Consider the following 72,089-nt stretch of genomic DNA (forward strand, 5'->3'; position numbering starts at 1 on the left):
ATACATTAATAGTGCAGATTTACTTGAGGGGATTTGAGTGGCAAATTTCAGAAGTAAATGTTGTTTAGCGTAAATTGGGTGATAATAGAAATTTATGACCAAAAGTAAAAAAGTTCATAATGAACAAATGGATCGAAGATGTTAAAATAAATATTCTTCTAGTGAAAAATTAATAGACAGCAAATTTTTACTGTATGAAGATGGCCCATATTAAAATGCAGGGCTTTTAATTTTGCAAAAGTGGTTCATCTTTATAAGAATAACCTTGAAATAAAAACAATAATTTTAAGCTTGTTTCAACGATGTTCACTTTCTATCTGAGAACCTTGCACATGGTAAAGCGGTGAATGACCTTCTAAACTGAATGAAATGTAAACTTGTTTCCATCATCAGCTAAATATTTATAGATATCTGTCAAAATAATGAGGATAAAAAAATTGACTTGTTTTGCCATTCCACATTCTGACCGCGATAAAGCGCGTGCAAAAAGGCAAACTTTTACATCTTAGTCTTCACTTTTCAGAATTCTCCTCCCTCTCTCTACTGCAGCCGAAAGTCATGGAAGTGTCCGCTTTTCATACTGCCTTCTTGGCTATTTTCTGTATAGTCCCCGTGCTGTCACAAAGAAGCTGCAAAATCAATGACTTTGATGTGCAGAGAAACTTCAGACCCGAGCGGTTTAGTGGGGTGTGGCACCTCGTGGGCTACAACAGAATGTTAAGTCCAGTGACACGCCTTCCCCCTAGAATTAAAAGCATCAGCACCCGTTACGTTAAGTCTCGGTACTACCTTGGAGCGGACGGGAGGGGATTTATAATGAGCAGTAAGTAATGAAATAATTAATTAAATTCAATTAAATTATTGACGTACAAGGATTTGGTTGTTGGTCAGTTTCTAAGTTTGCTAAACTATAAAATATTTCTTCACATTTAAATGCAATTAAATTAAGAGTTATTTTAGTTATTGGGGTAGAAATTAAAGAAAATAATAATATAGAATAATTTTTTGTCAGGAACGTGCAACTAGACAAAACAAATGTGGTGAAATACCGCTTAGGAAATTTATTCTTCAAATCCGATTCTAATTTATTGATTTCACGAAATAACAAATACACGCGACTGGCTCTTTCTGGATGATTAAAGCTTTATCTGTTTTTCATGAAATTGATAATTAATAAAATAGTAATATTTCAAATCTATGGAAAAAAAACACATTTTCGGATACAATTTACTTCTATTTAAATTTTCTTATAACTGAGTAAATTTAGTGTTTATAGTGATATGCACGCTTTCAATTATCTGCGTTACAGATTGTTTCTCCGTAAAACCTAGCTACCTCTTTCTTCTTCTTTGTTTCCACCATTGAATGTAAAATTGTTAAGGAAATAACAAAAGGCATGGATTGTTTTTTTTTTGCGAAAAAATTGAGAACTGTAGATTCATTTTTTAGCACTTTATCCAAGAGAAATGTGCGATTTCTGCTTAAAAATGCATCGTATTACACGAGTAAAAATATTTTAATAAAACATCGGGCGTTGCATTGTTGTGTCGTACAGGCGTGTTAATCGGGTTGAAACTTATGCTCAAGGGTGCTCGAATTATTCTCGATCACGCTGCCGCATCATGCAAACCTATGCTTTTCATTATAGGTAGAAAAAAAATTAAGAGATGCGAACGATAGTATTGTTCTCCAGCCTACCTCTAAGTCAATTTTCAAAAGTTAAAATAAATTTAATGGTTTTTCATATTTATATAGATATTTATGTGACTTAATTCATTTGGGAAAACAAAGAGAGATAACGCTAAAAGTTTGGTTAAACTTGTGTTTTTCACTATAGAAATCAACGGAAAATATTTTACCCCCCCCCCCCCCAGCCGTGAAACAAAAATTCCTCTCTACGGGTATTATGAATTAATGGTTCCTTCACAAATCCATACCAAAGCTTTTGTTGTTTCACGGTGGTGGTGGTGGTGGGGGGGGGGGGGCATATGTTTACAGACAAAAAAAAAAAAACCAAAAAACTGAAAAATGGTCATTTTATATATTAAAAAAAAAAATCAGTTGCGATTACAAATAAAAACAAGTACTTTACCAATCACATATGTTGAATTTTACATAAGTTAAACATACAGAAAGATTTGAGGGTCATTTATCCATTTCCATGAGTATTTGAAAATCTGGCAATGTTTTAAAGCCTGATTTCAATGGATAAAAATCCCCCCCCCCCCCCTTGTAAAAAGAGCTTTGAAAAAGAGTACTGGTTTAATTATTTATCAATAACTAATGAATTTTTCTTTGCATTCAAACTAGTTGTAATGACCAAATTGCCATTTATATTGAATAAAATGGGTTTAAAATGTAGGCGGGAATCGAGAGTTAACGTACGTAGTTCTTCCAACGAAGAATAACATCTCTCTGTTTACTAAAATCTCGTGATATCACAGAAAGTATATCCAGGAACTAGTTTTCGCATCACATTTTATTTATTAAATTCAGATGAATAATATTTCATGCGTGGATATAGAGGGGAAGTTGGGGTTGGGGATCCGGACCCCCCATGGAATTTGCAGAGTTATTAAATGTATATACTGAAGCAAATAAAAATGACTTTGGACATCCCCTCCCCAGAAAACGTTGACCCCACCACCACCTCCACGAAATAGTTTTTTTTTTCACGTTTGGGAATGAGAATTACGGGTTTTTTTTGTTTGGTTGTTTTTTTTTTTTGTTCGTTTTTTTTTCTTTGCTTGTCAAGAAATTTTCTGGGTAAGATTTTTTTTTTGACTGGGGTGGACCCCCCCCCCCCGGAAAAAAATTCTAGGAAAAGATACCATGTTTTTCCGTGTTATCATCTGAAAATACATATTATCTGAGATTTGTGTTTTGTCGTCTAACATGTAAAATAAAGTAACGGTAACTTAGGCCCCTTTTATGCTTAGACTGCAGAACTCAGTTCTTTCTGAAATTGATCATAAAATTCTAGATTTTCTTGACTAACTTCTCCGGTCTTTCCGACAAGTGCGGAAAAACAACCTCGAATGTTTTAAGCAAGCCTCCAAGACAATCTCTTTTCACAAACACTGAAATCCTCTAATCTATGGAGTCTGAAGATAAACTTCATTGAAAGCAACGTAGACACATTTATAATCTAAAATATGCAACAGAGGAGACAATCAACTCTCTCTGGCCAATACATGTACTTGAATGGTTGATGGGACTCCATTTTATTCCCGCGGTGATGTAAAGTTTTTCCGAGAAGATGCGATTGCTACGAATCAATACCACTCTTGAGTATTTTTAAACAAGGTGCTCATTGGTTCTACCGAACTCTTAAAACTATTGTATTTTCTACCTCGGTATTGAAATTACAAAGAACGATTGATTAAAACACAGTGATGTCATTGCCAACGTAAAGCATACTCGAGTTTTACCATTAATCGGAATTGAGACACCCCACACCACCTCCCATTCCCACTCCCCACCCCGACTGTAGCACTGTCTTCTCTACTAGTATTGATAGTTAATGGATTCAGCAAAATAATCCAATGGGTCTGTTTAGATATCAATGGAAAAATGGTAAAATGGAAAAATTTCAAACTTTTTTCCCAACTTCATAACTGTGCTTTGCTTGGATGTAACTCTATAATTACAATTACAATAATTATATATAGGAACATTAACGAGTTTTGGCCACTATTAACGCGGTTTCTACAAATAAGCAAAAAAAAAAATGCCTTAAGCGGAACCTTAAAGCGTATTTTTGTATGAGGTCTAATGTTCCTAAATTATTTTAGTCTGTTATATACAGTCGAGCCTCGTTAATTCGGACGCTTCACCGTCCGGACGAAATAATTTCAATTGTCCGGAACCCTTTGTTTGGGAATACAAACGTCCGAATAAACATGGTTCGCCTGTACACGTAATTTATTTTCTGTTCCAGATGGGCAAGTGACCGTGACTTTGCAAAACGGGTATCAGTTTACTCGATGTGAGCGTGTGGATTTCTCCACGATTATGGAAGAGGGTTCAAGACCAGTAATGGATCTCATTCAAGTCACAGGGCGGCGCCGTGGGTCCATAACCAGGTCGCATATCATGGAGACTGACTACAATAATTACGCGGTCAGGTACACCTGTGAAGAGGAACTCAATAACGGTAGATGTGCACCAGATAAGGATCACCTCTGGGTTCTGCGCAAAGACAATGCGACCTTTGCACTCACTCCCACTCAGATCCAAAATATCATGTCGAGACTGTGTATCTCTGGTTCTTATGTCCAGTCCCCTATTGGGGAAGAGTGTCCAGTTCCTACTATGTCGATATAGGCATTATATTTCTGCAGACATTTAAACACTATCTACCAAATTAGTGCTGAAATTATTCATGAACTTTAAAGATGTTAATCTGAATGGAAATCTTCTCGTATATACTTAATCATATATTCAATTCACTTCAATTTGCTATATAGGAAAGTGATAGAAAAAAGGTTCGATTTAATATGTGAGTAGAATTGGCAAGCGTATATTATCCGTTTTTCTTTTTGTTCGTGTGCTTTTACTACAAAAAAGGCTACTTTTCTGTAATTTTAAAGAAAAGACAATAAACAAGCTGAGTTAGAATAAATGCGTTTACTTGCCGTGTACTCAGTATATGGATTTCTACAATAAAAGTAAAAATATTTGCCACGAATCAATTTATTTGAAACAATAAAATGCTTTCTTTGGTTGTTAGTACAGGAATTAATGTCGCAGCTGTTGCAGAAAAAATACATAACCCGCGTAAGCGGGTTATGTAAATTTTCTCTGCAATGGCTGCGACATTAATTCCCGTACTAACAACGAAAGAAAGACATTTTATTTTTTATATTTATATCTGTATAAATAATCATTTAAAGGATTAAAAAGATTAATTATTGTATTATTGATATGTATGTCATTGTACGTTTCATTGATGGAAGAGCCACTGATCAAGAAATCTGTACAGGTGATATGCCTAGTGTTATTCATGAACTGATAAACGGCAATGGTTTTCTTTAGAAATAAAGGAGAAAATATTCAGTGGATGTAAATAGTTCATTATAAGTGATTGGAAATACATGTACATTGAATATACAGATGGCAATCTTCCAAGAAAACTGTGAGAAGTGTTTTACTAAAGATATTTCAAATTTCAACACGGTTTTCTTTAATAATCATCAATTAAATATAAATCTTAATCAGTTATTAAACACAAATCTTGATATAATTAAAATCTATATATGATTTTTATTAAAACAAATCTTATAACAACGTACGTTTTCAATTAAGCAAAAAAACTGAAACAGGAAATAAGAAAATAAAATGAATGAATACTTGGCACATGTAAAAATGATGATATCTCCCTAACAATCGTTGTACCTTGGCATAAATAAATAGCAAAGCAACAGTGGTTTTTAATGTCATTCCAAGACAATATCACATTCATTAAACTAATGTTATTCCGAGACCAATGTTTCCTACTGAAGGCAAAATGGTATCATTATGAAGCCATGAAATGGAAAACAAAACAAAAATTTGGCATTGTCTGAGAGCCTTCACTGTCCTTAGTTACAAGGCCGTAAGTGATCAACAGTCTTGAGACTCTCCGTTACACACACGTCAGCCGCCATATCTTTAGCCATTTTATTTTCCGCTTCCGTTAAAGATGTCTTTTTGGCAAGTATCCAAACGTATCTATGTTCTTTTGGGCACACTCCGTCCACCAGCTCCTTAGGCTTTGCCTCGCAGGAGTACAGGATAGCAATATGGTTGTAGTCCGTGTATAAAACCCACTGATTCTGTTCATGCGTTGCTTTTGTTCTCTTGTTACGATACTGTAAGAACATCTTGGCGGGATTATTTTCAAGAAATTGGACCTTGCCTGTTTCTGAATAACACATAAAGCGCATAGATTTTGGAAGGCGTACCGCTGTAATAAAAAGAGAATAAATACTTTGAATATATACATATCTAATACTGTAAATGTGGAAATGTTTGAGTAGCACTAGGGGGAAATTCTTACGAAAAAGTTTCGCAAAATTTATCACCACGCGAAAAGTTTCGAAAACAGGTGCGGTACTAAACTACTAACCAACACATCTACTGAATTTTTTTGACTATTTGTAGCCCCCTTCTAATGATAGCAGTTGAAAGATCTTGTGATTCTGCACATCTTTTCTTTAACAAAATGTTAACAGGTAAAAAGGCAAATGTTGTGAAAAAATATTCCATCCTCTACTTTTTTATTAGAAGGTGGAATATTTTTTCCCGTATTTTTATTCCTTTTTTTTTTCACAATAAAAACTTCAGATTCCTCTGAAAATCGAGAAAACGTCCTATCTCGAAACCGGAAGTGACGTCATCAAAACAAATAACATGTATCTTGTGAATTTAAACATCTTTCAAATGTAAAAGTTTTATGAAAATCAATTGAGCCGTTTTCGAGGAATCCGACGCACAAAATCGGTAAGAGAAAAAGATAATAGAGAATAAGAAACAGCAGAATAAAAAAGGTCTTCCATTGGAGACGGCAGACCTTAAATAGGGATGTCAAATAGGTTCATTAATAGTAATTTTTGGACTCTTCAATCGATGATCAGTCGATCGGTCTGTTATCATTCAGAGGTTTTTAAGTTTATTTAAGTTTAAGGAAAAATCCCCAATCTCCAAAAGCTGGCGAAATTCAAGTAAGGGTGACAGCTTTTGGTTATATGTACGACATTAATTTTACATTTTAAATTCTGTCAGATAACCGATTAACTGTTTTTAGTCATTAGCTTTTACGATATCATAAAGAACAAAGTATGTACATGTATCAAATAATGATAATTTTAAAATTCCTATTTCTACGGGTTTTTCGTCTGTCTTCTGTAATGGAGTTGAAGAGTATTACTCTTGCCTGATGATTCTTCAACCGGTCTCTTCTCTTATTTTCGATTCTTTGCATACTTCAAAAACCGTTTCAGTCATTTTCATATACTATTTCCATGTGTACCAGACATTTATGACTTAAACGTTTCTGAAGGAGTGAAAGGTTAGAATATTTGATCACAGGGTTCCTAAAAAAACTATGCTTTTCTTCGTAAATTTGGGACAATCCTCGTAAATGATGGAAATAATAATTTTCTAAAATATTAAGTAATTGTAAACTTTCTATTCTACCTTTCTGTAAACATCCTTATTAATCTATACAACTTTTTGTCACTTTAAATCACATTATATTGGAACTTTGTAAGAAAAATTAAAATCAATGCGGTATGAATTATTCATTTTACTATTATAAACGTGATTTAAGCTCTTATTTTAAATATTTTTGATAAATACATATTTGTATTGACTGTCCCTAGTTCACTCTCACTATACAATTTTCACGAAAGCTTTTTAACACAAGAGTTAATACTAGTACATTGAACTGTCTCAGTCTTATTTTTAATAACTTTGTTGCAATTTGAGTGGAATGGTAATTTTCAACCGTTTGAAAATTCCTAATAACAGTAAACTTACTGTTAGTTACAATTGGTTCGGTGCCATTCCATCCAAAGAGAGAACGTTGATCCGTGGGTATGATATTCCTTCCTCCCATAGGAGGAAACTTGTTGTATTTAACCGTATTCCACGCAGACTCAGTGAAGTTGTCAAATTGAAAGTTCTCCTGTACAGGTATAGTGCTGAGTTTGACTGAACACAGACGGACTACGCTTAACATTCCAAAAAGGCAAATGAAACCCAAAAGAAAATCCAAAAACCTCATGTTGATTATAAACTCAAGTTTAAAAGCTAGTGGGAATTTCTTCTTTATATAGCCATCTCTTGCTCGATTTTTTGTCATAAAATCTGTGTATAACCTTTAAATAGATTTGGACAGGCGCTCTGCCTAATGATAGCAGAACATGTCAGACGGGCACCTTTTGCCAGAAAATTGCATAAATCAACACCGTGTAGACAGGTGTTCTCTTGTTATTAATGATTAAAAACAAAATTTGCTAAAAGTAACAAATTATCCACAATAAATTAACATTTACTCGCGTTTTGAGTAATATATTATATGTACATGTATATTTGTAGCCACTTGAAGTTAGCCAATGAAAAATTTCACCCCAAGAAAACCATTGTCAACCGAGGCGCAGCCGATATTGACAGCGGTTTTTGAGGGGTGAAAATTTTCATTATATAAAATATTTTATAAAAATGCAAATAAAGGTGAAGGGCGTGCATAGTTTTCCGCGTAGTCTGTTTTTTTTTTTACTTTTTTCTTTTTTTTTTTTAATACTCAGTATCACAGGTCGTCAAGCAATGTTGGTTGTTGCAAAGTGCTATCGCACTGGAGGGCGTGGTTTCATCATTCCGAGGTTAACAGTGTTTTTGAATAAATTTTCTATTAAAGTAATAATATAAAAAATATGTATTCACTTTCGAGAATTGGATGATGGAGCATTACCTTTGTGAAAAGCCATGCCAACTCATTTTGTTCTCAAAGAAAGTAACATTATATTTCACTGAAATAGTTCATAAAGCTTTAAATATACAAAAAATGGCAACATTAGTCGTGTTTTTTTTTTAGATCACCTGAATTAGGGATACACGATTTTATCGAAATACCGGTATATCGCGATTTTTTATTACGCGATACATATTGTGATACGGAGACTAAAATACCGGTATTAAGTACATATAAAAATAAGAAATGTTGGAATAATTAATTTTGTTGTTTAAACTTTTGCATTACAATTTCAGGAAGTGTAAAACAAACGTTATAAAACAGTAAACAAAGGCATCCTAGCATTCAAACATGCTTTAACAACATATTGATAAAAATGAAAAAGTGAAGTTATTTTTTTCACATGCACCTTATTTATGAGAAAAATTGTGGAAATTCATTTAAAGTCATAGTAAAAAATTGCGTTCAAACATATCATGATATATAAACGTGATATTTCTGGAAAAAATGATATATCATGATACAAAAATTTTGGCGATACCCATCCCTAACCTGAATCCTTGTTTTTGTCCATCGTCGTGCGCCGTCCGACATTCGTAAACTTTTGAACATTTTCAGCTTCTAAACCGCTAAACCAATTTCAACCAATTTTTGTACAGTGCATCCGTTGGCAAAGGGGGACAAAAATTTTGAAAACCATGGTTCTTGCCTCCCCCCATCCCGGGGCCGAAAGGTTGGGCCAAAACCATCAAAATCAGTTTTTAAAAAATCTTCTTCTTTACTCCTGTACACCAAAAAGTCAAACTGTTAACATGATTATAACAGGAAATGAGTCTTTTACCGAAATTATGAAATTTATGACCCCAGGGTCAGGTGTTTTTCCTTTTGTTATGAAACATTTGCAGAGTAAAAGTCTCACACTTTAAAAGTACTTTACCTTGGAATTAAACAAATTAGATTATTGCAGGACACGAAGATCAAGAAAACTCCCGTGTTTGTGAGATGTACCGTAAGTCGTAAGCATTTAATTTGTCATGTAAGGTACATGCTGCATGTGCTCCTTTAATTTAGAGCAAGACGTAGTGCATGCATTGGCTGTTTGTTGGAGGGGTTGTTTGTATTCGATTTTTACGCTTAAAATCAAAGCTACGGGGATAATTTTAAAATACCTAATTTTGGTCAAGAGAAAGGTGAGCCCCCCCCCCCCCTCCTACGAAATATTGATTTTTAAAAATATCTTCAGCAGAGTATTGATAAGTATCTAAATGTTTAAAGAAGCCTGGATTTAAATGGTCGAGTGACTAAAAAAAAAAAGAATAAATAAATAAACAATGAATGAATGAATAAATAAATGAATATTGAATAATAAAGAAAAAAAAACAGTAAAGTGGCATGGAAATGCGCTTTCCATGCAAGCATTTTCCCTTAATATTATATTTAAAAATGCATCTATTCTACCTATTTGGTTAAGACTTTCAGGCACCAAACAGACTAATTTATTTTCCCAATTTCGTCTAAAATGGAAAGAAAAATAAAGGATTAATTCACGAAAGCTTCCTAAATGACACTAAGCTGACTATGGACTGTCCAATTAGTATATAAATATTCTTTTGATTTCGTCGACAGCTTGTCAACAATGACCTATGTTTAGTGCACATTGATACTGGACGAAAAATTAATGCTTTTATTGTCAATAAAATATGCATGTTCCTGATAAAAATCTCAATTATCCCGGAAAGACCTCTAAAACATAGATTTATTACGTGTAAGAATTTCGATAATGAAAATACACATGTAAGACTTAAAATTTTTTTTTTTTTAAGAAATAACTGCGCATCTTTAAAAGTACAAAGCATAGGTCAAATCGATGAAAGAGACAAATGAGCATATCACAATACACAAAACAAGAAATTCACCATGAGTAATGACTTAATTGTGCTTTTGTTATGTTTGTTTTGCGTCCATGCACGTGCTGGTAGTTTTTTTTAATGAAAAAGAAGTCGATAATTTAATTATGGTCGTGATTATTAATGAGATATATAGCTATGATATCTTATTACTTCCTTGCTGTAGAGACCTGGTATATTCTCAGTGAACGTATCTATCATAAATAAATACAAGATAATTCGTGGTGAAATCTTAAAGCTAATAAATATAATGACAGACCCTTAGCCCCCCCCCCCCCCCCCATAATTTTGTTAGTACATACTTCATCTAGTTATATACTGTATTGTCCCCTGAATAATTTTGGCAGTATTTATACAATAGAAAAGAAAGTAAAATACCCCCCCCCCCCCAAAGAAAATAAGGTCTGACGAGTGATTTTTTTTTTTTTGCTTGTCAAGGTTGTGCCCCCCTTTCCCCACTTTTTAACTGGAATTACGTATACTTTCTACGGGCCTGATAGTGTAAATATGCATCTTTCTTTCTCATGGCTGGTTACTAAATTTCATAGATTGTCAGAAAACTAAATCTCTGTATTTTTAGAATTTCGATTACTCTTGATTAAATCATACCGCTCGGGTCAGACTATGCGTTGTAAAATGAATAATGAAATATTTTTTAAAGTTCAAAATTTTGCATCCTGTTCATAACAGTTTCAATTATGCATAATTTACCTATTAAATAATTCCAGTCAGTGGTAATGCGTACTTTTGCATTTAAATTTTTATTTAAGTACTCAGTATTTTTGTGCAAATCAGGTCTACGGAATTTTGCTGATGGCAGTCCAATGATCTTTTTTTCCCTTGCTTTTTTTTTCAAAAAATGAAAAAATAAAGTTAGTAACTTTTAAGTGAACTGTTTCGAAATTAAATATCAACTTTGTGGCACAGTATTCATATAGTGTCCTTGATATTTTGGAATAATACATCTTAATAAAGGCCATTCTAAATTTTTGATCAAATCCAAGGCAAAAGGGACATACACTGGAACTCAAACGTAATGTTACATGAAGTTCCATTGTAAATTACTCATTGTTTCAATTCTGATACGCTTTATTTGAGACACAGAAATTATTCATAACTTAAGTGTGGATTAAAAGATTGACAGAAAATTAAAAAAATGGCCATTCAAAGTAAACACCCATACAAAAAAGTAAGAAAACAAATAAATTAATGAATAATTTTGCCATTAAGCTGTTGGGCATGTAGAATTGTGTTTCACTTGACGGAGACTAGACACGTCCATGCACACCGTATCCCCTAATTCTTTGATTTTTGCCTTCTCTACAACCGTATGATTAGTTCCCCTGGATAAAGTCCAAAGATAAATATTTCCAGGACTGCATGTTCCGTCCGTCATGGTCTTTTCACAGTCATAAACTACAGCCAAATTCTTGTAATCCGTATGTAATATCCAAAAATTAAAGCTGAACATCTTTTTTGTGATTGGATTATAGTAAGTTTGTCGGAGTTTGGCTGGATGTTCAGGTGGATTGTTGATCGCCCCCGTAATGTCCAGACAGAAAGCTAGTGATGGTGCCAAGCTTACTCTCCCCTCTATATAATAAAAGTTAAAACGATTTAATGGCGTCCTTGTAATGGCAACATGTACAAAGTAATAATAATAATAAAATAAAAATAATTCAAACAAAAAATTGCATCGATTCAATTCTGGTCAAGTATGACGTAATAATCTTTTTCTCCATAGTTTTAGACAAATTTATCACCATACTTACCAATACTGACAACCTGTGCATCACTAGCATTCCTGGAAAAGAGAAAGGCAACATCAGATTTGTCTACCGGCATCTCCAATCCCTCTATAGGCATGATTTTGTTGTACAAGACAAGGTTCCATTTGTGTCCTCCCGCAAACCTATTAAAATCAAACCCAGACTGGACAGGGATATTAGATACTTGTGGACAGGAATGTGTGTGGCTCCGGACAATTTTGGCCAAGTGAACAGTAACCAAAAACATCGGGAAAATTACCCAGCTGACCATTGCGAATATTCTTCTGAATATAGACTAGTGAGCAATGGTGTTATATATGGTATTCTTAAAAGCTAAGATTCTAGACGTAGTTGTCATTTTGACCAGTGACATCACTGGGGTGAAAATGATAGACGGGGCTTCGTGTGGACAACGAGCAGTATTGTGACGCTTGTATATAGCCGACAGTCATAAAACGACAAATATAGTATCTATAATCAGAATCTCATCAATACATGAACAATGATACACATGTTCTTGACAAAAGCATATATTTCCTCTTGTCAAAACAGAAAATATTGTTGTTAACATGGACCTCAATTATATATACCTTCTTTTCTTGTTAAGTAAATTAAAAAAAAACAAGAAAGCAGTACATGTATTTGTCCTTTATCCAAAGCTTTAATATGATAGTCAGTTTCATGTATACAGTTCATTAAATGAAACATCCCAAAACTGTCAAGTAGAAATATGTTGACTAAACTTACATACGACACAGGCACTTGTTTCTGTTTTAATATAATCTTTACAATACTTTTCACCTTTTATGATTAAGGTATTTTTTTAACAGAGACAAGTGCTTCTTCTATATCCAGGATTATTTAATTACGTAGAACAGTCCAGAATCTAAAATATAGTTGGTCTAAAAGCTTAGCTATTCTTTAAACATATCGGTCATTTTCAAAGATGTCTTAGCGAGAGCAATTGACTATAGCATATGAATCACGAAGAACGTATATCAGATAGAATACTATTCTTTACAAGTTCGTACATGGGTGAATTAAAAAAAATGACCAAATGCATATTTATCAACCCACACTAAAAATACAGGCAATGAAAATAGATTTCTATGTCTCAGCATATGTCTTTAGATAGTGTCTAAATACCTGCCAAATATCTCGTTGATATCTCAATTAACAAAAAAGTTATGCCCAAAAATGATGCTAAAATTGTCCGGAGTGCAACACCTTTTTGTGACATTTTGAAATTTCAATATTTTTTGGAGATCTGTGAAATAAAAAATAATGCTTCATGTTGAAAATAAAGACTTTCCTGATAATATTCAAAGTATTGAGCTTTAAATGTGGACTGTCATAACTTTTGTTTAATCAAGTTGTGGTCATGGCTGATGTTTAAAAAAATGTTATACCATGTCAGGAGTGCAACAGAAAAAATGTAGTGTTGCCAAAAAAACATCAATTGTAAAATTCTGATAGAAAATTAAGACAAAAAAGAATTTTGGAAGTGTAAAATAATAACTGATATACATTTTAAAACTTAAAAATGTTATATAAATCACGAGCAGCATAAATGAGAGTCAAGTATATGTGCATACCCCAAAATGACAGGAGTGCAACATTTGATGTTTTGCTCCCAAGCATGAAAAAACTATTATCATTATATGATTTTCTGATTTTTATTTTGGAAAATAAAGACACAAAGAACATTTTTACCAAATAGATTTATCAATTACAGGATCTGTCTGTGCTTCAGATCCATAATTCTATGGTCAGGAGTGCAACACATTTTTTAAAAGATTCAAGTTGTGTGACGAAAAGACTTCTATTCATGCTTAGAAGTATTCATTAATTAATAATGATCTTTTTGTATAATTTAATGCTAAATTATTGACAGTTTTATTATTAAAATCCTTCCTTTTTCAATTTTATCAATTCAGATGTGTTTTTATCTTTTTGAGATTTTTTTAAATGAACATTAAAAATAAACACACAGAAACATTGTCATAAAATTCAAGTAATTCCTCCTCAACTTCACTGAAACAACAGAACAAGTTCTTATGTAATTTTCACTTCACAATTCTACTTTAAAGGCCCCAATGCTTTTGGTCAGGAGTGCAACAAATATGTTAGAATTATAAATCATCCACTAAGAATAAAAATAAAGAAAAAATGATGAGTAGAATTTCTCTGGTGGGTTACTGTGTTTGTCTTCTAAAGGAAAATATGCTTTAAAATATATTTTATCTTCTAAATATACATTTAAGCTAGTTTTTTGGCATAAAATAGGGTATAATTCCAGATAAAATGCGAATTTTAAATACTTTCATCTGTTTTAATAATGAAGTATTGGACTATAAGTATTGCACAATTTCATTACCACTTGATGTTGCCAACACTTTATGAATTTTTGTGCTATGGTTTTGATTTTAAACTATACTGCAGTCAGGAGTGCAACAAAACTGCTTCATAATTACCGATGCTTTTTAACTATCTTTACTAAAATATAAGTTGAAAAAATATGCTTGATACTATTTGATGTTCATAACACTATGTCTATTAAGTACAATTTATATATATTACACTTTGCAAATAATCATGTTTTAAGGTCTTCAAAATATGAAAAACCTGCTGTAAACGATGAAAATATCAACACAGCAAATTGATTTACAAAGTAAGAATGGGTTATTGTGTGATATAATTTTTAAAACAATGTTAAATAAAATACATATCAGATGTCAGGAGTGCAACACAATAATGTAACATAGGGTCACTTCAAAATCTAGTATTTTTTGTAAGATAACTCGTATAAAACAATTCTTTTTTGGCTTAGATTTAAAGAATTGACTTGAACGGTCAAAAAAGTGAATTTTGGGGAATTTTATTGCTTCATATTTTTTTCATATTAAAACTTTTCAAACCAGAATTGAAAAAATAATGTAAAATAACAATCAAAAAGCCAATTTTTTGTCACATGTACAAGAGAAGATACTCATTCAAGGTCTAGATTTAATCATTTATACCACTTTTACCATTTTGAAACATAAAAAACTATAATTTCTTGTGATTATGTATTTTAGAAAGTCTTTTAAGGTGTAATGATATTTTCTTTTTTCAAAAGAAATTTTTCTAATAAAAATTCTGAAACTTTTTAATCCAATTGTCTATTCTATTGCCACTTCAGGATTTTAAACTAGAATGCATTTGCAATATGATGATATAAGTGAAAAATATGTTACAAATAGTTGAATTTTGCCCAAAAAATTCAGTTTGGTGGTCATTTTTTTTTAATTCACCCACATTTCTTTGGCCTAAACAAAATGGTCTGTAAAAGGAAAAAAATCGAATGCATCCCTTTGACCTTTTCATTTCAACGTGTTCTTCTAAAAGACATTTCGTAAAAAAAAATATGACTCTTTGCATGACAATGGCACGCTGGATTCGTATCTTTGATATCTTCTAAACATCAAGTACACGGACAGTCTGTAGTTAAGCATTGAGTTATTTTCCTGTACAAGGTGACTGGTGATTCACTTTTCTAAATTTTTTCAGACACACGGACGTCGCTAATTTGTCTATTTTCCCCATTTCTGCCGGCGTGTGATTGGGTGTCCGGGACAGAGTCCACAAGTAAGTGTCCCCTGGACTGCAGGTCCCATCCCCCAATTCCTTCTGACACGCGAACACCACGGCCATGTTGCTGTAGTCTGTCTGAAGGATCCAATAGTGAAAGGTTAATGGTTTCGTGGAGAAAGGGTTATTGAAAGTCTGGTGCAATTTGGCTGGCTCTTCCGTGCTTTGAGTGATCTTGGATTTCTGACTGGTGCAGAATGGTGGAATTGACTTGTTTAGGCGTACTCTCCCCACTAAAATCAAATTATTGACATATCAAACATCAGCAATAGTAAGTCTGCATTGCCAATACCCTCTGAATCAAAGGTACTGACAACGGTGTGGCTGTACTTGACTTGATTTACAATCAGAAGGGAAAAAAGTGCCATTGACTTCTCATGGCCGTAGACCCGGGGGAGGGGACTTATGTAGCATCCGAACATAACTGCCTGTATGCAAGATTTGTCAAGAAATTAAAGAGTAACAGTCGCTTGAAATTGAATTGCTCTAAAATCAACTACATATTTACTCATCCAGAAAAAAAAAACAGTCACGCTCTGAATCCAAATAATGATTGATACATGTAAAGTTTCCATTCAAGTTTGATCAACATAGGAATTAAAGCTCCTATTGCATCTGGAAGCATTTTGCAAATTCAAGCACAACGAATTACATTTTGAAAACTCAAAGAAAAAGTTTGACTGACAAGCTTTCATAAGGAACCACCCTTTTGATCCCTAGGATCAGATTGGCAGAGATCAGATTTGCGAAACCTTATTGCACATCTTTATGACATGGCTATTGTGATCTGCTACCAGATAAATAAAGGAATTTAAGGACAGTGAAATTTATTTTTAAGCACACCTTTTTGGGGGTCCTCAGGACCCTTGGGTCTAAAATCGAAATACCAGTGCCTAATTGCACATCAAGATGACAAGGCAAATCGCATGCAAGAAGAAGTTTTGGCTACGATATCCTCTAATATGCTGGAGACGTGGTGACAAGAAAGGACGGACGGGGGTCCAAACAACCCCAAATAACATTACCTAAAAGCCGTCACACGTCTTGCATATCTATCAAGTTTGTTTGTATTTCAGATTGTTAGAGTGAAAGTCATCATCTGATTACTGAGAAGAGAGTGGTGTCTAACTTTCCCGACCTAGCGGAGTTTCATATTGCACCTTAGACAAAAGGAACAAGATTTCAATTAATAATGCTGTATAAAATTTTAAGCATCATTTTTGTACATGAAAAAAATTTAAACTATGAAAATAAACTCAAAACATAGGTATATCTCAAAATACTGTCTTTACTGTTTCTTAATTATTCGTTAAACCAATATAGGAATAAGTTTTCCATAAAAAAAAATATTTTTCAAAACCCTAGAAGGATTGAAAATTCTTATTACATATAGGTTATTGGACAATAAAACAAGATAACCAGCTAACTCACCCATTTTGCCAGTCAATTCGTTACTGCTGTTTCTGAAAAATCGAAAGAAGACATTGGATTCGTTGAGTGGAACATTCATTCCTGGGACTGAGATCATCTTATTGTAGAGAACCAAGTACCACTTTGATCCATTGTCTGAAAATTTGTCGAAATCAAAGCCAGATTGGACGGGGATGTTAGACACCTGCGGGGGTGTGCAGGCAGGTGGGGCAGGATTCGCAAAAACTACCGGAATCAGGAGGAAAACTAGCAAAACCATCATCTTTGTTTCCTCCAAACTGATGTTGTTTCCCGTCATAAACAATACTTTGTAATATATAGGTTTCTTTCAAAATTTGTTCACTTAAGTCTATGCATTAGAGAGGAAATGACCGATGAGTAAATAATTACATAAACGCAATTAAACTGGTCCACTGGTGCAGAAAACCTTTATTTTTGTCCAAGGATGCATACCCAATCAATCAGAGAAGAGGAAATAGTCATCAGTGATGATGAATGCAAATAAGTGTTAGTGATTCGTAACATCACTAGTTGAAGAATGCACATGAATAAAAAATTCATCAATTATCTTAAGAGTATCCTGTCATTTAATGAGAAAAGCTTTCCCAATTTTAATGCGACTAGCACACACGTGACGTAATGTTTGAAAGAAGTTATCTTTTGCAGTGAATTCTGTATAAACCACTACCACGGTTCTCTAGGTTTGACATTCTTTTGTCTGTCAATTTTGTTTTGCTTTATTTAAATGGGATTATGACTCATTTTAAAGAGAGTTAAGGTTTTCTAAGTTCCGCGATTTTCTCGTTCCCTTTTAACGAAATTGTACTTTTTACCAACTGAAAATTGTTCAATACACGGTTTTCAAGTTTTCCCCCCGCTTAAACTGTGCTACATTCAGTTTGGCACGTTTTCAGATTCTTCTTCTTCTCTGAAATCGCTGATCCAATTTCAACCTATTTTGGCATGTGGAATTTATGGAAGAAGGGGAACAAAAATTTTGAACATCATGGTCCCCGTCCCCTGGGGTCTGGGGGATGGGACTAAAATAATTAGAATTAATGCAATCTTTATAAATCCTCTTCTTTACTCCTGGACATCAAGCAGTTAAACTGTTGGCATAATGGTAATAAGCACTGAACCCTTGCCAAATTTATGAAATTCATGATCCCTCAGGAGTTCAGGAGTTAGGCTGGGGGTCTGTTGATCATATAGTGAAAATAAATACAATCTTTAAAAATCTTCTCTGCTCCTGGATAATAAGCAAAAAACTAAGTGCATGGTCATGATGAGCAAGGATGTGTCTTCCAAAATTTTAAAATTCATGGCCCCTGGATCATAATGAAAATGCTTTGTTTTTTTTCATTTCTCTGCTCCTGGGTATAAAGCAAACAAACTACGTGTATGGTTATGATGAGCAAGGGTATCTCTTCTAAAATTGTAAAATTTATGGCCCAGTGATCAGGGGTTCTTGTATTATGGCGGGCTGTATTGATAACAGCGAAAATACAATTATTCTTTGAAAATGGTCCTCTCTGTGCTTGGGTATTTGGTAGATAAACTAAGTGTATCGTTATAAAAGCAAGGGTGCATATTCCGAAATTTTGAAATAAATCATGGTCCTTGCAATTGGGTCTCTGTTGATCATATAGTAAAAATTTATCAATTCTTTAAAAATTTTCTTCTCCGCCCCTGGGTATTTAGCAAACAAACTTAGTACATGGTTATGATGAGCAAGGATGCCTATTCCAAAATTGTGAAATTCATAGCCCTTGGATCAGGGGTTCTTGTGTTATGAAGGGGTTCTATTGATTATATAGGGAATATGCATCAATTCTTTGAAATTATTTTTTTTTCTCCTTGGCATCTAGGATATAAACAGAGTAGAAAGTTGTAATGAGCAAGGGTGTTTTTATACTAGATTTGTGAAATTCTGGATCACTGAGGCAAGTGTTCTGGTTTCTGGGCATCTCTTGATATTGTAGGGGAATTTATATTCAACTGAGAAAAGTTATTCCCCTTTGCTATTTATCTATGATAATTGATTTTTGTAAATAATTCAACTGATAGGTCAATTTGAATAAATAAAAGTGCACCACCACGACACATGATACGTTTGTATTTTCTCAACTGGTTGTGTAAGAGTTTTACAAATGTCGATCTGCAGCTTAGTTTATTGTATTTTTTATGAATGAAGAACAATGTTACAGCCTAATAAAACGTCAAAACACTAATCATTCTGTAAATTTTTAGACTGTAAAACTGTCATCTCAGTGAGACATGACACTCTGCAATTTGTTATTGAGATATAAAAAAATGGAATAAAAATATTATAATATAAACTATCAAACTAATTTTAAAACTTTACACCAAGTTAATTTTGAAAGTAATGGCTAGCCTATGGAACTATTTTAATCTGACAGATACTATCAATTGCAATTAAGAGGCCAGATTCCTCTGCCAAATTCCCAAGAGATATAAATAGCACTTGCTTGATCAGTGATGCTCTACCAGAAATCTTACACTACGCTAATTAATTTCTAATTTGACAGACTGCAATTTGTCTCTTGTCAAAATGTCCATTAAATTGAAACACCACTACTTGATAATTACATCCATGGGACAAGTGGCTTTCCTCTTGTTATTAACAAAAAATAGTATTTATTATATATTGCTGCATAGTATATCATAAAAAATGTGTATTTTCTTGAATTAACATTTTATTATATAATTACTGCAGTACTCTTACATCTGTTAGGATTATGTAACTTAAAACCCTTTTTTTTTTTTTAAATTTTCACCTATTTAAAATTTTAATTTAATTGAAGGTTACGGTGACCCAACACACCCTCTATCTAAGATGCATTAATTGACCAAGTTTGATGATTCTAGGTCTTATAGTTTTCCATTTATGAGTCGGACAGGATTTTTCTATATTTGCCCATATTATTTTAATCTAATCACACTGACCTCCTTTTAATGTGCGACACAACTTACATCCAAGATGTATCAGCTGACAAAGTTTGAATATTCTAGGCCTCGTAGCATTAAGTATGTACAGGACAGACAGACAGATGTACGGACATGAACTCCATACCATAATACGTCCCATCTTAAGACAAGCGTATAAAAAAAAAATAAACAAGAATTTTTAATTTATAATACAAGAGGCCAAAGGGCCACAATGCTCACCTTGGTCAATATTACCCTGCTGCTCTTCATCAGCAGATTTTTTTCTATTATTTATTTCTATCTCTATGTAAAATTCTGATCCCTGTTGTGACATGCGCGGATCTAGAGGGGTGGGGTGGGGTGGGGGGTCCAGATCCCTCCTGGAATTTGCAGAGTTATCAAAAGTATATACTGAAGCAAATAAAAAATGACTTTGGACCCCCCCCCCCCCCCGAAAACATGGACCTCACCATCACCACCAAGAAATAGGTGTTTTTTTCCACGTATGGGAAATGGATTTTACGTGTTTTTTTTTTTTGTTTTTTTTTTGCTTGTCAAGAAATTTTTGGGTTGGAAATTTTTTTGACTGGGGTGGATCCCCACCTGGAAAAAAATTCCTGGATCCGCGCCTGTGTGACCCAATCCTACCTCCAGGCGTCATGATTTTTATAGCCCCACCCTACCCCTCGGGTCTTGATTTGAACAAACTTGAATCTACACTACCTCAAGATATTTCAATATTAATATGACTAAGCTTAACTTTGCTGATTTGATTTTTTAAAAGATTTTTTCCTATATATCTGTATATTAAACTCTGATAGCCCATATTGGTCCCACCCTATCCCCGGGGGCCATGATTTGAACAAACTCATATCTACACTACCTGAGGATGCTTCCATATTAAACAATATGAATACATAATGCTTTGCTGTTCTTGAGAAAATGATTTTAAAATATTTTGTCCTTATATATTCTTATGTAAAACTTTGATTCTCGTCGCCCGCGTGGCGCAGTGGTTAGAGCGTCGGCTCTAGAGTCGTGAAGTAAGGAGTTGATCCTTACGTCGCGGGTTCGAATCCCACTGTGGGACGTGGAGACCGGTCCTTCGGATGAGACCGTATAAACCGAGGTCCCGTGTCGCAGTGGGTGCTGGCACGAAAAAGATCCATCACTGCCGTTAAGTGCCGGGTATAGGACAAAATTTGCGGCTCTCCAAGTGGTGGTGTCTCCATATGAGTGAAAAATTCTCGAGAGGGACGTAAAAAACATACAAACAAACAAACAAACAAAAACTTTGATCTTCCATTGTGGCATCACCAAGGTGAGCTAAAAAGTACTTTCAAAGTTTTAATGGTAAGGTAGACTTGTAAATAATAGATGAATAAAAATGAGACAGAAATACCTTATCTTTGTACATTATACAAGCGAGGCAAATGTGTGAGGAAATGAGAAGGGTTTACTCCATTTGCTGAAGCACTGTAATGTTTAGTCTGCATAATGATAGTGAAGAAAGGGAGTGTATTACACTAAAGTACTGACAGGTAAATAAATCTACTTTATGATTTATTACTAAATACTAAACTATATTGTTAATCCCTGATCATCCTATTTCTCTTGCTCTGGGGCAACATATCTTCATCTCTCAGTTTATTTTATTTCATATTTTAGTGGATCCTTTACAGTGCTGTATTTATCATATCTGGTAAAAAAAAACCACCTTGGTACAACTATGTATTTGATTAGCCTACTAGATTTCCAGAGGCAGAGAAGATTTTTGAAGAATTAATGCATTTTCAATGTATGATCAATAGAGCCCCATACTAACACCATAACCTCTGACCCTGGTGCCATGAATTTCACAATTCAAACAGAAGCACCCTTGCTCATCATAACCATGCACTTAGTTTGTCTGCTAAAAATGTAGGTGAAAGAAGTCGATTTTTTTTTTAAAAAGAATAAATGCATTTTCACACTATGATCAATGAAGCCCTGACCTAGCAACAGAATCCCAGACTCAGCGGCCACAAGAGCTCAATGCTCATTATTACAATGCTAACAGTTTGACTGCTTCATGTCCAGAAGTAAAGAAGATTTTTAAAGATTGCATTAATTTTTATTGTTTGGTCCCAGGGAAATTCGCAAATTTTGTCATCCTTCACCCATACATGTATATGCTATACAACAAAATAGGTTGAAACTGGTTCAGCAGTTACAGAGAAGCTAAAAATGTTCAAAAGTTTGCAACTGACAGACGACATATGAAGATGGACAAAAAGAGATAGCAATAGGTTACCTGAGTGACTCAGGTGATCTAAAATTCCTGTTTTTCAGAATGTTTGAAGGACTTTGATTAAAATTAAGATTACTGTTGCATATATTAGAGAGTCAATGATTAAAACAAACATTTCTATGGGCTCAAGTTTTCTCAGGGTCAAGGTTTTTTGTACACATGAATTTACCCTAAACTCATTGGGGGGGGGGGGGGGGGGGGGGCAGGCAAGATAATGGATGGTGAGCAAGGTATGCCCCTGTTCACAGAATGTTTGCTTGTGCACTATATATTCCAGAAATAAATCTGTAAAAACTTTATGGAACATGCATTTCTCCAGAAATATTCTCGAAATGATTTGTTTCAATAGGAAATGCCATGCTAAGTACACTGAACAGAACTGACATACTTAGATGCAAGCTATGAATGAATAAACATGAAAAAAAACTAAATACTGGTTAGTGGTTCAGTGTAAATATGCCTTTAGAGTTTGATGCACAATGAAGATGTCCGAGACTTAGAAGTACTGAACCTTAGGCAAATATCTAATAGGTTCAAATGTGCTACAAAGATTATCCCATACTATGTATCAAACTCTGGCATACAGTACAAGAACATGCACTGAAGGTCTTTAAAACTTGGTATAGAGGTATGAATTATCAATTTCTAGATACTATATTTTTATAGAAAACAAAAAATATTTTAAGTTCTCTAATGATGTGATGTGATATTAAATGTGAAAAAGAGTGGTAAAAATTTGTAACAATAAATATTTTATTTACAAAAGTACATTTTTACAATTAAAAACAATACATATTAAAGAACAAAGCATTCAATGCCGATTGCATTCTTCTATATCAGATCACAATAAAATATGTCACAGAAAAAAAAGGTCTTCTTAAGAATAATTCTTAATGCAGCTATATGAAGTATTTCTTACAGAATTCTTCTCATGCAATGAAATGTGTTTTATGACACAATACTGTACCATTCAGAAAATACTCAATGCAATGAAATGATAAGTACATGTACACATGTCATATATTTAAAAAAAAAATATATATAAATACTTAAAATTATGCAGCTAATGGATTTATTTAGCACATGACAAAATTAAAATTTAACCTAAAATATCTTTATAATTTTACTCTTTTTGTGATGAAATTATTATATAAGTTCACACTTAAAAATGACAAAACATTTTAATAACCATAATCCTTACCAAATTACCGAGATAAGAAATAAAATCGAGTCCATTAAGGACAATCAGATTACCTGAGATCACACAGATGTAGAGGTTCTCTATAATGACGGAATGGTAGGATGATATGCATGAAACGATGATGGGGCAGATAACTCACACAAAAAAAAAATACTACTCTGTTCTGTAGCAATTATCATTTTAATGATTACTGCATTCGCAGACAGTAATTCTGTAATTATCATTTCTTATAAAGACATCAATATACACATACACTGTTATTAATAATTTGTAACTCATATGATATTTTACAAAAAGGGATGCAACTTCTTCAAAACCATATGAAATACAAAGTAAATACTTGACCTCTCGAGGTTTTGTTTTCACACTTTTGTATCACAGCACACACTAAGCAGTTTCTCACAGTCTAACCAGGCAGTCTTTCACACCCCTCCCATACATTGGAGATTTTTTTGCTTTTGGCACAAATAATGATGATATCATGGGAGGAAGTAATGATGTAGTGAATATACATGACAAGATTTTAAGTAAGATTCCAAATCAAATGATGGACGGAGAAAATGATCAAAAGTATAACAAATCTGGTACTGGGATCAACTCATTGCAAAGATTTTTTAAAACTTGTCATTTGCTGACTGATCTACAGGTATAATTTTTAATTACAAATTCCATTTCCATACTGTTTCCCAAATAGTGTTATATTTTTTATATTAGAAGGGAATTTACATTGCAACAAAAATTGAACAATAAAAATATATGAAAAAATGTGAAAATATGCTGTTGATAATGACATATTAGTAAACATGCATAATCATACAAGCTACACAATCACTCAATAAATATTCTGAATTTTATACACTTCTCACTCACAAAATATTTGTGCAGAAAGATATACATACATGTGTGAATAAATTAAGACATTTATCATTTACAACAACTCAAATTGAGAAACACATGAAATTAGAATGCTCGTAGCTTCAAAACACAACAGTTCCACAAGCTATTGAATAAGACAGTGTTAAAAGCTAAAATATTTTTTTAAAAAAGCACTGAAACCCTTCTCCCTTCCACTCGTAATGACAGGAATGAAATAACCTGATATCTTCCTGTTTGTCAAAGGTAGAAATTACCAGCACTCCATGTGTTTTCAAATTCACCAAAAAATGAACACATTGTGTTATTCTGAAAAATCCATCCTCGCTACTTATTCATCACATCCAACAGTCAGAAAAACATGAAAAGTCACAATCAGTCATGGCCAACAGAAAAGGTAAATATACAATTTCTCTCACACAAACTGGCTGGGTTTCATAAGATGAAGAACCACTTTTGATCATTCAACACACATCTTATGCCACCATGTGGTCATAATATTGCACATGCTTCCATCCAGGTGTCTATCTCTCAAAGTCATTGCACGTGGTTAAACCAAAATGAAACTAATTGCACATATGAAGCAACTTTTGACACTTGACTCTAATTACCCGCATAAGAGCCTTCAAATGAGAAGACGTTCTGTACAAACCGTTAGTGGTCATAATGCCCATACAGTCTGTCCAGAGACAACCAAGAATGAATAGGTTTGTCACAGTCTAATGACTAATTAGGTCGGTCACACTTCATTGGTTCCTGAACATAATGAAGGATTCCACACTTATCATTTTTGTCTGTTGTGACTAGAGTACATACTGTAGACTTCCAGTAGTCAAAACTTATTCTGGAACTCTGAAATAATACAAATCAGTCAACTTATATTTAACACAATTCTGAAACATATACTGCAAATCATCTATTAAAATTTTAACAACTCTGATGTTATCATATTGAAATATTTTTAAAACTCTGAAACTCATATCAAAACCATCCTGAAAGATCCTGTAGCAAAATATTTTCAAGCTGTTATATGATACATATATCAAGTTTGTTCAGTCAAATCTTTCTTAATATAGGCCTTTTTCACCCCTGATTTGGATCTTCTTTATAAAGTATATGTTTCTTAATCATCCTGTTCAATGACAAAGTATAAACATAATATTCCCCAACAGAACAGAACTATAGCTTACCTTCTCCAGAGCACTGCAGTCTTTGTCCTTGTGGAGATAATGATCCTGCCAGAAAACCAACAGCTCCCTGAAAGCAAAACAAAAAGAGTCCAATTTTATATTAAACCTAATTTTAATCAATTTTTTTTTGCTTTATGTTCATTAAATGCATATTCCAATTTTGGTAGTATGCAAAAAATGACAAGAAATATAAATGTGGATAATAGTTTTTTAACTGGTTCAAGACTTGGAGCTAACTACAGCTGTAGGTAAGTAATTTGTTAAGGGAGCTAACTACAGCTGTAGGTAAGTAATTTGTTAAGGGAGCTAACTACAGCTGTAGGTTAGTAATCAGTTGAGTGAGCTAACTACAGTGGTAGGTTAGTAATCAGTTGAGGAAGCTAATTACAGCTGTAGGTATGTAATAAGTTAAGGGAGCTAACTACAGTGATAGGTTAGTAATCAGTTAAGGGAGCTAACTACAGCTGTAGGTAAGTAATCAGTAAAGGGAGCTAACTACAGCTGTAGGTATGTAATCAGCTAAGGGAGCTAACTACAGTGGTAGGTAAGTAATCAGTTAAGGGAGCTAACTACAGTGGTAGGTATGTAATCAGTTAAGGGAGCTAACTACAGTTGTAGGTTAGTAATCAGTTAAGGGAGCTAACTACAGTTGTAGGTAAGTAATTTGTTAAGGGAGCTAACTACAGCTGTAGGTAAGTAATCAGTTAAGGGAGCTAACTACAGTGGTAGGTTAGTAATCAGTTAAGAGAGCTAACTACAGTGGTAGGTAAGTAATCAGTTAAGGGAGCTAACTACAGTTGTAGGTAAGTAATCAGTTATGAACCTGAAGTTGCGGAGGAGGTTTGCAGCACCACTGACTTCCATGACATCCTCCTTCTCGTCCCGCAGTGCTTGGAGGTACCTGGGGAGGGCATTCTTACGATTGGCAAACATCAGAAATACCAAGGTTGTGTTCAAGCAACTCACATTTTCCTATAATACACAACACAAAATAGTATCTTTTATTCTTGCATGTGATTCAACACAACTGAAATTGTACTAAATAAAGAATTTAACATATTTTTTTTCCCATATCTTTTTTATTCAATAAAGTACAGGTTGTAACACCTCATCAATACTTTGAACTGCTGTTCTCAAATAGGTAACCTGAGTACCTGCACAAGATTTTGGAAGTTGATGATTTTGATGAGTTTATACAGATTGAATACCTGTGTGAGGTTTTGGACATTGATGATTTTAATGAGTTTATACAGATTGAGTACCTGTGTGAGATTTTGGACATTGATGATTTTGATGAGTTTATACAGATAGTCCAGCTGTCTATTGAAGTCACCAATGTACATCAACAACTTGTTCTCTTTCTTGGCATAATCTGTATTATAATCAATTATTTATGAAAATTCATTTCTTAATTCATGTAGCTTGGTAGAATCAGTTCTGTAACATTTATATTGATTACAAAAATAAAAGATCAAACTGCTTTCTACAGAATGTATCTGAGATATGAAAATATTTAAAACCTTACTGCAGTGTTTCTGAGTCTTACCCATGAATGCTGTTTCTTCATTCATCAGGTGTTCAAGGGAGAGAACCAGACTACGTATGAACATGTTTGAATCCACTAGGTTTCTGTTGACCGTGTTGATGAATTTGTCAAACTGCAAAACAACAGTAGCCTTTACTTTACATTGACAACTTATTGCTAAACCTGATATTAAGTTCCAGTTAATTTTAAAACATTCAAGGTATTTTTGAAAAATTATTTTTTTGACAGTAATTTTTACTAAAACTCATTAGAAACTGCAAGATTTCACATGAAATATTAATAAACAAAGAGAGGGCATGGAATTTTCAACTATGCTATGTTCTTAATTTATATTCAATGCAGAGATATACATACATTTGGCTGAGTGTGCAGAATTTCTTCAAAAGTTCTGAAAGCTTCTACATTAAATTTAATTAGCTCTCCAAGTAAATCAAAACTACTTTGCAGAATCTCTTTGTGTCTGATTTCATGCTCCACAATGTTGGAGGCTACATGCTGAAAACAGAAAGATGACTTGATGTATATATTTTTTATGCAGTAAGTATACATCTTTTATGCAATATATATACACTGTATATGCACTTACTTTTTATACAAAGTCGTACTCTCATTCATATTTTCCTTTTCCTAAATAATCCATTATTTAAATGGATAAAAAAAGGATATTTTAACTTACTGTATAACAATTACTTTGTCTATTACATAATAAAATCAAGTTCCAGAAGGAAAACCTTATACTGTATACTCTGTTTGTTTTTCCCTACATATACAGTGTATACGTGTTTACATCTAAACTAACCTGTAAGAGGCCACGCCTCATCAGAAACACCTGGTCGCAATAGGATGTGTTACCACGGAGATAGCTCTCTACGGCTCGGGCAAGCCAGAATCGGAATGTGGACGTCGTTGGTTCTTTCTTCATAACCTCCACAATTTTTGTCAGCAGCCCTTTACTGCCCTTACACATCAACTGTCTATAAATAGCATCAGTACCACTTAAATTAAATATGCCATTTGCATGAAAAGTATTCAATTCACTGAATATAAAAGAATATTTTATTGAAAGTAACAGAGATTATGGAACCCCAATCAGTGAAAGTATGACTTTGACCTGAAATAAGCCTTCACCTTCAGATGTGAAGTCTTCCTTCATATTCTAAATATAATTCAATAGTAATTATGAGACATTCAACCATCATCATTTATAAAATACTGAAAACAAGTATAAACTAACTTAATACAATACTAGTAACTACTTACTTGTTTACAGAGGAAAGATTAGATAGAGCTAGAGACCCTGCTTTGGCTGAAAAAAAAATCATACAGAAATATAAAGAATATTTCTCTTACTTACATGTACATTACCTTTATCTGTCTAAAAATACTAACAGGTTAACTAAAGGTTGAAAGAAGAAAACTCACTATTAATTCTGACAACTTCATTTAACTCATTCTTAGACAGGAGCAGGTGCTTGTAACTGAAAGAGAAAAAGGAAAAGTTAAGTCAACTTGTGATGTGTTTAAGAGAAAAAAAAAATCAAGCCCAATAAACAGTTCCTTGGTCTTAATTATTATGAAAAATTCCAAGACCTTTTTAGATTAGCTGACTTACTCCGAGTGGTCACAAAAGCTGTGGACCAATCTAAGGAACTGGATCTTCAGGGCCACTTCCTACAAAATCAATATAGTTCAATTTAGCTCTGAAATAACACGTAACAGCATGAAGAATGAGCCAGATTAAAAAAAAAAGAGAGAATTTTAAGTGTACAATAAAATCTTACAGGACTGCATTCACAAGCAGCATTATGACCACGCAGACGATGACGACTACTGTATCTGCTTCTGTTAAAAAAAAAAAAGAACAAACATAAATTTCTTGAACATCCATTGTCTCATTTATTCTCTCCAATAAATATAAAGAAAAGTTTCAAACATATTGCATTTACTTACACTTGACATTTCCATATGAACTGGTCAAATAACTCACTCAACCCTGGAGCTAACTTCAACTCTGCCAACTTTCTTTGAACCTAAAAATAAAACGTTTATCAAATTTTAATTAAAAAATTGTTCATATCATCCAGAAAAATACAAATGTCTAGATATTTTAAGTTTGAAAACACTGCATTCTTTTAAAACCAATATATTATACAGTGAAACATGTCTAATCTGGATGTTGTGTATTCCGAAATCTTGCCTAATATGATGTTAACTTAAGTCCCTTTCAGTAATTTCAGTTGTTTAAAATGTTGTCTAATCCGGGCAGTTTCTTCAGAACCAGTGGTGGCTGGACCAGACAAAATTTTACTGTAATACACATGAAGTTTCAGACTGCATGGCACTTATTAAGCTCATTTTGTATCACAGTGGATATCATATCACATATTCTTCTCCTTTTTGATATTTTTGGATCCATTAAAAATTCATTTTTCCATGATGCTTCACAGACATGTTTCTGATTGTATGTTTTTATGTTTTACACTGCAGTAGTAAAAAACAACCCTCTCCCCTTGGTATTGCCATTCTATGTCTAACATGTATGTCTCTTCTTTAAAAATCAATAATTATCTTAAATTTGTGAAAACGAATACAAGAGGCCCATGGGCCACAACGCTCACCTGAATAACTTTGGCCTTACTGTTTTTCACCTAATCCCACCCCCTTGTAGTACTTATTGTGGCCTCGCCCTACCCCAGGGGTTATGATTTGAACAATTAGAATCTACACTACCCCAGAATGCTTTCACATAAGTTTCAGTTTTTCCGGCCCAGTGGTTCTTGAGAAGAAGATTTTTAAAGATTTTTTCTACATGTTTCAATGTAAAACTTGTATTCCCTATTCTGGCCCCACCCTACCCCCGGGGGTCATGATTTGAACAATTTAGAATCTACACTACCCCAGAATGCTTCCACATAATTTTCAGCTTTTCTGGCCCAGTGGTTCTTGAGAAGAAGATTTTTAAAGATTTTTTCTACATGTTTCAATGTAAAACTTGGATTCCCTATTCTGGCCCCACCCTACCCCGGGGGTCATGATTTGAACAATTTAAAATCTACACTACCTCAGAATGCTTCCACATAAGTTTCAGCTTTTCTGGCCCAGTGGTTCTTGAGAAAAAGATTTTTAAAGATTTTTACTACTTATTTCAATGTAAAACTTGGATTGTTGCCCCGCCCTACCCCCGGGGGTCATGATTTGAAAAATTTAGAATCTACCCCAGGATGCTTCCATATAAGTTTCAGCTATTCTGGCCCAGTGGTTCTTGAGAAGAAGATTTTTTAATGACCCCACCCAATTTTTGTCTTTTCTTGATTATCTCCCCTTTGAAGGGGGCTTGGCCCTTCATTTTAACAATTTAAACTCTCCTTTACCCAAGGATGCTTTGTACCAATTTTGGTTAAAATTGGCCCAGTGGTTCTTGAGAAGAAGTTGAAAATGTGAAAAGTTTACAGACGGACGGACAACGGGTGATTAGAAAAGCTCACTTGAGCTTTCAGCTCAGGTGAGCTAAAAATTACAGAACCACTGCTTACTTTCACTTTCATCAACAACCACTGGAGTTATATCTCTTAAGTTATATACGATAAGTAGTAGTTTACAGGGGGGTAAATACTGAGGTGGGGTAATTTTGCAGGAGATAATGATAACCCCCAGGGGTGATCAGAGGTGGCAGACAATGACATGATTCTGTGGATGTAACCCATAAACTTTGGGTCAGATGGAAGCTATGACTTTATAAACATATATACCTTTTTCCTGTGTTTTCCTAGAAGGAACAGTCCCAGTACATACACCACTTCCACCCTCTGTACCAGCTCTTCTGTTATCTTCAGTCCTTGCTGTTGATTCATTGGACCTCCAGCAGTAGTGGGCTCTGATATACCTAAGATACAATCATCAGTATACACAACAGTCTACTACAATGATACCGTGAATCAATTTCTTCTAAATGTCAATTAATTTGAGCACTTGCTGTTTGGTTGCTTTGTTTTCTTGAGGATAAATATAGAAATTGTTTTAAATTTGTGCAGTGGTCATTTTTAACCCCTGTGGTTCTTGAGACTGCTGCTGATAAGAATATTAATCTTTCACTGTGTGAATTAGCATCTTATATTACACAGTGGCAAGTTTTCTGAATTGATTTACAGAAAAGGTAACCCTGCTTAAGTGTTTAATGGGCTTAGGTGTTTAATGGATTATGAAAGCTATCATTGCAGCAGCATTAAAAATAAATCTTTTAGCATATTCTCAGTATTGTGATTTGAATTGTTTTTATAAATCACATAAATTTGCCTTTTTGTCACCCTAATTAACACGGAAAAAGTTTTAATCATTAATTTTACTGTGGCACAGTCATAAAATTTAGAACTGAAAAATAAATCTATAAAATCATAACCAGAAATTGCAAATAAATATTACATCAGTGCAGAATTCTTGTAAATACCAAAAAAAAATCCTACATAAAAATGTACAAAACTTGGCTCTACTGAATTATAATAATTCACAACAGAAATAATTCACAGAAAATTACATGAACCTATCAGAAAAATATTTTTAGCAATTCATGATTTGGCATTTCTAACATAACATATTACAGTACAATTCGTTTTTTATCATACCGGTTTTATATCATACTTCTTTTTTTATCATAGATATCTGAAACACAAAACCATTTCTTAATAATTCATTATAAATTTTGTCTGTTATTATCATAGGTAAAAGTATACACTTCGCTTACTATAATAGAAAATGTCCGTCCGTAATATTTTTTTCACACCTTTTCACTCTTGGGACAATCAACAAAACAAAAGATACACCTATCTACACCTGTGGTTCATGCACTGTCCCTTGTCTATACACAATGGCTTGATTTTCACTTTGAAATTTGCCGATAGTGAAAGACTGGGGAGATTAGTCACACTTCAGTGCACTTACGTGAGCGATTGACAGGGAGTCTGTTTATTTCATGAAGTACATGACAGGATAACACGAACTCTTTTTTTTTTTTTCATAACTTATTTTCTTCTTATGTTAATCCTGAATTGTACGTTCGTAATAAATACGTTTTACCAAATGTGTTGAAACTAAATTTAGTGTCAGTATTAACCCAAGCTTTCTTACGCTTGGTGTCTGGATCAATGTTCAAAGTTAATTACATTTACAAAACTGCCCGATTAATTAAGAAATAATTAAGTGAAATTAACTCTTTCACCAGTCTGTCCAAGCGGCTTTGAATGCATATGCTCATCAGTGTATCAATTAATTTTAATTATACGGCGACATTAAGTGTAAATAGGTAATTTTTTTATGTCTACTTTGGATGAATAAAAGAAACAATTTGAATGCATGCTTTGTTGCTGTGTTAATTTATTTAATATGTGACCAAAAAAATAAACCAAAAAAAAAAATACGAAACGAAACATTGGTAATTTGAATTGACCATAAATTAAAAATGAAAGTAGATCAAAATAAACAAGATGGATGCCAAGGGATCTAGAAGATTGAGTTTGAAGCGTATTAAGCTTTATTTAAGTGAATTTATTTATAATAAAAAGTTGAAACAGTAAGTAAATATTGTGAAATGATATGTCAGTTAACTTGTATTTCAAATAAACCTAAAAAATCGAAATTATATGTAACGTAAGATGTATAATATATCCAATAATTTACACAAACGTCGTATCGTCAGCCGTCCGACATGAATTTCAGCCGACTATGGTTATTATAAAAGTCGCTTATTATAAAGTTTTGGCCTGACAAATAAACCATGATAATAAACGAATTGTACTGTACATGTATTTCAACTTTTGGTACCATTAATCTTCGCATTATAAATGAATTCATATAAGATTAAATTCCTGATAAAGCTGATGAAAATTGACCTTTACTTCCATTTGTCAAAATCCCTGAAAAAAGTCTATATTTACAAGTCAGTGTTACTTGTACATAACATTATTTACCTCCAATAAAGTCCTCTAGGTCATCCATTGACGGACTATCATACATTTCCTCAGCCATTTGGTTCTCAATCCACTCCATCCAACAGTCCAACTCGCTGACCATACCTCTGTACCTTGGAGTGTCTGTACAGTAAACATAGTATGTACAGGTCAGTGTTCAAGAACGGTCACATGATGTACAAGACACATCTTGGTATTTTGCCTGAACATTTTACATGTATCTCAGCCAAAGAAAATACATGCTTCTCTGAACACCCCCCCCCCCCCTTTCATTAATTGCATTAATACAATTTTAAACACAACCTATTTTGAAGATCTCTGTAACTTACAGTCTCTTGATACAGCTAAATTGACAAGTCGTGGAAGCAGCTCAGGGATCCCTAGAAGTAACTCTGTAGAAAATGAATATTTACTTTATACAGAATTTTAGTGAATAAAATCCTATCCTAGGTAGAAAATGTAGGCAAGTACATCTGGTTCTACTGAATTAAAAATTATTCATAGCAAGACTTATTCTATACAAAAACAATTGTATTCAAACATTTCAGAACTCATTTTGCAAATTCTTTAAAACAAAAGCTACCTTGATTGATGTCTCTGACATTTACAAATCCCTTTGTTCTCTTCTGTTTGTTCTGTGCAAATACTACAATGAAGAACCCAAACATTGAAATAAACATTGCAAGTATGACAGGATCATAAATGAAGCAACTTGAACTAAGCAATCAAATACACAGAATTCTCTGGTCACATTGAGGATACTTACATGATGATTTGTTTTCGTAGATATCTAGATCTGATATAGCAACAGCGAGTATGCGACAAAAGTTGGCTAGCTGCTGGTCAGTCAAAGACTGAATCAAAGGGCGAATATTCTCTACAAAGACATTATTATTATGAGTACAATTTCTACAGTTTTAAACACAACAAGAGAATATAATCATGCATGATGTAAATCTGTCTCCATTTACAAACTTTATGCTGAAATTAGAATGGCACATTCAACTTATTCATGTCCCACAAACCCTTTCTATAATTACAGGGCTCTCGATTCTCTTTAATTGGGGCCGATATTCGGCCCCGTTCCCAACGTGAAAAAGGCATCTTTTTGCCCAAATTTGAGTGTAAAATTTCCCAATGTATGATTGCTTAAAATTTATTAATGTAAAAAAAAAAGCATATCTTTGACAGTCGTAAAAGCACTGGGAAGATATGAAGGAAACGCTTCCGTGTTGTAAACTAGTAGTTCGTATATATGCTGGAACCAGTTTAATATGAAAGCGGAAGTCAACTATAGTAAATTACGAATTCTCTTAGGTATGACTTGTTTATTCACAAACACGTCGCATAATGCTAAAACTATAGAAAAAAGATTTCTACTAAAACAACTGACAAATGTAAGAAAATAGACACTTTGTTTAAACAACAGGCTGTCGCTCTACAATTAACAGAATCTCATTCTAATTAGTGGTTACTGAAACCCTGCCCAGGAGTACTTCAGGACATCCAAAGACAAACATTTAAAGTTCTGACCAGAGCCCTAGAGCATTTCAGGACATCTAAAGACAAACATTTTATTTTAAAGTTCTAAACATCTGAACAGTCAATTACATGTCTAATTAAGATCTACCTTGAATAAATAAGATGATTTGTTTTCAGTTTCTATGATTATTCTGTGTTTATTTGATTTCTCTTGTTTTAAGAGTTAAAATTATGACTGGTAAAAATTTCCCAATTTTTATAAAAACAATGTTTTTTCCCAATTCCTTTGGCCCCGGCCCCAGTACCAAAAATGGGTGCGAGAGCCCTGAATTAGTATTATTTTTTCTGGATATTATTACTGTCGCAATGAATTTAATATTACTTAATTTCGTGACAAGTACCACTTGTATAACACATTAAATTACCCACATTAAATTTCATATTGCTGAAATACATGTAAAAACTCCTAATGTAAAGTCCTTTCACAAATTCAGGTTGTCTTGATTTCACCTCATCTAGTCATTTCCCAATATATAAAGAACTCATGTAAAAATGAGGAATCTACAGTTTCAACAAAGAAAAGTACCTTTTTCACAGATTTACCCTTTAGAGCTTCCAGATGTCATTCAGACTTATTCTGTTAAGATGTAGGACCTCCCTACTTGAGGACTTCGATTTAGACTTACTGATTCTGTGGAGATCTAGGACTTCCCTCCTGGAGGATTTTGATTTAGACTTACTGATTCTGTGGAGATCTAGGACTTCCCTCCTGGAGGATTTTGATTTAGACTTACTGACTCTGTGGAGATCTAGGACTTCCTCCTGGAGGATTTTGATTTAGACTTACCAATTCTGTGGAAATCTAGGACCTATCTCCTGGGGGATTTTGATTTAGACTTATTGATTCTGTTGAGATCTATGACTTCCCTCCTGGAGGATTTTGATTTAGACTTACTGACTCTGTGAAGATCTATGACTTCCCTCCTGGAGGATTTTGATTTAGACTTACCGATTCTGTGGAGATCTAGGACCTATCTCCTGGGGAATTTTGGTTTAAATATACTGATTCTGTGGAGATTTAGGGCCTATCTCCTGGGGGATTTTGATTTACACATACTGATTCTGTGGAGATTTAGGGCCTATCTCCTGGAGGATTTTGATTTAGACTTACTGACTCTGTGGAGATTTAGGGCCTATCTCCTGGAGGATTTTGATTTAGACTTACTGACTCTGTGGAGAATTAGGGCCTATCTCCTGGAGGATTTTGATTTAGACTTACTGATTCTGTGGTGATTTAGGGCCTATCTCCTGGAGGATTTTGATTTAGATTTATTGATTCTGTTGAGATCCATAACTTCCCTCCTGGAGGATTTTGATTAAGACTTACTGATTCTGTGGAGATCTAGGACTTCCCTCCTGGATTGTAACATGTCCTCAATTAACTGACAGGCATTGATAAATGTTTTCTGATGTGCTAACAGAGTGAATACATAATTTAGAACCTCATCGTCCGCCATCAGGATAGCAGTGACTTGTTCCCCAATGGACTGCAACAAAATTTTGAAAAAGTAAAATGGCACATCATTATATGCACAAGTACAAAAGGATCTAAATTAAGTTTTGGGAAAAAATTAAAAAAAAAATTACAAGATTAATGGAGAACACTCCTGAAATATGCAAAGTTACATAATCTCTTTCCAGAAATATTTAAATAGCTTGAAACTTAAAGGCAGAGATTTTTTACCAGGTGGTAAATTCCAGGTGAGGGAGAGGCTTATTTTGTACAGGTGTGAATGCCTTGAGGGCTAGAAGTCTACCTGTAGTTGTTTGTCTCCCAATCCCTATACACAGGAGAATACCCAAGAAGTCAAACTTTACCAGTGTGTTGGGATTTTGAGATGATTTTAAATAAGAAATAAAAAGTTGTAAATAAAGTTTAATCTCAATAATTTTTATTAATATGTACAGTACAGGCAACGCGGATCCCGTATTAGACCGCGTCCCCTCAGCGGTGTGTTAATCCTTTCCGCGTTACACCGTCGCGGGTTTTGATCGTGGTACTACCTGCGACTGTGTTTACACCGCGGCGGGGCCAGCTACCGTTTTTCTTCAGCTTAGAGTTATTACCTGTAAAGTGTTGTCGATTTTTAATCGTGAGGAAAAATAAGGAATCGGGGGGGGGGGGGGGGGGGGGGGGGGAATTTATTAAAGATCATGGCCTACATTATATCTTGAATATCATTAAATGAATTTTTGATTTAATTTTCAGTGTTGTATAATAGTTATTTTATTTCCTATGGTTTTTTTTTTTTTATCAATAGTCACTCATAATTTATTATTTCTCAAATTAAAAAAAAAAGGCGTATATAATAGCCAGTACTTGCGGTAAAATTGGATGAAATATGATCATCAGCTCATTAACCTTGTATTATTTATTTAAAATCAATAATTCAAACATAAATTATCTTGAAATTGCTAAATAATCCACCTTATAACAGTAGCATTATTTTTTTTTTTAAAAATGCCATCGTTTCTTAATTGTCCACGATTAGCCCCTGCAGTTGCGTTACCAGTTACAGTCCCTGAAACGTTCTACTTTCCCACTTGAACGGTGAGCGAACGGTGAACGAACGGTGAGTGAATGAAGTGTGAACGCTGAACGCAACTTGGTGAACGATGTGTGAACGGTGAGCGAACGCAGAACGCGAACGGAGCGCAAACGCGAACGCAAAGTGAACGGTGAACGCAAAATGAACGATTTGTTCGGAATGCCTCTGATCTGTTCCTTACATTGAAACTATTCTATTGTATGTATGCCTGGTGCCAAAAAATAAATGAATAATAAATAAATAAACAAATCAATGAAAAGTATCCTAAGAAATACGATACATGCACATTGAGTAAAATTATTAATTTAAGTTTCTAACAATATTTTCTGCGCATATGTACGACGTTTAAATTCAACTTTTTAATAACACGATTTTTATATCTGTAAAACATTGTAATTGTTACCGAACGCTGTAGTATAAAAGATAAAATTAATCTAGTTGTAAAATAAATATGTTTATTCTTATTTGATATATAAAATCATTACAAATAATGTGGAATTTAAAAAGCAAACTACGGACTTATAGAATGAAATACAACGGTTGTAACAACCATACATTTATTTCCGTGCCAAGACGATTCCGTGTAAAATAATGAGAAAAAAAATTTTTTTTACAAAGGTATGAGGACGTATTGCATAAATACACCCGTATTTTAAAATTTCAATGCAATAATATATTTATCAGTCAGTTTTATTTTTTATGATGATTTATTGAGCAGACTTCTACATGTTTCCCGACCGTGATTATACTCGGACAAGATGACACAAAGAGGCATTCATATTATTTGTTATATATTAAATTTTCACAACTTCATATTTAAGTAATATGCTGTCATAGTTTTTATAAAACAGACAAATGAGAGAGAGAGAGAGAGAGAGAGAGAGATTCGGTTTTACCCCCCCCCTTTCTCAAATGTTTGTACCTATATCAAATAAAATTTCTTCATTATTTTCTAATATACCAGGCAATGAAAAAACTATTTTTATTACCAAACCTATTTGTGTTACAGTCATAATCGGTTTTTATTTTCCTGCTTCAAGTTCACACGAAGTCCACGTGCTTGACCTGTCAATCAAAATCATTGGACACTGTGCAGGTGTGAAAGTCTCGTCACACCGAAGGCAAACTGTTAAGTATTTCCAAGAAGTTTTAACATTTTTTCTTATCATTTTTAGATCTGATTCCAACATTTCTAAAAAAAAAAATAATAATAAATGAATAAAATACATTGGGAATAAACACTTGGAATGATTAAGGCGCTTGAATTTGAAACCTACTCCCTGCCAATTTAAAATATCACCGCCGGTATATGTATATTTTGACTATTGTTTAATGACTTTGTTTAGATGCATGTTTGTTTTGAGACTGAAATTTTTGTGCTACAAAACACATTAACTTCTATTTAAATGTTAATTAAAATATACTGGAAATACTAACTAAGTAACAGATTTACGGGAAAGGGGGGGGGGGGCTCTTAATTATATCTAATGGCAAACAAAGTTACGGTGAAAAATATCATTACTGGAGAATCACTTTGGTTATATTAATGATAATCATGTTATAAAGGCATCTCTCTCTCTCTAATTAAAGACTTTATATTTGTAAAGTAGAAAAAAAATTCTATAATATATTACATTTTAAACATTTTTTTTTTCAAACCACACTATGAATTTAATTCCCTCTAAAGATTTTTAATTAACTGGATAGCTCCAGTACTGTTTATGATCCTCAGAATTAGTTCTAACATGTATTTCTGTATTATTTGAAAAAAAAATGTGTTAGAAATAAATATTTTCGTATTTCTGTTGAAGTTGGTAAATTAATTGACTTCGCTTATTATCTATCCACTAACGATTTGGCGTCTTTAGCATAACAACAAAATGTTGCAGTGCTTGAAGCATCTGTATATTGCCCGTATTTAAACTTAATTTTTCAGCACCGTTCAACATAGGTACATGCATGTACTTATAAAACCATTTATTTTCCAGATAAATTTAATAAATAACCTAACAGCTAAGTTAGAATAATAAAAATAAATATTGTAGATAATTTTTCTTTGAACACGATATATTAATTATTAAATTTGTAAATCCTTACTTAAAAAAAGATAAGTCCATTCACTTCGGAGTTCCGAATGACAATAAAGACTGAACGATAAGTGAACGCTGAACGCAAGGTGAACGCAAAGTGAACGAACGAAGAGCGAACGCTGAACGCTTTGTGAACGGTGAACGCGAGCGCACGGTGAACGCTGAACGCAAAACTGTGAACGGAGAGCGAACGGTGAACGCACGGTGAACGCACGCTGAACGAACGGTGAACGAACGGTGAGCGAACGGAAAAATGGGAAAGTAGAACGTTTCAGGGACTGTACATGTAGCTAATGCGTTTATTTTTTCTGCCAGATTCGATCACAGTCTTTGGTTTCTTAAAAAAAATTATGCCTTTGTATATTTACATATCTGATATAAATATTAGAATGAAAAACGATGATAGGTAGAGATGGTAACAGTATTAAACACGCGTACATTTAGGAACCATTAACTGCTGATACTATGCGCTAAACATGTAAGACTGTAGAAGTAATATCCACATGATCTCTTTTTCGTTATTGTTGTTAATAAAATCATTACATCCTATATATTCAGGATAATTTCATAGACAGTTTTTCCATTTTCTTTCTTTTTGAAATTATATGATCATGCTCATCAATATTTTCATTTACACGCATCGTCAAATCGGAAAAACCCTTTTTTATTGGCTGATTTTGGGCCCTAAAATAATTTGAACATACAACACAAAAATAAACTTAATTATATTCAAAGACAAATGTGTTAGAGAGATAAGCTACGAGTTTTCAGGTGTCTGTGTAACTATAGCTAAGGTGTGTTCCCGTTTTGCACACATTTGATAATTACCCTATCGAGATACCTGCAATACTGTCAGATTGCGTAATCTTACATCGTGAAGCAATATGGCGATCTTATAAATAAGGTAGAAATAAATGTCTTGGAAGCAGTAAGTTGGTTTAGTACAATAGTGTCTGTGGCTGTGGTTGTTTCCGTGTTTTTTCAGAAACTCGATCGTAGAATTAGACAAACTATCTATGTACCGCGATGGGGCGCGGGAAATACGGGATCCGCGTTGCCTGTACTGTAATTGGATGTGTGTCAAAGCATTCCCACCCATTTAATTAAAGTAACTGTTGACCTTTGAAAAAGAGTTATACCAAATTTTGATATATATTACAAAGAACATCATAATTATTTCAAATACTAAAGTTGTGTAAATATATCAAGCTATAAATTCCATAGTAATAGAGCTTCTCTATTTTTTATACCATGTGTGGTAAATATCAAAAGATCAAAATTTAATTTGAAGATCACCATGAGTGCCAAACAAGGTGTACAGTGTATATACAGGGATTAGTAAGTAAATGTCAATCCAGTTCTAGCACCCAATGATGTACCTTAATGCACTTGATTGACAGGGGTACACAGACCATGTATTTTTGAAGGCAGTGCTTAGAATCTCTGCCTTTAAAGCAGTGTGTAGGTAACAATATACTTACAGTGACATGAAACTTGGTCAGGATTTCCAGAACCAAACTTTTTATCCTCAGAACCACCTCTGATTCACAATACCCTACTAATAAAACAAAGCAAGAGAATTTTGATTTAGCATAAAATGGTTTCAGTAATTATAATCAGACACCATACGAAGGCTGTTCAAAAATTACTTAGGTGAAAATTGTCATATACAGTAAAACTCGTTTAGTATGAACACAGATATAGCAAATTCATGGACATAGCGAAGTTTTTCAGGGTCCCTGGCAAAATTCTTAACAATTCTTTGTAAAATTTTATGGTTATAACAAACTCTGATATAACGAATTTACGGATACGAACTGATTTCGAGTCCTGTAGATACGGATATAATGAATTACAGATATAGCGAATTAAATTCACAGGTCCCCAGGACTTCGCAAAAACTGAGTTTTACTGTACACAGTTTAACAAACCCAAACAATAAATAAAAGCAAGATATATTTTTTTCTTTTCAATGATATATGAATGTGTCTATGGTCGGGGTATATGACGTAGTCACAAAATCAGAAACTATCATGAGTACTATGTACTAAATTCCTGTGGACCCATAGTAAACAGGAAAACTATTTAAATTATGTATTTAATTTTTCAATTTTATTTTGACTTCACTTTGTGCAAGTCTGATAGAATTTTTATCAAAGATATGGAAATCATGAAAAATTTTATCACAATATAGAAATCTGATTATGACGACAAGGCGAAGCATAGGGTTTATCTAAAATTTTGCAACGCAGAGGAGAACTGTCCAGATAAGGACCTGCTATAACTAAAACTATACCAAGGAAACATGTCTATGGCTTTATTTTAACACTGGCATAAATTTTTTCTGACAAATCATTCAACCAGAGAGAATAACCATCTATTATTAAATTATACTAAATAACATCAGTGATGCTATAAAGTCTATACAGCATGATGCCATTCAAACTATAATTGACAATCTGACATTGGGGTATAAACAACACACAAATTTTTAATGAAGAGAGAGTTTGATAACTAGAATGTTATTAAATGAAAAAAGAAAGGTAACCACTTCTTGATCCTTTCAATGTGAAAAAAAAAATATGGCTAAATTTGATGTTAATATGGTGAAGCAATTATTTCTATGAACGGCTCCAGATCAGGGGACATATGCAAGTTTAAAATTTTACTGGGACTTATCTAATGATGCTATTAACTAGAAACTTTGCATGTTTATTTTGTTTGATCTTGATAAAATGTGGGTGATTTTCTTGAATTGATCTTTTTCTTTTATGGAGTTAAATGCCTCAATAATTTCTGAACAGCCCTTGTTAAACCACCTATTGAGAGCATGTTCATAGAGTCTATCATATGTTGGCTAAAAGCTCCTCAGAACAAAGAAAAATTAACAGGAAGCTTATTAAATAAATCCTATTCCATCTCACCTTTAGGCTTCTTGCTTGACTGAGGGAAGAGTGTGTTGAACATAAGAATCCTTATCAATACCTATAATTTACAAAAGGAATAATGTAAAATACTAAAAAACAATACCTGATTAAGGAGACATTCAAAACATAGAAGTTATTTAATTTTTTTTTTTTTAATAATTTTGAAGCATTACCTCCACTCCTCCATGCTGCAGAAACTGAGCTGCATATTTATTTTGTTCCTCATCTGCTGTTGCATCGTCCTGACTTCTTCGTGGCTCAAAATTCATCAAATTTCCCAGCAATGTCTGTTTAAAAAATTTGTAGCATTTAAAATATAATATTTTTCAACTGATAATTTTATTGAGGAAATGAAGGATTATTATCTTCAATTATTTATGTGACAGCTTTATTTATCTATTGTAAACTGTGAATTACAAATACATGTACAATACATTATATTGATCTTAGTCTGAAAATTACCTTTAGATTTTCCATGCACACATCATCTTCTCCATTCATTTGTGTGCTGTACTGGTCCAACTCTACAATAACTTCTGGTACACCTGATCCATCTCCAATGTCTTCCACAATCTGTTCTGGTAGCTTTAAAATATTTTGTAATATTACACATTAAATTCACTTATAATTTTAGTGTAGTTTCTTCTATATAATGTTGCCTAAACCCTAATTTGCATATTTTTTTCTCTAGTTTTAACAAAATCGTGTAGACTTTCTTTTGAATTTGCAAAATTATATTAAAAAAATCCATTAAATGTAAATGTTATATCTTTAGTACCTGAATTTTATTCTTTTAATTGTATTATTTGGCTCCAAGTTGTATTTATGTCATACTGTATATTTGACATTCAAATGCAGGTGTCCAACCCTGATAATTTTGAACCTAGAAGAATAGGAGCTCCTTTCCCTAGACAGAATGTTCTATTGTTAAAATTATATTTTCCCACAAACCTGGTTTATTCATTCTGTGTGTTGGCAAAGTAGCCAAATAAACAGATGCAGATAACATGCCTTTCAAAAAGTGCAGATACCCAGTACTTTCACTCAGCTGAAATCATGACCATCCAGAATAATGGTTGGAGAAAAAAAATTGATAACATATTAACTAATCACTTCCACAAGGTACCTCCTATTTTTGAAAAAGTACCGCCTGTTTGTAATCTTTTTAAAGCTCCGAGGCGAAATAATGAAAATCTACACATATACTTAATATACAAATAAGTCAGAGAATTCCTAATGTCAATATGGTAGATAAATTTTAAGTGAGAAAAAAAGTTGAGAAATTGTGTTGAATTTATATTTTATATGGTCTTTTTGTTTGTGTGTGGAAGGTATGTACAAGCTCAAAAAGTTTTATTATAATAATTTTCAATGCCTTCATTTTTACTGTCAAACTGAGCAACTAATTGAGATGCATTCTACCTGTGGTGTGGCCTATCTTGAGACACTGTTAAACTATTTTAACTACTCCTTTTCCCTGACTTCAAAATGGACTTTTGCGAGAAGAGCTGACTTTTACAAATGACTGCTTTCTTTTACACTAGGACAATATATGGAAGCTCTTTTTTGCGAAATAAATATTAAGCTTAACAGTTAATTAAACAATAGTAATGGCCCATTTCAAAGCATGTAAATATGTTTACTAGGAAGGGAATGGCAACCACCCTTCCCTCAACTCCCTCTCTTCCCATGTTGACAAACTCTTGCTTAGTTTTCTTTCCGGAATGTTTTTCAACCTTATTTGATCCCTTCAGAAAATGAGATTGAAAGAAGATACTATCGCTCCCGAATAAGGTACCATAATTTACGTAATTCTGCTTCCCATCATCTCTTGCATTGATTGCATACCGGTAATTTGTGTTTGTGCCCTTAACACCTACCTATAACCACTTATTAAGGTTTTCTTGTCTATTATCAATTCTGTGCCTCTGTACATTAGGCAGGTATAAATGCCAAAGTAAGCCATCGACTGTAAAAGTCAGTGCTTCTAACAAAAGTCCAATATAAACACAAGATGTCTGTGGGCCACAAGCTTGCCTGAGTAACTTAAGTCCTGCTGTTCTTCAGAAGATTTTAAAGAAAATAACAGGTGTATTCCTATGAAAAGATTTTGACCCAATACTATGGTACCGACTGAACTCTAAAGGGTCTCTGAATCCTCACATGGGATGCTTCAATATCATTAACTGTAAACATGATCTTGAAGTTGTGAAGAAAATTCTTTTCCTGAATACATGCCTTATGTAAAATGTAATCCTGATTTTAGCCAATTCTAACCCATGGGCTTAAAAAGGGAATCCAACAACTTGGGAATGTTTGCAAATTAATGGCTCTATTGTGGTTCTTAAACATTAAATTGGAAGCTTTCACAGATTGTTCTCAAGATTTTTCTGATGTATTTCAATGCAAAACTTTGATCCCCTATTGTGATCCCACCCTACCCCTGGGGACCATGATTTGAACATTACATTTGGTTGAAACCACTCAGGGTGAATCAACTTCTGGCAAAAAGGTTAGCGAGGGGCAAAATCCTCATTCCCCTTCTTGCACAATTTTCTTTGAACTGATTTAAAAATCAGATATGAATGACAGAAGCCTTCCTTACACTAACTTTTGGTTGCATTTTACAGGGCAACAGAAAGTTGAAAACAATCAGCCAAGTTCTGCGCACTTTTGTAATCGTAATTCTGGTCACATATGAATTCAAAAACCATAAAATCGAATTTCTTTGAGATTCATAAAAAAAAATGTTTTTATAATTTACTGAAAGACACTGCAAAAGAAATACCGAAATCGAGATAGACTACCCGAAGGTGAAAATAATGAAAGTCACATTTACGCCAAAAAAATGAAATTCGAATATACCTGGTTTATACGACGAAAACCGTTTCCCGAATACTGCCAATGCTGACTGGCTAAAAACACCGAAGATCGAACAATACCCTTTCTAAGTTTGTGGCGAATCATGGTTTCTTTCCTTGTTTTTCTCGAGCTTCAGTGCTTGAGAAAGATCGGCGGTAAATTTATCTGCGCATGTGTGAGATACATTTCCTGTTTTTCTTATGCCCCTTATATCATTATCATCATTTAATTTTTCAATTTGCTACACTTACATCTTTATCTGAAAAAAGACTGAGCAGATATATTATTTTTTTTGTTTGGATATGAACAGTTCATATTTAATTCATCCTTAAACAACAAGAATACTCTTTTTCATTGATATAAGCGTTGAACGTAATATTACGTTGAGGACCAGTTTAAAAGGTACAGTGTATTTTTAGTTGCCACGGTGAGGTCAAGCGCTTCATAGTGCCTTTTCTTTTTAAAGATAGGACATTTAAATTTATTAAATAAATTATTCGAAAACGAATCAAGGTAGCGATAGTGCGTGTTCGCTCCTCTATGGTGCGAACGCCCACGAAAAGACAGTTGTACATACCATACATAAAAAATACAGATGAAAACAAATCATGAAAAGTGTTCAAACATTTACAAATTGATTATTTGTGGATGCAGTTAGTATACGAAAAGTTCTTCCTTCTGTACATCGAATTAGTGTCGGTTTTTATTTGCGATGAATTGGCACCGAGATGCCACCGAATTTTAATTTGATAGGATTATAAATTTGTGAGGGCATGATACGGTTTTGATTCCAAGTAATGAGGTAAGAATGAACGTGGTATGTTAAGACTGGTTCACACTGTGTACTGATAAAGATTGATTTCTTCCATTTCGAAACATAAACTACAGTGTGGAAAATAATTTTAATTACTGTGTTACAAAATAATCATTACTAATTTCAAAGACCTCGATTCTTGATTTACACGACAGGAAATTTCATGTCAATGTTACACAGATTAGTAACTGCTTAAAAGATTTAAATCTATAGGTGTCAAATTCTGAGCTTACTGAAGATCGGTGGCATGTTAATCAATACACACCACTGAGCTAATTAAATTCTCTTGCGCAAGTTTTCAAAGATGATCGAGAGAGCAGTCATAGAAAGTGTTTACATTACTATCGACCAGAGTCTGGGTTCAATTTTAATGGTTCCATTTACTTTTTTACAGGGAGTCTCAAGAAGATGACATTTGTAAACATTTTCAAAGATTTTTACTCTGAATCCGATTCGTATGACAATCATTATGATAATGACAGAAACTACACGAATGCGCTGATTGAACAAAGTGATAGGTGTAACCCTCTTGATAATACAGCACAGAAAAAAACTGCACATAGCGACTGGAATGAGGCTGTCAGTGCCTGGAAGAATACAGTACCGTTCCCGCGGTATGTTCCAACCTCAGCTGTCTCCAACGTCATTAGACGTCAGAATCGTGAGGTTAATAAAGTTGAGGAATCTGATAGTAACGTATCCGTCAAATGTGTCGGTGAAGATTTTGACACGTTCCCAGTTCCAGGCTGGAAAGCCAACGTAGAACAGGGGACGTACCGTTATGTCACAAATAATGCCTATTACAGGACGGTTAAGATACTTGATAATCGGGACAGACGAGAGTGGTACACAGTTCATAAAAAACACCCGGAGATTGTTTCTATGCACTGGCAAAATAAAAGACACAATAAAGAGATGAAGCGAAACTTGAGAAGGGACTTGGAAGTAAAGTTTCACAACCACAACCGTCGACAGCAATCGGTTGTGTTAGAAAAAGTGCAAGATACTACAAGTAAAACACCAACCGACAACAAAGTAGAAAATGTTGTTGAGAATATCCGTGTTCCTAGTGTGCAGCATGAGGCACCGAAATCTAATCGAGAGTACGTTAGTGACTGCAAACACGAAACGAACAATAATTCAGATACGTTAAACAAAGCCTCTAGTGACTTGAACATCGATAAAATCTCTTCCAGAATAACTGTTCTAAATGAAGAATTGAGACGCGATTCTAAGCTAAGAAAATCACATGAAGCCACGGACATATCAAAATTTTTGCTTCAGACGAAAGGTAGAGACATGTCTTCAAGAAATTCACCGAGTAAAAAGAAAGATGGACAAAACGCGGCAGAAACAATGACAGTAAGATCTGTGGCTCGAAGAGGGGAGATGAAGTCGGATAGAGGAGAGTTAAAACAGCTTGAAAGAGCGGAGCTAAAACCGATGGAAAGGGGCGAGTTAAAGCCTGTGGAAAGAGTGACGCCCTCTCAGAGATTAATCGCCGCAGAGTCTAAGAAATCAAAAAACAACCAAATACGATACACAAATTCAACTGGAAGTGATGCGGCATCAATCAGTGTTCCGTCTATTCCTGACAATTTTCACATTGCTAGTCCAGATCTCGAAAAAGCTCTTAACTCTTACAAAATGGCAATAGAAACAACCAAACAATCATTGTTTAATACTCTTACTGGCAATAAAAGCCAGAGACGGACAACGGGAGGAAGCAATAAGGTCACTCACTCTGCTCCCCCCTCTGTGTGTGAGAATAATCCAGTCTCCCTCTCGGAACATTCCCCGTCAGAGGGGGTCCAAAGCTACTCTAGTCTGGGTGGAAAGGAGAAATCTTCGAACAAAAAACATTCATTTTCTGGACTTTTGCCTGAAATTGCTGGTAAACGTTTAGAAGTGGGAACTACTACCAATAGGTGGCTATAAGAACACTTGAAAATTGATGTTCGTTTATATATTTCATCCTTGTGATCTAGGGAAAAAATAATGTAAACACCAGGACAAATTCTGGGAAGAAAAAACAATTAAAGTGAATCGAAATCTCTGTTGTTCTATTTACAAATATTTTATAAAATTAACAAAGAAACTGCTTTAAAGTATGTTGTATTCGAGCATTTATAACATGCCAAGAGGAGACGGTGTGTAGCATTATGTCATTTCCAGCACGCACCTGCATAACAGGTGGAAAACTTTTTTGATAAGAGTTGTAACGTTACATAAAGTCTAAAACTAGAGATATTACAATTTGTAATATTAAGAGAAAAAATTCCTCAATATTTGCACCGTTGTGGAATTTTAATAGGTCATCACTTATACCCGAGGATGGGTGTCTATGGTTTGTAAGGCATGGGTTAAAAATTTGGTTTAAATGTTATCCGATCTTTAACGCTAATAAATAAAACTATCTTTTAATCAATGAAAATTTAATCTTATTACTTTACTTTTTATAAAACGTAACAAAGATTTTAAGGTAGTTATAAAGTATAAATATTGACTTAAAGAGTTGAAGTTGTGTGTAAAACTGTTGGTATACGTGTATTTTTCACCTCCTTGATCAGGACATAAAAGAAATGATTGGGTCTTCTTTCGAACCTGACGAAAAAACATGTTAAAACAGTTAAAGTCTGAAAATTGTCCGACACGCAATTTTAGCAAATATAAAAAGAGAGCTTTTTATTGTTTAAATGTTTTATTCAGATTGACGCTTTTAGACTATTTCCTTCGAAACATCAGGTTAAAGTACTTGTGCAGACCAAAAAAAAAAAAAAAAAAAAAAAAAAAAAAAAGCTACAATCAGTTTCTAAGACTTAGTCTTTCAGTAAATATTACGTAAAAATTGCGGATAAAGTAATGAGATGTCAGGCAATTAGTGAAATATTAATCAAACAGTGTACTCTTTTTAATTAAGTTTAACCACTTTTGGATTCAAGTTTTTAAGAATAGATTTGAATAATGTCAGCTCTTCTGAATCACTTTCCAAAATACGTGTATACTAGCTAAATACTAGTATTTAGATATTTATACGACTTATATAAAAAAAAAATCAAGAATTAATGGAGAGGATTGGTCCCACTTACAAATCCGAGGGGTGGGGAATGAACTATAACGAACCTATGCAGTTTTCAATGAACGTGATAGATTCTGCGAATGTTGCATCAAGACAGTAAACAATCATTTAACATCTGAACAGAATCTCTGATCCACCCCTTGACTTTGTCGAGCTGCACATATAGATTAAATACAGGTCCATTTCATTAAATGCCTGTTGTGGAAAAAGACCCGGACATTTGATCTATTTAAAGGCTTTTAAAATTCATAGACTCTATATAATAATGTTTGGTTAGAAATGAATACAATGCTAGAGACCATCTAAACCATACATGTCTTTTGTAAGCCAACACCTTATTCGTAAATCAATACAGGACCGATTAAGAATTGATAGAGTTTTCTGAACAACTATTTGGGAGTTTAAAATAAATCAGAATGTTAATCTATTTTACTTCGTGTTCATATAAAGATGGACCAGAGATAATCAATAAAAAACAATCAGCGACCATACAGTTCACGACAGTACAGCGAAATCGCAGTCTGTGGTCTATCTGCCCTTTTATTTGCCTGCTTAATTAAAAAAAATGCCTGCTTACTCATTTTGTTACCAGTAAGTATAGCCTCAAGGAGAAAACAACTTATATACGCCATTTAAACAAAGATTTTAGGAGCTAGGTGTCTACTTTTCCCTGAGGTGGGAAAGGTCTAGAGTCATTTTCAGCCTATTTTTACTATGTAAATATAATGACACTGGGAATCTTAGGTGGAGATGGGGGGGGGGGGGGACGAACCCCGCTGCATGATCCACTCTTGCCCTGTGTGTAATCAACTGCTTTTCAAAAAAAGAACTGTCATTCATTGACTGTTTTCCAAAAAATGATTATTGACGTAAAGAATTAAATATATTTCATGAACTTTTTTTTACATGATGTGCAAAGCTTACAATACAACTAAATGAAAATATTGCATATCGATATCAGAAAATGTTTTATTTTGTTTGACAATAACTAGCAAGACTATTCTCTCAAATAGTTTTCAACACTTAATAAGTTCATATTTTGGTTACAGTATTTTTTTTATTACCTTCTTCTATTTACTATTATTACTTTTTTAAAAACTTGGTGGCATCTGACATCCGTGTAATGATTATTTGTTCTATGGATAAACCGTAATATATTTTATTGATGCCATAAATTATCATGTTCATTTAATTTTGTGCCTTTCGTATGGGAAGATTGTCATAATATTCGAAAATAAATCATCCGCTTCATACTTGTAACATGCCATCTGCAATCATCGCAAAAACACACTCACAATTAGTCCAGTTTCAATTCTCTTTTTTCATGTTGCAAGTATCACCCTAAGTTCATCTCCATTGACTATCAAGAGCCTCAGCCTCAGTAGATATACCAGTTCCTGTGTCGACTATACATCAATATACTAACCAGTATATGCGTATCCATGGATTATAAATTTTAATCAAATAAAAAAAAAAGAAAGAAAAAAAAAAAACAAATGACGAAAATGATATTCTTCCGATGGATTGAACGTACCAGAGAATAGCTGATATTATGCGTACTAGAGAATAGCTGATATTATACAATTATTGTTATTTTTGAGATTAATAGGATGATTTAGCCACCTGAGGAGTACAATATTCACCGAGCCCGAATATTGTATTTCGAAGGTCGTTAAATCATCGTATCAACTGAAAAAAACAGTATTAATTGTCAAATATTATATGATTCGATAATTAAATGATAGAAACTTTAAGCAACCCATGTCATCTTACTTGTTTAAATATGCTGAAGTCCTAGTCAAACGCAATGAGGGAAGAGGTGTTAAAATAAAAATAAACAGTTGCGTTAATTTGGAATTCTTCACTCTATTTTAAGTGGTTGTAAAAAAAAAAATGTTAACCATGTAGGATTGATTCTGAAAGTGGGAACATTATAAAGAAACAATTGAAAACTTACCTAAAAAAATCTCTTGTGTTCCCCTCCCCCCACTAAAGAGAATACTCAAAAGTCAAAACTCCTAATTTTATTTCGGGGGGGAGGGGCTTTTAATGAACATTTTCATATTAAATAAATGGTAAAAATTTATGTTCAGAAAATAGTGTGGGGAGGGTGCAGGCCCCCTGCATCCTCCCGGCCGATTCTATGTACTTGAATGTTATGTTCACCTGAGTGTAAGTCAGGTGCAAGTGAAATAATTTTCCAGAAATATCTGTATCAATTTGGAAGTTCTTCATCTACTTTTAGTCCAATGTAGAAGAAAGAAATCCTTATTGTCACCCGGATGATCGCGTGCAGGTGAACATAACCTATATGTATTTATCTACAATGTTGGATCTCAGCTAATCAGAGAGCTTATAATTATTCAATCATATAATAAACATGTGTAGCTGAGTTATTCTGTTACCAGATGAAATTTTGCTGCACGAAGAGATATAACTTGTTCCTATCCGTTCCAATTTAAATTTTACGTGGTGTAATCCCTCCCCTTACATTATTAAAATCTTCTTTATATATATTAGGTCTAAGTTTGCTCCATCACAGAAAACTTGTAACCAATATAGCCTTACTACACTGTAAGTTCCAGTATTTAAAATGCATTTCACTTTGAGCAAGATTATATCGATGCAAAGCATCAAAATTTTAAAGCAAAACAAAGAAGATGGGCGAATAAGATAAGGAAAACCCCCAATGGTTAGACAGAATTAAATCTCAATCACAACAAAAGTTTCCTTCATATTTTAGCTAACAGTAATGTACATGTATATACATTATATAGAATCTCCACAATTTGCTACTCTCTCACAAGTGTTGAAATAATTAGTCTATGAAATAGCATGCATACAGCAAAGAGGACAAAAATGATCATTTCTTCATACTTTGAAATATTTTTTCATATGGATGGGTTTTAGCTCCATTTTTTGAAAGTATGTATGTCTTTAAAATAAGCGTAAAAATACATGGTTAACAAAAAACGAGGGGTAAGGACGCACTTTACCTTAAAATATATTTTTATGACACTGACAACATTCATATCTTTCCCAGAAATATTTAAGCCCAGTTATTCAAAGGTCATATTACAAAAGATTTAAATGCCAGTACCTGTTACGAGATTTGTGGTCTAGTCAGTTCTTAAGAAGAAAAAAAAAACAATAAACAAAAAGAGAAGTTTTGTTTGTCATAATTTCATGCCTTTCAATACAGGCTGTGAGGCACGAAGTATCGTTCTACAAAAAAGGGGGTGGGTTGACAGCCCCCCTCCCAAAGTGAAATTTACCTGGAAAAAAAAAAAAAAAACTTGGACAAGCAAAAGACTTTTCCAACTTTTTTTCCTCATTACCCTGATTTGACTATACGGTTATGTTTGGAAGAAAAATTACGTGCCTGCAATAATAAGAACTTTGCTATAAATGCTTAGTTCCCAAATTGAATTTGAATATTATACACTGGATGCTATTGACATTTCCTCGCCTTGTTCGCCTCATGTTCTCTATCAGTTCTACCAACTTTTCTGTTTTGTTTACTCGCAATTTTTTGGTACTGTAATTAATATCCGGATTTCGTATATCTTAATCAAACAGTCTTATTTTGGACTATTTGCTAAATAACTTATAAAATTAAATATCTGATGAAACAGGAAAAGAAATTGAAACGTATTAAGAACAATCAAGACAATTTAAAACAAACAATATAAAACTTTTAAAAATCTTTTATTCAAAACTTGAATCTGAAATTTTAAAATATGAATAGTGATGAATAGTGATAGTGAACAAACTTCCGCCAGAGTTCGTTTGTACGCTCTGAATACTGAGACGCAGATGGATTGATTATAATGCTCACAGCAAAATATTATTTCATGATCTGCATTACTGTATTAAAATGCATTGATGGCTCTTTTCCAAATTCTTTCAACGTATAGTAGGACCTAGGGGAGCAATAGTGTGCTTTTTAAAAAAAGCCATTACAAATTTAGCGCACACGAAATTTAAATTTAAAACAGTCATACTCTTTTATAGGCATTTGGGGAATTTGTCGAAATCGAAAGTATAGCTTGTTGAAATGTATCTTTTACCTAAGTACTCAATGCTCAGGACTGTCGTATCAGTGCTTTGACTAAGAATGCCAGAGGCACAGGGAAATGGCTTTGGCCGCGACGCTGTCATGTTTGTGGTGGTGGTGGCCATTGTGGTGGTTCCATACTGGTACGATAGACGTCTCCAGAGGGTGGACGAGAAGATGCAAATGGTTCTTACACAGTCAGAAAAAACAAACCAGATGGCTCTACAGATAGTGAAGTCTGAGTGTGATAACAGATATCAAAGACTTAAAACATTCTATGAGGACTATGTCAAGAGTTTGAATGAAGAACAGACCAACAGGGTCCATAGGCTGGAAAACTCTTACGAGGATCTTATTTACCACCTTGAGGAAGCATATAAAACCAAAGTATCCCGGAAAGGTGACAAGATTGACGGTGAGAGAGAGCACTGGTTTCGCCATTATAAATCTTTGAACATACAGATGTAGATCAAGTTTTGAAGACATTAAGATACTAATATATTTTTTTTTTTTGGCCAAAAAAAAAAATGCAATTGGCAGATGTAAAAATAACTGACAAAGACTGAATATTATTTCTACTTGAACAGTTTCCGGTACCACAGGAAATAAGTCTTGTCCGGATGGTTGGGTGTCCTTTGGTCCTTCTTGCTATGTGGTGATCCATACAGTAACAACTATGCCATCAGCGATGGTCAGTTCTTAAGACCATGATTAAAGATGGTTGTTGGTATTAGATGATGAATACCCCAATAGCTCGATGCTCTAATCCACTGCATTATAATTTTTTTTAATTCCTAAAAGTATCAGAAGTTGACCTTTCAGTTTCGTATGTAAATATAGACTTGAAAAGTATACGGAAGGAGTTTAAAAACAACACCTACGAGAGTTGTTCGGAAAGTTCGCGGACCATGTCAATCTTCGTTATGCATGTACTTTAAGAAATTTAAAATGAGCTCATTATCATATGTAAAAATATTTATTTTGTTGATGTGTGAGGTTTCATTCCGTGTGCTTTAATAGAAGTCATGTTATTTAATTTTAAAAATCAACATGTTTTGTGACCGCGGAGCAAACTCAACAACATTGTAACGTCAAAAACATAACATCATGAGGTTCTCAAATATACTCTCCCTGTATATTTTACAGTATGGTCCAATACCAGTGCACTCATTGAAAAAACGTTTCTCTGTCATTTGAAATTTATTTCCCTAACAATTGTTTCAGTTACTGTAGCATAATTTTGTTTACCAATGTTATATTTTTTTACTGCGTGACCGTGCTTTCACAAGATAAGCAACTGTGAAGCGCCTAACTCTTACCATGACCTTACTAACGTTTTTAAAAGTTTTTCATCACTTTTTTACCTCACAGATCGTCTCTTCTGATACACAGTATCAATCAAATACCGCCTGTGCAAAGTACACACACATGCATGGCTCGATTTTTGGACATATTACGTGCTTCCTTCAGCATTTTGAGAGTTTTTCTGGATTTTTCCAGAATACAACAAAAATTGTTTCGTTAACTTGTGCTCCTTTTTTTTTGCCCTTTTTCTTTTCAATGAAGCAAAATATTAAGTCATAATTTAGAATATGAAACGATATAACAATTCTTAATTTGGACGTCTAGAATTTTCCCGTTTATTGCGCAATTTTACAGAAAATATGACTACAAACATTATGTAGTGTATTAACCGTAAACAACGCTCCGGATTTGATTTTCGTAATTTTAATAAATCTAAATAAGTTTTAAATAAATCAAAATATTTTTAAAATTCTTAATACATTTCATTGGAATTTATTGTTGAAACATTGCTACTAAATTTGGATACGATATGACGTTTAGTAAAAAAGTTATGACAGTATAAGTCCACGAACTTTTCGAACAAACCTATAACTTTGACCAAAACATTTAATGTTATATAAGTAGTTGTTACAGACACAATTCTGTTTTTTATTGAATCTTTTTTTTTTAATAATAATTCAATATGGTCTTGTTGGTTTGGTTGCAGCATCATTGTTATGATCTGAATGCAAAGTTGGCGGAAATTGAGACTGAAAAAGAGAGAAATTTCATAGTACAACACATGAAAGACCTAAGATCGCCAGGTATAAATTCAGAGAAAGAAACCAATAATGTGTTTCTAAGGCCTTGTGGAGAATAGAAGGTTAAAAAATGGTTAAAGTTAGAGAAATACGAATAGGTCACGAAATCAGTGACATGCAAAACTACTTGCGTGATTATCTATTGTAATTTGAGAAGTTTCGAAAGGTCGGGGCTTCAGTAAAAGGAATAATGAATAAATCTTCATAGATCACAAGTTGATATTGTATCAAAAGAATTAAGCACCGCCTTATGCAAAAAAGAGAACATTACACAATAATATGGCATTGCTTTTATAGAATGTATGTGGATTGGAGGGTCTGACGCTATCATTGAGGGTCAGTGGTACTGGATGACGTCACAGGTGACATTTACGTTCGCTGATTGGGTGGAGGGGGAACCAAATAATGACAGAGGAGGAGAGGATTGCGTTCACATCAACCCCGAGTCCGATTACCACTGGAACGACGCCAAATGTACCATAGCCTACAAGTTTATATGTGAGAAAGAGGTAAATTATTTCTTTGTTTTATATATTGATTCTGAATGATGGCATTCGTAATAATCAGAAAGGTCTCAGCCAGGCTCAGTTTCAAATTTTCATCATTCTTGTTGTTTTTTCCCATTTGAATATATTTTGTAGCATTAAAGACATGAAGAATAGGCAAGACTATCTATAAATTACTGTGATATATTGTGATATATTTTGTGATATATTGTGATATATTTTGTGATATATTGTCAAATAGCAGAACATAATTATTTGTAAGGTGTCTGGTCTCTCTGCCTGTCTGTCTTTAAACAATATTTTGTTTCATTTCAATCATATTTCGCATACACACATGTAAGTAGAATAGGTATGGTTATTGATTTTTTAAAAAAAAATTCAATTAAGGGTATACTTATGTTACTAATAGTCACTAAAATCATTTCATTATTTAAATTGCCATTTCTTTTACAGCTTTTGTTGAATTGTATTAGATGATCGATCAAATCATTTATTTTCTTTTGCAGAGAGAAGTTAAAAAAAGAAACATTTTTTAATGATGTCAGCACCAGATGTTCACCTGTAGTCTTTCAATACTAGTATATTCACAGATAGCACATTTCAAAAAACAAATTTACTCCGCTTGTTGTTTAATAATATCAGTAAATATATGTTTTTCAATTTATATATCTTGAGTATTTCTTTCTCTCAAAGTGTCAAAGTGTTACATAATTTATACTTTTTCTTGCTATGTTCGTTTAGGTTGTTCAGGCTTTTCTAAATCTGTATATAATATTATACGATTGAATAATTCCTACCTCTCTGATTGTTTGAGATCTAACATTGTAGATAAAATATTACGTTATTTTCACCTGCACGTGACCTTCAGGGTGAAAATAAGGATTTTTTTCTACATTGGACTAAAAATAGATCAGGATATTCCAAATTGATACAAATAGTTCTAGAAAGTTATTTCACTTGCACCCAACTTCCACTCCATTGAACATAACATTCAGACACATAGAATAGGGGAATGGGGGATGCAGGGGTGCTCTGCCCCCTCCCCAGACTTTTTTCTAAATGTAAATAATTACTTTTAATTTAGTATGAAAGTCTGGTTGTGACCCCCTCCCTAATAAGATTTGGAGTTTGGAGAATTTTTATGTGGAGGGGGCCAGTCAAAGATTTTTTTTTAAAAGGTAAGATGTCATTTTTTTTCCTTTTAATACAACTGGTTATGTTTATTTCAACTCCACTTCTCTACATTGTGTTTGACTAAGACTTCAGCAAATGTAAACAAGTAAGATGACATAGATTGATTGACGACATTGTATCATTTATAATCATTGAATTATATAATATTTAACAATTATTGCTTTTTTCAGTCAATACAATGATTTAGCCACCTTCAAAGTAAATATTCACCTAGCTCTTCGGGCTCGGTCAATATTGTACTCCTCAGGTGGCTAAATCATAGTATTGACCTCAAAAACAGCAATAATTGTATAATATAATGAGCCTCTCAACACCGACAAAGGTTGTGGAGTTAGTGATGTATCGATATGTCAATGACAAAGAAAACGTGGTTGTATTTAACCGCAGTTTCAATTTTTTTTCCCCTAGAGAAAAATGAAAGAAAATTTTCATTTTTTTTTAAAGATAAATATTAACTCAAAATATACAGTGTGCTTGTTCTCATCACTATCAACTTTAATCACGTGATCCCCCTATTCTTTCTCTCTCTACATGTATATATATATAAAGGAGTACATGTATTGATCGAGATGTCTCCAAGTGTGATCAAGATATGTCGAGCCTTATTGGTCAATCATCTGGGTCATTTGATTGATTGTAGCGAGCTAATCTAAATAATTCGTTTAAAGTGAAATTGGCCTCGTTATAAATAATAATTTTCATTGCAAGCTAACAATTTTTGGACAAATTTTACAATTTTGCAATTTCTCAAAATTTTCAGTTGTTATGATTCTCATACAGAGGTTTTTCCAATTTAAGAACTTGCTAATTAATGTAGTTTTGATTTTCATTTTCTTATTACCTCCATAATTAAAGTGGTTCAATAATTGAATGGCTTTTGTATAAAGTCTTTTGATACTGTACATCCCTTTTAAATTAAATTTGAGGAAATACCAGCTAAAACTATTTTTGTTAATTTTTCTTCGAATAACACAAGAATTTTCATCTTTATCTATTTTAAACCCCTGGTAATGTATGTTGATTTTTTATCTAAGAACTTCTGAAGGTACTATGATTTTGAATTAAGAATATCTTGAAAAATTATCAGTAGGTAAGGTATGTTTTAAGGTATGTTGTGTGTGACCTTAAGTTTACGCGTATACCGCTGGGGATTTTATGAAATTATCTTAATTGCCAGTTTTTCTGATATGACTAGCCACATGAAACAACACTTGTGAAAACAATCAGAACAAAAAGAAAAATAATGCATCTTTAAAGACCCACAGGCTTAAACTATTTTAAGTTTTAACGAATTCTATGGGCTGATACACTGAATATTAAAGAAAAAAAATCCCGGAAAAAGATCTTACCTAATTTTCAGTGCGCAAAGTAATGAGCTAACATGAAGGAAAATAGCCTGTTGGCAAACTATCCAGGTAAACGCAGAACAGGTTTCAAGGACCTTATTCTTCACCAGCTCTATGTCAAATTATGATTTTATTCCAAATTTTGTTTGCCCGCTTTTTGGCTGTTTCTTGAAATTTCCAGAGGACAAAGATTATTTTACAAGACTGACGATGATTGTGGCTGCGAAAAAAGCCTGTCACTACTGACATCCTTATACACAGGTAGGTGAATAATGAACTTAATGAATTCCCCTCAGGATACGCTAAGAAAAGGAGTGCTATTCTTTCTGTAAATTCAAATCTGAGAGAAAGGGAAAATTCTAATCTTAAAATAAAAATCAATTTATTAATTTCAAAGCAAGAAACTCTAAAAGAAGGAAAATTACATATAAGAGATGTATATGTATCAACAAAATCTCTTCCAATTACTGTACGTATTTTACAAAGTACAAGCTCTTCCAAAACATAACAATTTTGTTTCCTTCTTTCCTAAGAAAGACGAATTGTAGTGCATGTGACCCCCCCCCCCCCTTTTTAAATGATGTAATAATAGTAATGTTAGGTTACATGGTGTAACTTTTTATTTTATCCACAACAGTGTTTAGTCATTCTGAGTCAATGACTGTAATATTTTACTATATATGTGTGAGCTTGGAGCGGGTTGATTTTTCTATCAAATAGGGTCAATGTCTGTAATATGTTATCATGCATTGTGGTGATTTGGAGCGGGTTGATGAAGTTTGTTTATTCACAGTTTTATTTTGTTTTATATGAATGTGCTATTCGCAGAGTTGTACCTAAGTCACTTAATTGTAAATGTATATACTTGTGAAACAAGGGTAGATTGATATATTTTGATAACATAAACATGACTGAGATAATTCGAACTGAGTTAGAGTTTGGTAAAAGATTAATAAAGTATGTCATTTGTAAATCAGCACTTAAGTATACATCCTAAGACTATAACTGTATCAAACAGTATGTGATTGTTGTTTGTTTAGTGTTATTTAGTTGATATGATACCTGTGAAATAGTCTAAACTTCTGTTGTCACATTGTTTGACAGTTTCACTCTTCATTACGATGTACTTCCGGTTTAGAAACTTGTTAAAGTAATTGATAAATTTATCCTTGCATTTGTAATATAACCGATAAATATATCGAGTTTGAATGGCGGTATCTTATGAATGACTGTATTTCGAGATGAACTGAATATTGTTTTAAGTTTAATTTGTTATATTTTAATTATTTATTGTGAAATGTATTTTTATTTAATTGATAAATATGTAAAAATTCATTATTTCATACTTGTATAGAATATTTGGTGACACTTGTTCACGTGAAAGATCGTGACGTTTTACTATTGACCAATCTGATTGTTCGATATAATTGATCATTAATTGATAATCCAATGAAATTTCATAATTAATAATTCTTTTAATATCCGTCATTTTCCAGCATTTTCCGTTATTTTCTGTCATAGAGTCATATAAAAGTTAGACGCTGAGAATTTTGAGTCACTCTTCTGCTTATTTCGATTTGGTAGGTCCGTTTTACGGAACTTTTAGATTTTTTTTAGGATTTTATTTTAACTTTTATTTTGTCTATCTTTTATTTTTATTTAAGAATTTATTTTATTTTTAATTTATTTAGTTAGGATAGAATTTAACCGACTAGGACATTAAATAGTAAAATACTATTGTCCGCTATCGGTTGTTTTTAAAGACTCAACAGTCTATGACTGAGTAGTCTTCTTTAGTAATCAATTGATCTAGGATTATTTTATTTTTCATTTTTACTCCATTTTATTTCATTTTTATTTTAATGCAAACTATGTAACTAAAGTTATACGTTTGCTATCTTTCTCTTTTATGATGACTAAAGTTGATTAGTTCAACGAAAGTCAATTATTTATTTTATTTACATACAGTAATTTAATTATTCTAGATACGTAAATTTTTCTTCAATTATTTTTAATAGAAATTATTTTATTAGAGTACTTGGGAATTTTTAAACGTTGCTTCTCGATAAACTTACTTATGATTATTAGAGTTATCTTTCTTTGCCCTTAGTGTTTACAAGCTAACCTGTTAAATACAGTAATGCTTGTTGTTAAGTTTTACAAGTCAAAGTTATAAATAACCACGGCTTGTGTCCTTATTTAATAAAGTATTTTAGGAGTTTAACAAGCTAACCTGTTAAATACAGTAAAGCTTGGTGTTAAGTTTTACAAGTTAAAATTATAAATAACTACGGCTTGTCACATATTTTATACGCATAGGAAATAGACGTTAGGTTTTTGAGGGTGGTTTTTCAGTCTGTTTTATCAGTTTATGGTATGATTTAATTATTTATTTTTATTAAACATTTATTATTATTAGTTCGGTATGAATGTGGTGTGAATGTCGTCGTTTAAATAAATTGTTTGTTGATAATGCACTTAATAAATTTAATTGTTAATGTTTATCTTACGTCTTCTTTGCGAATGGTACATTTATAAAAGGAGTTGAGTGAATTATTTGTACTATGAAAACAATTTCTAGCAGAACCGCTAGCGTTACACGAATTAAAATCATTTATTGATCATTTCTAGCATATTAATGCATGGGTATTTTCTTTTTCCTTCTGTAAGTCCTAGATACTAGAAAACATTCAGTGGGGTTTACAGCACTTTCAGATAAAACTCCGACGTTTACGAATGACACGACGGACCGTACCATTATCTTTAAATCCATGTTGACAAATATAGGTGGTGGCTATGACCCTAAATACGGGGCCTTCATCGCTCCAATTAGAGGGCTGTATGTATTTCTAGCAAACATACTCACGATGCCAGAGAAGTTGCTGGATGTAAAATATCATGCGCAATGATGACATCATCGCATATATTTACAGTGGAAGCAAAATTGAAAATACCCACGGTGTTGGATCCAATATGGCGGTAGTAATGTTAGAGAGAGGGGACAGAGTGTGGCTAGCTGTGTCCTACTTGTATGGAACAACAGGAGATATTCGCGGACCGTGGAATTCTTTCTCTGGATTTCTCCTTTATTCCTTTTAATTGAGCTGTCTACGACTATTAAATAATGACAAAATGAACATTTTTGATTGATACTAGAAATTGGATACTATAGTAATTAAGATATCATATCATGTAAATAAATTAATAACCTTTTTATAATAAGGTATTATGTAACAAATATTCCCTAATTAGATAAATCTTCTTTATATTGAGATTTTAGAAATTCTAAAGATTCTTACAACTCTACAACTTTGTTATTTGGTTTTGATATTATATATACAATAGAACTGGATGCAGGTTCTTTCAACTTAGTAAATCCTTTCCTTGTAATACAATAAAATGATTCTCAAATAAAAAAAATTAAATTTCAATTATATTGAAAGATATATTTATGTCATATGTGTAAGGTAAGGTACAACTTGATATAGATATGTTAATCAATCATGAATTCAATGGAATATCAGCGCAGGAATATATCAAACAATTTTGCTTTTCAAATTATCGAATTTACAAAGATCCCATGCATTTTCATAACTAAACGAAATTAATGATTAGGGACTTCAGTTTTTGGATAAATTAAATGAATATGATTTTCAAAACAAATTTCAATTTTGTAAGCTTTTATAAGGTTTCAATCTATAAATGGAAAGATCAGTTAAAACTTCTGTAACACAGTTCTTTCCTTCTTATTTAATATAGTTTTTTCTTTTCAATCAGTTTGTATCTCTTTATCACTTCTTCACAATATGTTGAAACACTTACAATTTAAATGTATGAAACGCAGAAAAATGTCTTGCGGAGTATGTTGCATTTCTGATGGCATTTTCATAGTCAGGAAGATGGTAGTAGGCCGAAGTTGTAGTTGGTGTTTGTAGGCATACGTCGTAGAGTAAATTTGTGTATCGTTGTTCCATTTATCGTTTCCGAGTTTTACAAATTCTTCTTTGTAAATGATTAGAACTGGAGTTAGCTTATGTTTTAAATACAGAATTTTCCTCCTATGCATTAAGTCGTCTACCTTCAGTTGCATTTGGTCTAAACCATGATTGTGGTTTCCTGAGACTTTGGTTGGTATGTTTTTTTTTTATAGTATTGATTTGGAAGGACAGTTTGCAGTGAAACATTTCCAGTTAGTTCTTTCACCCAGTTTGTTCTTAACATGGAGTTTATACGACTGTGGATAAAGTTCTGGGGCTGGGTTTCACAAAACTATCGTAAAATTTGTCCTAAGTCAGATCTCATGATTACCGTAAGATCTGACTTATGACAATCATAAGATCTACCACTGCCGTTTCACAAATCTATCTTAAGTATAAGAAATCTTAAGACAAGTCTTAAGACAATTTTCATGCTTCAATATTACAAGGTATTTTAATAAAATATCTTTGCACAAAGTTTAGTTGTCTTTCTTTAATTATTTTTAAATATTTAAGATAATAGTATGTCTCTAACAATTTCTTTTAGGGTTATACGCTCGGAAATAACATTTCATTGCACTTACTTCAATGTACTTGGGGGGGGGGGGGCAGAAAAGCTAAATGTAAAAAAAAAATATCATTACAAAATAAGTTGTATTGAATAAAATTTGCATAAATGTCTCTTTGCTCAGAAAAGGAAAGTTGTTGACAAGATACGTATATTTGATACTACTTTAAATTAAATCCACTAATGCATTTGTCCCTTTGCCAATAATGAATGGTTTTGCAATAAATTCAGCTGTAACACCAAATCATGTTCAAAGTCCCCCACTCCCCGGTTCATTCATAAAAATCTATGAAGGTATCCCTGAAATGCTTTTACTATTACCGAAATAAGAGTGCTAACATAATAAGTAGAGAAACGAAAGAACAATTTTTAATCAGAATTAAACAGTTTCAAATGCTAAGCAGGAAACATGTAGCGTCAGATTTTTCTCCTCAGAAAGGGAGCTTTTGGTATAAGTTGGATTGCCACTTGTAGAATTAAATCCCAGTTCTTCTAAAATACAGTTAAAATAATGAGCCTTACAAAGACAATGTTGTTACCTGCTCTGTCAGCTGGGACCAGTATACACTGACCGTGTAGTCTATCTAATTCTCTTTTCACTTCTGAATTATTGAACATAGAAGGATGGATGGTTTTTATATTGGCCCTCAATCGCTTAATGCGAGATTTTAACATAATCTGATACATTCTATCCATTCTGACAAAGTGTCAAGGTCTTCTTTTTTCATGTATGGCCCATCGCCTGGCGTAATCTTCCACAGAATTCATAATTTTGAAATTATGATTGAAGTTGAAAGATCGGGGTTCCCTAAATATTTGCCCTTTTAAAATAAGTGATTTAAGGTCCTCATTACATGTATTAACTATATTTTCGTCACCAGTGATAACGTGTCCAGCTGGACTACAGTTGTAGGGTGAAGAAGAACATAAACACGATGGAGGATCATAAATCAAATATATCGAATTGCGTTAATTTAGCCATTTTACAAAACTGCATACGAATTAGCAATTCTTGGTCATAGAAAATATGATGTTCTAGCAGAGAATGAATAAATTCAAAATTCAGTAATGCCGAATGAAGTTAAAAATGGTATCTGGATTCTACACACATGAATACAGGCCCTGGGTAATCAATTTCGGTGAAAGGGGAGGGGGCAATAAATTTCAGTTGGGAGGGAGCACAACCAAACAAAAATGCCTTGAAAAGAATAATGGAGCACAACCGAAAAGTAGCTAAATTTTGTTTTTTTTTCGTATAGTATTTATTTGTAAAATTATTGGGGGGGGGGATGTCTCTGTTTCTTATGGCCTGATATAGTCGGAAGGATTGTTTTATCTCTAAATACCGTTCTCTTCTAAAAAATCCTTCGGTCTTTAGCCAGAAGATATATTGTAACCATGTTCACTTTAGACAGACAAATATCTAGTTGTCTTAAGATTAAGATAGATCTGTCGACGGATTTTTCCGTTATTTCCTGATCATGACAAGGAGCACACGGCGGGTGTGACCGGTCGGCGGGGAATGCTCACTCCTCCATGGCACCTGATCCCACCTCTGATGTTTTAGAGGTCCGTGTTTACTCTGCTCCTTTTTTGTATTGTTTAATGGACTTTTGAGCTTGAATTATGTTGGTTATCTCCATATATTTCATCTTAAGATTATCATAAGATATGAGATATGAGAGTTTTGTGAAACAGCTATGGATCAATCATACGATAATTTTCGGTCTTAAGACAGATCTTAGTCATAAGATAGTTTTGTGAAATCGGCCGATTTTCCAAGTATATGTTTGTTACTTACTTGTAGTTGTGCGTTAGCCATTTGTGACTCAAAGGTTTATGACAGTTTATAAAGGTTTATAATTGCAGATTGGAATTCGCAAAACATGGAGGTTTACAGCTGCTTGGGAAAATATCTGTCAAATTATTTTGACCTTTTTTAACTTGAAGTTCATAAAAATTAGGTTTTTTAGCTGAATATTTATCGTTGATTTTTTTTAGCCTGACCTAGTCAGGTAATGTTAATTAAACTTAAAAAGTGAAGTTTTCACTCACTATTTCTTAGCTTCTAGTATTCAAATTTATATTTGTTTATTAGCAAGAGTATCTTTTTATTTCTAATTTGTAAATATTTAAGATTCACCTAATTTATACAGGGCATTAAAGTCGAAAATTCAGCTTAAATTAAAAACAAAAAAGATAAAATCAGATAATTTTATTGAAAATAACTTTTTCAAGTGACAAGATTAAGAGTATTTAATTTTTTTTATCTTTTAAAAAATAATTTATCTTTTTTTATGTATTTCTTTCAGAAAACTACATTTAAAAAAAAAAAAGCAGATAACATTTGAAAAAAAATTGTTAAAGTTTATTTTTCAGTTAACAAATTTTTCAGTGAATTTAATTCTCCTTCCTTTTTATCTTAAATTTATTTATCCTTTTCTTTCATTCATTTTGAAAATAACATATATTGTTTTCACAAACTACAGATAAATCGAAGATGAAATTTAATTAATTTTAAATGCTATAAAAACAAATTAACTACCAAAACTTCTGGCATGTGAGAATTGTGATTTTTAAATGGTGGGAATAGGTTTAGTGTAAAACTATGACACTAAATACTAATACTCCTCAGCACTCTCTTTAGTCATTGATAGTTCGAGTGTTTATTTCTAAACATTATCTTTTGCATTTTATTCATTCTGTATTTTTATTAATATTAATAACGGTAGTTGTGCACGCTACGTTCACTTCATCGAGGTATAATATATGTTTGTTTCTATATACAGTAAAGAAACTCTTTACGTGACGAAGATGAAAAGAAAACTACAGGTAATTCAGGCATATATATCGGTATCCTTATTACGATAATATAGTCTGAATTTCCTGTACGGAATAATCAACCTTTTAGCACCGTCCCGATTTTGGAAAAAAAAAGTGAAAAACGGAAGATTTTAAAGTGAGTCAGTTCAAGGTATGAATCAAAATCCCCCTCCCCGATTTTTGTTTTGAATTTGTAAGGTCACAAAGGAAAGTTTTTCACTGCGAGAGGGTGATATTTCATGTTGATTGCGGTCAACAATAGGACTTAATCAAGAGAGAATTAAACATGTACGGTTAAACAGTTTTATTAAATGCATTCAAAACATATCCTTTATAGATTCTCTTTTGCAAGCTTAAATCGCAGAAATACATTTCTGAGAGATTATCACTAATAATTCACTAGTATTTCGAGTTAATTGTAATGAAACTTTAGAATTTACCCAGGGAGTAATTTCATGTCTAATACATGTATTTATGTTATTTATATTCATGAAATAATTGTTTAGTTTCTTTTTTGTTTTATGATGTGATTAAACAGTTTGCTCACGTGATAATTTGCATAAATGTCAAGGCGTTTATGAATAAATTTTTCACTTGAGCAAACTGCTTGATCATCATCAAAACCCAAATAATTATTTCTTATATTTACATTTTTACCCGATCCTTTGTTCAATAAAAATGATTAACTTGTTTTCATTCAGTTTAGTTCAGTTCTGTTTATTAAAGTCAAGAGACATACATCTCATAGACATTATTTACAATCATATATTTTAGTATATATGATGAGATTAACATCCAACATGTACAATATATAATATAATGATATCTAGCATCATATATTATAATACATATAGTAATAAAATTAACATCCAACATGTACAATATATAATTTAATGATATTTCAGTAACTTATAAATAAGCTAAAGACACTGTTATTGTTGCACTAGCTAATTGCAAAAATTTTCCTATATTACATAATTCTTCCACATTCCGTGTACTAAGTAATTGTACCAATTTGAAGACACTTGGTCTTCGGGAGTAGTAGCTTTTTATGTATTTTTGTCTTAATGTATTATAACGTGGACATTTTAACACATAATTCAATTCAATAATAACTCTGCGAGCCTCGCTTAGTTCCCCTTACTATTTTGACACATATTTAACATATACATTGGAAAACACACTTGAACCTTACAAGAGTGACAGTTAGAATTTAACTTTATTTTATTTCGAACACCGGAAACTCTAGATCTGTCGTTGTTGACGACCAATGTGTCTTAATATTTACATTTCCAAATGTCTTTTTCAAAATAAAACTACAAAGAAGGAAATAGCTTTACATCTTCATAAAAGCCATTTACTCAAAAAGGCGTGATTAAAATAAACAACAGAATCACGTGACGGAACTGCCTTATACGAAGGAAGAGAGGTAACGCCAACAAAATAATTGTGCGGTTGGAAGAAAAACTTAAATAATTCGTAAATTCGTAAACTTGTTAACGAAAGGCGCAAGGGCTTGATCATCTTTATAAAAAAGGCAGTTTTTCCATATATCTACATTTTTATCTGATCTTTAAGGAGGGATTCTTGTCTGGTTTCTGACTAGACGAAATATTCCAAGTATATTTGCTTGTATGTATTATAATCTTAGCTGTAATGTATTTAAAAGATCATATTTTCTTTACTCACCATATTGTACAATTTTAAATAGAAATGGTAAACTGAGTTTGAAATCCATAAGGGACTATATTTTTGGCGCAACTGCGGCGTATGAAAATATCTCCTTTTCTGCCTATCAAAATCACTTACGGAACATAACATGTGGTTAATATTTTTTAAACAATCAAAGACTTGAATAAATTCTGATATATAACTAAAATTAATAATAATGCCCTAAAGTTTTAAAACACAGCAAATAAAAATGATTTTCTAAACAAGCTACAATCTTGTTAGCTTTTGAAAGCCTCCAACCTTAAAACAGATTTGAGCAAAAAATCAGTAAAAAGTGTTTTTTCTCTCTTACTAAACGGTCAAAGCTTTTTGTTTTTGTATCATTTTGTATATTTATATAACTACTTTACCATATGTAAAAATAAGAAATATTTAAACATAAGAAGTATATAAAAATAACTAATATATCCTAAAAAATTAAGAAAAACAGAGGAAATCCGGATTAGCCAATATCTATTTAAGTTAAATAATGTCAATTAATTCGGTAGAATCATCCGATAGACCCGATATGGTAACATCTTCTTGTGTAAAAAGAAAAACATTTTATCTTTTAAAATAGAAGTAGGCATCACATGATTAGCAACAGTAATTTTTTTACTCTAAATGTCAAGGAAAAAGATAATGACCTTGACCTGACCTTGTTTCTAAAATAAAACGGTCAAATTTAATCTAATTGATACCGTCACTTAGTGATAATGTCTTCTTGAATCTATGAAAATTTCATTAATTTTTAAATACAAGAAATATGAGTAGAATAAGAGAAGAATCCCTCCTTAAGTCAATAAAAAAATAATAATACCGGGTAATTATCATTTTTATTTGAACTTGTGTTTGTTTGCTTTTTCCCTTTTTTTAAATCAGATTTTTCAATAAACCTACCCACAGAGGACTTAAATCAAAGAATAAACTTACTGTAGCCTACGATATACATGTAATTGAAAATATTAATAATTAGTATCAAGCAATAGTGATTAAGAATTTAAACACCAGATAGTCCAGATATTGTTTTCAATGAAATGTCATACCCGTATATCCGTTTTTTTCGCGATGATCTAATTTTCGCATTTTTTTGCGATCATTTTTAATTCGCAAAAAATAAAACACGCAGAAATTATATCGGTTATTGTGTGCCATAAAAACGTTACCTTTTTTTCATTTGCTCTTATAAATCGCAAAAAATAACTTACACAAAATAAAAACTGTACAAATCTACCCTTTTTTCGCAAAATTTGCAACACGCGAAAAAAAATCGGATATACGGTATTTTGATAATTTTTTCGATATAAACACTACTGAAATATCAAATCTTTGTTTCGATTTCTCTATGGTCTTCACAAGCTATCAAAGGTGTCGACTCTCCTTCGTTATTACGACTACTACACCCATGATAGAAATTTTTCCGAAAACCTTTATCAAAAACACAAAAAAGAAGAAAATTTGCAAAGGCTTGGGTACTATCCCCTATACAGTGAAAATACACCAAAACAGAATCGACTTTGTCTATTGTCTGGTATTTATAAGCTCCAATAATGGCAAATATGAATCTAGTGGATCCCCAGATCCTGAGGAGATACAGGATGAAAGGCGTATAACAGAACCGCTCATCCTCTTCCCTGACGATAACGGAATTCCAAAGGCTAGGATCTTGTCGCCTCCTCTAAAACAAACCAAAATCTCTATCACAATGGGGATTATTATCAACCAGATAAAATTTAACGATTATTTCAATTTCTATAGATGTACTATTTGTGATGTGCCCGGGCTTCTACAAACATATGCAAACATTAAAGTTATCTCCCAAACTTGCACTTTTCAGTTTCTGTTTGGACAGCCGCCATTTTCACAGGATTATTCATCAGGTGGTAAGAAACCTAAGATTGTGTAAGGGTTTATACATACAAAATATGTGATTAATGTTCGAAAAAAAATGAATATGATACATGATCACAAGAGATCATCATCGAGCTTGTCGGGGAGTTCCCATGTGAAGTATGTAAGCAGTGGACGCCCGGAAAATGGCAGCCTTACATGTACAATAAGTTTATAGAGAAGACATTATAAAATAGGTCTAGTACCTTGAAGACCCTGGCTATATCCTGCGAGACGAGAGAAAGCGGTAGAAGAATTGACTGAGGGATTTCCACCACAAGCGGGTTAAGGAATACAGTACAATCTAGTATCAGTTCAATGCCACCTCCAGTGGTCCAAAGGACTGACTGTCAAATCTGTCATTACGAATTGGTTAAGCGATGATGTTTTACAACCAGCCTTTGTCTGCGAGCGACAACAGTTATCACATATATACGATTTTCGACCTATAAGTACCTACCATTTTTCTACGTCTAGTTTTCAGCTAACTGCCATAAACATTGTAGAGCGGAAATAATGTGTTGGGACGTTAAATAACTGGTCAGGCCCCAGGTTCACAAAGCAGACTTAGACTTGGATCAAACTTTCAGTCATTCATAAAGTCAAGTGAAGAATGCTTTTGCTTTTCCTCCACAATTCTTGATTCCTCATGGCTCAGGAAAGTTCGTATGGAACCTTCTGCAATAGTACTGTGTGATAGAACCAAATTCACCGAGTCATGGTATCCAATACTAAAGAACCATTCCGAAGAAAATTAGGGTGTCGTCGTATAAACTGAAGAGTCCAAGTAAGGGGATATAAATTTAATGTTTCTAATGTTTCAAGCATGATTGTAACAGCCCGAACACATTTCATAGTTGATGCAGGTAAGAATCGATATCTAATAAACAGGGTTATTACATTTGAAAAGCCACACTCATCAGCATTGTGGTTACATATCAAATTTTCTTAGCCTTAGACATGTATTGACCATAAGTAATATATACAATGCTCCTGCTATTAGATATGTTGCAAACTCCCATCCTTTTCCAGCAAGAAACATAAAGGCTGTGTCTGTGGGGGTGATATTGGTTGCGTTCACCTTTATCCAACACCACTGACCACTAGCTATCATTCCGGGGTCTTGATCTTTGGCACCACTATTATATGTTCCGCGTCCGAGCTTGTCAGATACAAGAGCAACAATAGAAATGATCGCTGTTTGTAAAAATAAAATTAAACATAGAATGATAAGGATAATGAAGATTGGATTTTTCTTCAAAATATTCCAGGCAATTTACGATGAAATAATTTTAAAAAGTCTTCGTAACTTGTAGTGACGACATACGAGGTAATTAAATTATAATGTTTTTGTACATTCTAATTAAGTACCCTCTTTTAAGAAAAAAATTCTGAAGACTTGCCTGGTACAAGCCAACCTGCGACATGACATAAAAGGATGATGTACTTCCTTGTCTCCTGAATTTGTTTCATAAAACAGTAAAAGAGATGAATTGTTATCACAGATGTCCAAATAAATGATGAAACGCTAGAAAAAGTCGTTATAAAGCTCTGAACGACGCAGAATGAATCAGAATCGCCTCTCTTCTGTTCACGTAATGCCAGATAGTTTGTGGTTCCTAAAACTGCCCCACTTGCTTGTAAAATGTCGGCAAACGTGAGACATATCAACAGAACTCGAACAAAATATAACCGTCTGACGAAGATATGTGACAAAATGAGAGCCACTCCTCCAAGAATAGAAGCAGTTCCACTGACTAGAGTAACTACCGATATCAAAATATCCTTTCTCATATTTGTGAGTAAATTTAAACTACAGGAACAAATAGTCAGATTTTAAGCGTCCTGCATCACGATACTCTGTTTTTTTGTAGATAAGATAAGCTTGTTCGTTGAAGATGCTATTTGAGTATAATACTCAAATGCATATATAACCAGTGAATGAAATTTATGCGCTCAAAATATCTTTCATTTTATATTTATGAAAAACTTCACATATTATCAAATAATTTCTAATACAGTGCAATACGTAATATTTTCAGAAAAAAAACTGAGTTCAGATACCAATATTTACAACAACGTGAAATGTTTTCATATTAAATCTATTGTTCATGTATGTAGCTATTATTAGTCTTGATAGTAATTTTAAAGATTCTATTGGATGGTTGCTGACCAATTAATTGGCACACCTGTACATTTTATCTGACTAGTTATCTGTGCATATTGAACTGATAGATGAATATCCTTTTATGTCCATGCACTTCGTCGATATACTGATATAACATTTAGCACAAATTAAGTGGGCCAGATTTCAAATTTTATAAAGCCACGCGAGAAATAACTAAAATAATCCCCCCCCCCCCCAAATAAATAATAAATTAAAAAAAAAAATAAAAAAAGATTAAAAAATGGATCCTTTAACACATAATAGGTTAACTATTTGAAGTTTATTGTTCGTTTGTTTGTTTGCTTAACGTTCCTTCGAGAATTTTTCATCATATTTAGATGCCACCCTTGCCGGTGGAGGATTGCAAATGTAAACCTGTACTGAGTACTTATAGCCTTTTGAGCAGTGAGGATCTTTCTCGTTTCAGTACCTACTGCGACACAGGACCTCGGTTTATACGGTCTCATCCGAAGGACCAATCTCAAAGTCTTGCAGTGGGATTCAAACTCGCGACGTAAGGATCAGCTCCTTACTCCGCGACCCTAGAGCAAACGCTCTAAATACTGCGTCAGGCGGGCGACTATTTCATATATTTGAAGTTTAAAGGAAGTAATGAGAGTTGACATAAAGAGAAAATTTATTTAAAATACCTAATCTAATTATCAGTAAAAAGTAATTATAA

At 33.1% G+C, this 72,089-nt stretch overlaps 7 protein-coding genes across 9 annotated transcripts; 3 read left to right on the forward strand and 4 right to left on the reverse strand.

Moving 5' to 3' along the window:
* The first annotated feature begins 455 nt into the window (after positions 1-455).
* On the forward strand, positions 456-4,681 carry LOC133206385 (retinol-binding protein 4-like). The gene is made up of 2 exons (XM_061342333.1): positions 456-823; positions 3,941-4,681. The coding sequence occupies exons 1-2, from the start codon at positions 559-561 to the stop codon at positions 4,324-4,326; spliced, it is 651 nt and encodes a 216-aa protein (XP_061198317.1). The 5' UTR covers positions 456-558; the 3' UTR covers positions 4,327-4,681.
* Positions 4,682-5,240: 559 nt separating this feature from the next.
* On the reverse strand, positions 5,241-7,800 carry LOC133206384 (uncharacterized). The gene is made up of 2 exons (XM_061342331.1): positions 7,522-7,800; positions 5,241-5,947 (listed from the first exon to the last, which is right to left on the reverse strand). Exons 1-2 carry the CDS (start codon positions 7,766-7,768, stop codon positions 5,583-5,585), a joined length of 612 nt encoding a protein of 203 aa, XP_061198315.1. The 5' UTR covers positions 7,769-7,800; the 3' UTR covers positions 5,241-5,582.
* Positions 7,801-11,587: 3,787 nt separating this feature from the next.
* On the reverse strand, positions 11,588-12,402 carry LOC133172024 (retinol-binding protein 4-B-like). The gene is made up of 2 exons (XM_061306828.1): positions 12,135-12,402; positions 11,588-11,955 (listed from the first exon to the last, which is right to left on the reverse strand). Exons 1-2 carry the CDS (start codon positions 12,400-12,402, stop codon positions 11,588-11,590), a joined length of 636 nt encoding a protein of 211 aa, XP_061162812.1.
* Positions 12,403-14,790: 2,388 nt separating this feature from the next.
* LOC133205816 (retinol-binding protein 4-A-like) lies at positions 14,791-17,505 on the reverse strand. The gene is made up of 2 exons (XM_061341699.1): positions 17,193-17,505; positions 14,791-15,994 (listed from the first exon to the last, which is right to left on the reverse strand). Exons 1-2 carry the CDS (start codon positions 17,488-17,490, stop codon positions 15,630-15,632), a joined length of 663 nt encoding a protein of 220 aa, XP_061197683.1. The 5' UTR covers positions 17,491-17,505; the 3' UTR covers positions 14,791-15,629.
* A 5,695-nt stretch (positions 17,506-23,200) lies between these two features.
* On the reverse strand, positions 23,201-45,359 carry LOC133172346 (short transient receptor potential channel 4-associated protein-like). 2 transcript variants are annotated; one of them, XM_061307212.1, is made up of 23 exons: positions 45,175-45,359; positions 42,772-42,894; positions 42,483-42,596; positions 42,307-42,367; positions 40,864-40,937; positions 36,071-36,230; positions 33,968-34,078; positions 33,785-33,847; positions 33,531-33,593; positions 33,202-33,324; positions 30,991-31,124; positions 29,192-29,271; positions 29,023-29,083; positions 28,854-28,912; positions 28,664-28,719; positions 28,502-28,547; positions 28,041-28,215; positions 27,596-27,736; positions 27,242-27,353; positions 26,958-27,067; positions 26,519-26,667; positions 25,696-25,762; positions 23,201-25,357 (listed from the first exon to the last, which is right to left on the reverse strand). In XM_061307212.1, exons 1-23 carry the CDS (start codon positions 45,274-45,276, stop codon positions 25,232-25,234), a joined length of 2,310 nt encoding a protein of 769 aa, XP_061163196.1. In that variant the 5' UTR covers positions 45,277-45,359; the 3' UTR covers positions 23,201-25,231. The 2 variants fall into 2 exon arrangements, with proteins under 2 accessions (XP_061163196.1, XP_061163195.1); XM_061307211.1 differs by having other exon boundaries at positions 40,864-40,940.
* Positions 45,360-45,555: 196 nt separating this feature from the next.
* LOC133205229 (uncharacterized) lies at positions 45,556-48,037 on the forward strand. Of its 2 annotated transcripts, none has more exons than XM_061340993.1 (2): positions 45,556-45,573; positions 46,380-48,037. In XM_061340993.1, the coding sequence occupies exon 2, from the start codon at positions 46,394-46,396 to the stop codon at positions 47,921-47,923; it is 1,530 nt and encodes a 509-aa protein (XP_061196977.1). In that variant the 5' UTR covers positions 45,556-45,573; positions 46,380-46,393; the 3' UTR covers positions 47,924-48,037. The 2 variants fall into 2 exon arrangements, with proteins under 2 accessions (XP_061196977.1, XP_061196976.1); XM_061340992.1 differs by lacking the exon at positions 45,556-45,573 and adding an exon at positions 45,622-45,973.
* A 5,130-nt stretch (positions 48,038-53,167) lies between these two features.
* Positions 53,168-56,348, forward strand: LOC133206054 (ladderlectin-like). The gene is made up of 5 exons (XM_061341960.1): positions 53,168-53,536; positions 53,709-53,812; positions 55,133-55,229; positions 55,524-55,735; positions 56,239-56,348. The coding sequence occupies exons 1-5, from the start codon at positions 53,182-53,184 to the stop codon at positions 56,266-56,268; spliced, it is 798 nt and encodes a 265-aa protein (XP_061197944.1). The 5' UTR covers positions 53,168-53,181; the 3' UTR covers positions 56,269-56,348.
* Positions 56,349-72,089: the final 15,741 nt, after the last annotated feature.

This window comes from Saccostrea echinata, unplaced genomic scaffold, assembly GCF_033153115.1.
Source record: "Saccostrea echinata isolate AGI-Se365-2 ecotype Australia unplaced genomic scaffold, CSIRO_AGI_Sech_v1 ptg000054l, whole genome shotgun sequence".
In the NCBI taxonomy this organism is placed as follows: domain Eukaryota; kingdom Metazoa; phylum Mollusca; class Bivalvia; order Ostreida; family Ostreidae; genus Saccostrea; species Saccostrea echinata.

Excerpts from the sequence above, each read along its gene's own strand:
- LOC133206385 (XM_061342333.1), top strand. The coding sequence starts at position 559 with ATGGAAGTGTCCGCTTTTCATACTGCCTTCTTGGCTATTTTCTGTATA. Across the intron at positions 824-3,940 it reads GAGGGGATTTATAATGAGCA|ATGGGCAAGTGACCGTGACT; the intron begins GTAAGTAATGAA and ends TTTCTGTTCCAG.
- LOC133206384 (XM_061342331.1), bottom strand. The coding sequence starts at position 7,768 with ATGAGGTTTTTGGATTTTCTTTTGGGTTTCATTTGCCTTTTTGGAATG. Across the intron at positions 5,948-7,521 it reads CGAACCAATTGTAACTAACA|CGGTACGCCTTCCAAAATCT; the intron begins GTAAGTTTACTG and ends TTTTTATTACAG.
- LOC133172024 (XM_061306828.1), bottom strand. The coding sequence starts at position 12,402 with ATGGTCAGCTGGGTAATTTTCCCGATGTTTTTGGTTACTGTTCACTTG. Across the intron at positions 11,956-12,134 it reads TGCACAGGTTGTCAGTATTG|AGGGGAGAGTAAGCTTGGCA; the intron begins GTAAGTATGGTG and ends TTTATTATATAG.
- LOC133205816 (XM_061341699.1), bottom strand. The coding sequence starts at position 17,490 with ATGACGGGAAACAACATCAGTTTGGAGGAAACAAAGATGATGGTTTTG. Across the intron at positions 15,995-17,192 it reads CGAATTGACTGGCAAAATGG|TGGGGAGAGTACGCCTAAAC; the intron begins GTGAGTTAGCTG and ends ATTTGATTTTAG.
- LOC133172346 (XM_061307211.1), bottom strand. The coding sequence starts at position 45,276 with ATGATTCGCCACAAACTTAGAAAGGGTATTGTTCGATCTTCGGTGTTT. Across the intron at positions 28,913-29,022 it reads CTGCTTGTGAATGCAGTCCT|GAAGTGGCCCTGAAGATCCA; the intron begins GTAAGATTTTAT and ends TTGATTTTGTAG. Across the intron at positions 28,216-28,501 it reads AATCTTTCCTCTGTAAACAA|ACAGTTGATGTGTAAGGGCA; the intron begins GTAAGTAGTTAC and ends TGCTATTTATAG.
- LOC133205229 (XM_061340993.1), top strand. The coding sequence starts at position 46,394 with ATGACATTTGTAAACATTTTCAAAGATTTTTACTCTGAATCCGATTCG.
- LOC133206054 (XM_061341960.1), top strand. The coding sequence starts at position 53,182 with ATGCCAGAGGCACAGGGAAATGGCTTTGGCCGCGACGCTGTCATGTTT. Across the intron at positions 53,537-53,708 it reads GAAAGGTGACAAGATTGACG|TTTCCGGTACCACAGGAAAT; the intron begins GTGAGAGAGAGC and ends CTACTTGAACAG. Across the intron at positions 55,230-55,523 it reads GAAAGACCTAAGATCGCCAG|AATGTATGTGGATTGGAGGG; the intron begins GTATAAATTCAG and ends TTGCTTTTATAG.